A 71,163-nucleotide genomic window follows, 5' to 3' on the forward strand; every position below is an offset into this window, starting at 1 on the left:
TGGCCTCTTAAATCCCAAAAAGTGGCATTAATGAGATCCTCAGAGAGGAGAACGTGCTATGAACAGAGTGTTTTTCCTTTTTTAATCAGTCAGGCTTGCAATTTAATCATAGAGGCCATGATAAAATACAACTTGGTGCAGGTTGAAATCTGACTCCATGAGGCGCATCAGTTCTTTGCATGTGTATTAAAAGTTGCAGTCACACTCTTTCTCTCTGTGTCTCTCTTCCCTGAGGCCCATGGGATCCTGAGCTCGTGGTGTCCTCTGCTTTAGGACAATAGGAGGAATGTCCAGTCCTTTCTGTGGCTCAAACAGAGCGTCAGGAGAGGAAGTGGCCTCAGCCCGTTCAGTCGATCCACAGCCTCGGGCCGCAGGGAGCTGCTTTCTCATCTAATCCCCCTCTCAGTCTCCTCTCTCTTCTTTTCTCAATCCCTCTTTCGATCGGTTCCCCTCTCTTTTCATTCTTTCAGCTCCAGCTCTCTGTTTAAGCTGTTTTCACGGCATGCTTGATACATTAGAGCACCAACTCACAGCCCCAGCTCCCTTTGTCCAGTAAATCAAAAAATTAAACAAAAGATAAAGCAAGAATTTATTTTGTAATATGAAATTACTACACATTATTATTTGTAATGCAGCTGTAATGCAAAAGCATTTTTGTCAACAGGATGAAAATATTATTACAATACATTTTAAGTACACCTTTGTACATTTTATTAGTATTTGTATTTTCGTTTAAATTGTATTACATTAATGTAATGTGCTTATAAATAAAAACAGCAGCAACACCTTGAAATTAATATACTAAAATGTTACCTTTCTTACACATGTAAAATGTTACGTATTATAATATAAATGTGCTTATAAATGCTAAAAACAACAAAAATGGACACATAATAACATTTTACTAAATTGCTATAAATTAGTACAAATAGTGAAATAGAAAAAATGAGTAAAACATCTAGTTTCTTAACAGTAATTTGGGAAGAAAAGAATAAAAACAACAAAATTATTATTATTATTAAGATTAATACAAATTCAGTTTAAATCTGTGTAATTATAGGCTCTACAACCAAGACTGCAATGAAACACTTTACTTTAACATGTAAATGTGAAGTAAATATCATTTCTTTTTCATTCCAGTAATGAGAATTCAGGACGGAAATGTGTGTAACTATTGGCAGGCTTTGAGAGATTTATCTTAAGCGAATAGCAGGTTTACTTGTTTAAATGCACTGATGGCAAAAAAAAAAAAAAAACCTCCAAAGCTCTGAAATCGGAGGAAACCGTCTCACTCATCAGTGGAAGGATTAGATGTGCATCACCGACTGCAAACAAGCCAGAGAAATACTTCACGTTTGTGTTTTTCAGGGCTGTGTGTTGTTTTAATTTAGTCTTGTGTGTGTGTGTGTGTGTGTGTGTGTGAAGGGGAACAGGGGGTTTGATATGTTCCTTCCTCTTTGCCTAAATGAGCCGTTCAGTGGCCGAAAAAAATCAGTTTACAGTGAAATACCCATTATAACTTGTCAAAAAACATTGAGATTCACATGAGCAAATGTTTCCAACCAATGGAAAGTCACTTAGAGCCGTTTATCGTCATTTGCTGTGACAGATGTTTGGAACGTCTTAGATTCCAAACTACAGCGACTACAAAGAGTGGTTAGACACATAAGATACACTTAAATATATACGCTACTGTTCAAAAGTTTGGGGTAAATTGATCAAAAGTGTCAGTAAAGACATTTTATAATGTTTTCAGATAGATGTTTTTCAAACATCAAATCAGCATTTTAGATTTCTGAAGGATCATGTGACACTGAAGACTGGAGTAATGATGCTTTACATCACAGGAATTAATTACATTTTAAAATATATTCAAATAGAAAATTGTTTTGTTTCGTAATCGTTTTTTGATCAGATAAATGAAGCCTCACTGGGGACTTATTTTAAACTTTCTGACCCCCAGCTTACAAAATACTACAGCTTCTGTACATTCTGTCCATACTGTGAATGAATTGTGTAATGTACAAAGCATACCTGTGTATGTGTGTGTGTGTGTGTGTGTGTGTGTGTGTGTCTTTGGATTCAACGTCAGAAATTTTCCTCATGCATTTGCTAAAAGGGCTTGCAGAATGAACAGTCAACACTGCACAGACCAAACTACTCTGTAGGCCTAGCAAGGTGTATATTAGTGTGCCTGTCTTTCTCTGCACACTGTGAAAGGACATCTCAGTTTGGCCAGACGTACCTGTGTATTTTCCATGCACACTGTGAAATGAGGCCAGAGTTTGCACTGACTGATTTCTGTGCACACAAGATGCTTCAGACAGGAATGCTTTCCTAATAATTACTTGTAAAGACCCTTCACTCAAAAAATTAATTAAAAATAAACTTTGAAGTAAAAAGACTGTAATAGTTCTTGTAAAACATCCTTCAATAAACTATTTCATATACAACTTTGACAAATCACTTTTTGCAGTGCATGTCTTGTCTAACATTAGAAATAATTATATTGTTTATCTGCATTTTAACTAGAACACATTGCGTCATAACCATCTGAAAGCCCTTCATTTTGGTCTTATGAGATGTTGTACAGTGATATCACAACCGAGAGAGATGATTGTTTGGGTGAATGGTTTCGTTTGGTTTCCTCTCTTGGGTTTGTGGTCGTAATTATTCGCCTCAGTTCTCCGTGTGGGATTTTCATTCAGTTGCCGTTTCCAGATTCAAATCCACACTCATATACACTCTTAAAAACAAAGGCTGATTTACTGGCATCTATACAGTGAAGGAACTTTAACATCCACGGAACCTTTCCATTCTTAAATTTGCAAAGAGCAGAAGAACCATTTTTGGTTCCTCAAAGAATCTATCAGGCAACAGATCGCTATCATTTTGTTTACTTAAATGGGGAGTCATCTAATTTATCATCAGTAAAATATGGAGTGCCACAAGGATCCGTCCTAGGTCCCCTTCTGTTTTCAATATACATGTTGCCCCTTGGTAATATTATTAGAAAATACGGAATTAGCTTCCACTGTAATGCTGATGATACTCAGCTATATATCTCAACGAGACCAGATGAAACTTTATTATCTAAGCTAACAGAGTGTGTTAAAAATTTAAAAGATTGGATGACAAATAATTAAATTCGGATTAGACAGAGATATTAATTATTGGACCAAACAACACTACACAGAATCTTGTAGATTATAATTTGCAACCAGACGGATGTACTGTTACTTCCTCTACAGTCAAAAATCTGGGTGTTATATTAGACAGCAACTTGTCTTTTGAAAATCATTTAATTATTAATTATTAATAATATTAATAATGTTCATCGTCTGGTTGACTATTTCTTGTATTAATTTTTTTTAAAATCCTGTCATACGTACACAAACTGACAGTCGCCACTTATAAGCTACTACTAAATATTGTAGAAACATAATTTTCTGTAAAGTTGCTTTGTAACGATTTGTATTGTAAAAAGCGCTAAATAAACTTGAATTGAATTGAAATGAATTGAACAGTTCTTAAAAGAACCATTTTTAATTATAATGTTGACAACATTTTAATGATCTGAAGAAACCTACAAAGAAATGTTTGTGGAATGGAAGGATTCAATGGATGTTCTTCATGGAACCATCAATGACAATAAAGAACCTTTACCAATGGAGCTACAATCAACTTAGGCTTACTATGCTTTTGGGAAACGCAGCACTGATCCCAGAAGATCTAAGGACTGATCGCTGAAAGGTTCTTTGAGGAACCAAAAATGGTTCTTCTATACACTCTTAAAAATAAAGGTTCCATAAGGGATTTTCTTAACAATGTCACCTTTCAGTGAACAGTTCTTAAAGTATATATATTTTTTTCTTCGTGTGAAGAACCTTTTAAAAAAGCAGGAACATTTTTACACTATAAACAACCTTTTGAGCAATTAAAAGACTTAATGGATTTTAAAGGTTCTTAGTGTAAACATACATTACAATAAAGAATCTTTACATTTAAGAGTGTACATTCATAGAAAATTAAAACGTTTAAAAAAGAAAAGAAAAAAAAACAGTTTACAATTCATATAAACGTAAAACTGTTCATAAAAAGTTCTCATTCGTTCACTTATAAGGTTCCTTTTTCACTTAGGGTGCGCCTTTAAATGGTAGCAAGGCCACTTATTTGATTTTGGACAGAGCTCATGTTCTTTCTCGCTCTTATAACCATCAACAGTTCATCTGTGTGTTGTAATTTTTTCAAGAAAAGTGTTCCTGGGTTTGAGCTCTGTGACATTTCAGATGATGATGTCATTGCTCCATGGCTCCGGTTACCATCCCAGGGTGAGAGTGAACGCGGCTGCCATGGAGATCAAGTCGTCGTGACTCATGAACAAGCGGTTTCCTCTCGCACTGTGAGGCGCGCAAACCCTCGTAAACACAGTTGTATTCGATTAACAAGGGTTGCATTGCTTTTTTGATCCGTCGGCCTCAATGTCGCTCTGCTTTTCCGCTCTCTTCTCTCGTTTTTGCTTTTCTCTCAGGCGTGCATAAACACAAAACACGATTGCGAGCGCATAAAACAAGATGAAAACCCCAGGCCGTGACAGCTCTGACCACATAAGACTTGTTTGATACGTGTAACATAACAAGCTGTTATCATGTGGTCAGACATTCCTAAACGCTTGTGTTTATGTGTGTGTGTGTGTGTGTGAAGGAGGAAGAATTTTGTTTTCAAGGGAAAATGACTTGAAATGAGTCTTTCTGGACTCTTTCTTATTCTCTCTCTGTGTGTAAGATGGCTTTCATTTGTAATTAGCATTATTATATTATATGGTGATGCGACTGCAGATCTGATTACACCACACAGACACACATGAGCAAGAGAAAGACTAATTCTGTCACTATGTTCATACCTCATGTCGCTCCAAATCTGTGTAGCTTTCTGTCGTCTTTGAAAAAACAGGAGAAATGAACCAATCTTACATCAGCCATTTTGGGCAATCATCAAAAACTCCCTCTGATCCTTCACTGAAACTGAAATAGCATTTTAGTGAGAGGAAATTACACAAAATGGAGATGACAATTCACAATTATTTTTATTGAGTAACGTGTAACAAAAAGATGAAGCCAAAATCTCCTAGAGTGTCCTGAAACTCCACCCAATCAAAACGGTCTGGCTCATCCACTCTGTGATTGGTGTGTATGAATGTGTCGGTCCAAGCGAATGTGTGTGTGTGTGTGTATGTGTGTTTGTGTGTGTAATAACAGTAAGGTCTGTGATCTATGCCCTGCGTCCCTGCTGAGAGCCAAACTGAACTGGGATGTGGCAGCTGGCCAATACACACACACACACACACACACACACACACACACACACACACACACACACACACACACAGGGTCAGAAAGAGTGTGATTGTTTTTATAGTGAACAATCATTCACCTGCAATAAAGCTAATCAATGAATGTAAATAGATGCAGTTAATTAATTCAGTAACTATGATTCAGTAACACATTACAAGCATTTATTAGAAATATCTTGTTCTCCTAAAGCACCAGAAACCCATTTGTAATTCAAAGTGAAAAATATGTGCAATTTTGGATATAACATTGATATGAACACAGATGAATATTTTTTGCAGTTCCTGGTACGTAATGGTATTAAATGACCTTTTTATTATTATTATTATTTTTCAAATGTATTGCTCATTTTCTCATTGAATTATGCAGTCTTAGAGTGTATTGCGGATACAAATTTGGTTGTTTTCTTATTTCATTAAAGAATTCTGCATTCTCTGAAGAAAATAGGCAATGACTGATATGAGTTTGCTAGCATATTCTGAGTGGTTTTTAGATTGAAGAGTGGTCAAATTCTGAGGATTCTCACAGTCATCATTGTGGCATATTTGTGATGTGTCTGATGACATGAAAGTAAAGCTGAGAGAAACAAAGGCAGAGAGAGTTTCCAGAGACCTGTTTGTTTGCCGTTCCAGAGACCTGCACATAAAAGTGACCACAACAAATGAGCATGTGTGTGGGCTGTTTGTTTCAGCATAATTACAATGTCTTCAGTGTCACATGATCCTTCTATATATATATATATATATATATATATATATATATATATATATATATATATATATATATATATATATATATATATATATATATATATATATATATATATATATATATATATATATATATATATATAGGAAATACTAGAAGGACACTGCATAACTTTGACCTTTGACCTTTCTCTGTGGCTAGAGGAGGATTGCAGGGTCAGTATCCTGTAGTGAGGCTCCATGCTCTGCTCAGTGTGTGTATGTCTGTGAGAGTAAACACCAAAACCAACAGTTATACTCCCAAATTAACAAATGTGTTACAATAATGTTAATATCCCCACAGTGTATAGGCCCAATACATACGTGTTAATCCTAACAAAGTCAGCATCATGAATCATGAATCACTTTTCTTGGTCAACTGGACGTACAGTATGCTGTTGCACCAGATGTGCGTGCAATTCATGGGAGTCACACAGTTTGAATTCAATTTTGTGTACTGTATGTGCATTTGTGATTTGCATCATACACTATTTCCTTCAACAAAAATTCAAGAATTACATAATTTATCAATAAGAGTGATCTAATTTAGCATCTAAGAAGAATACAATGTTTTGACATTTTTAATATTATAACCATCAGTGGATGTTTCAGTAAAATAAAACTTTTCAAATTTCTTCCCTTAAGGACATTTCTGACCTCAGGTAATGTGATTTTTTAAGTGTGTAATTGCTGCAGCACTAAAACAGCCCCTAACAGAACTAAAATAAATAAATAAATACTTCGAAGACCCCTTTCACCATTGGTTGAATAAACAGGTAGTCCCACCCTAAACGCACGCCATTGGTTAAGCTTGTTGTGACTGACACAGTCCGGCTACTTATACAAAAACTTGTAATTATTTTGGTGCCCCTAGGCCTAGAGGCTCAGGAATGACACTTCACATAACACTATTCACAAATAAATGAACTTTTCACACAGATGTCACCAAGCAAAACTTTTGAATATTCGTGGGAAATTGCATGGCTTGAATGATTCAGCTGGATGCGTTTCAATGAGATTATCGAATAAAAACACAATGTTCTTTTGAGAAATATGCTGTAAAATCCAGTATAGGTCAAGTGTGTGTGTGTAATCAAATACAGCTTTCTATTTTCTCATGCAAACTTAATTATGGGACTATTTACAGAATTTACAGATAAAAACAAACACACAACCTATTAACAAAGTGGTGGATACAAACAAAAGATTTCTGCCCCATAAATACACGTTTGTCACAGCTGTTGGCTCTCCTTATTCTATCATATGGCAACCACTAGTCCATCCACATAGATAGATAGATAGATAGATAGATAGATAGATAGATAGATAGATAGATAGATAGATAGATAGATAGATAGATAGATAGATAGATAGATTGATTGATTGATAGATTGATTGATTGATAGATAGATAGATAGATAGATAGATAGATAGATAGATAGATAGATAGATAGATAGATAGATAGATAGATAGATTGATTGATTGATTGATAGATTGATTGATTGATCGAAAGATAGAAAGCATTGGATCATATGGTTGAAACGAAAGATAGTATAGTTGTCAAAATCATAGTAATGGTAGGAGAAGCCATGTGCCAGTTTGATGGGTCCCAGTGATGTAGTGTATATGAAGAAGAGGAGGGGTCCAACAACATATCCCTGAGGAACTCCAGTGACCAGTTGATGTTCTTTGGATACCTCCGCTACCCAGGCCACCCTGAAAGTTATGAACAAATGTTCTACCAGTAACATTAATAAAATGTTCAAAGTTGTTTGGTCTTAAGTTCTTAAAAAAAAATGCTATTTATAACTTTTTTTTTAAAATGATTGTCTAACATTTAAAAAATAAAAGTTTACTTCGTACTGTTGAGAGAACATTTAGAAAATGGATAGTTCCTGTCCTTCATTATGATTCAGAGAACATTCAAAAGTAACATTCTCACATTTTTTTGCAAGCGCTAAACATTCCCTTAATGTTTTCTCTAACATTTGCATCAGGAAAAAAAAAAACCTTTGAGAATATATTTTTGTTAGCTTGGTAGAGATTATTTGCAAACGCTCTTAAAAATAAAGGTTCTTTATTGGCATCAGTCATTCCACAAAGAACCTTTACCATCCTTTGAACCTTTTCAGTATACACAAAAGCTTCTTTAGCAGAAAAAGGTCCTTTAGATTATTAAAATGTTCTTCACACTAAGAATTTTTTTTATTTTAAGAACTGTTCCCTGAAAGGCATCACTGTGAAAACCCTCTGATAGCCCCTTTGTTTTTAAGAGTGTACGTTAAATTTTTATTTAAACATATTATATGCATTTGTGTCATTTTGTACTTGGTTGATGATATTCCTCTATTCCTCTGGATGAGATATGCCGTCTCTATCTCCTGTCCAGATGTGCTTGTTGAACCTGCTGCAGCGCTGACTCTGTTTTCTGAGTGTGAAATGTTTTCCTTACACATCAGGGATGGAGGATTTCAGCTCTCATGTGCAGTCTCTTCCCCACCATCACACAATATAGACCACTTTAACACAAAATGGTTTTCATAATAAGCTTATGACTTGCTGTACTGCTTATTAGTAGATTTGAAGCAAAACATGTTCAAAATCAAATAAGGTCCAGCTCACAAACCAGAGATCAAATTACATGTCTAACAGAACAAATGCACACATGCAATAACATTTTCTGATTCTATTGAGCATTCTCTTACTGATGTTATGTCACTATCCTGTGTTGTGGCGAGTGAATCACAGCGTTCCCGTTCTTTTATTTGCTCATTACTGTGTAATCAGGAAAAGCTGGTGGATGCGTCCCGCCGAGCGCAGCTGCACGGCCCGCGGTGCGAGGTCTCGGCTCGAGCTGGTCCCGTGTCCCACTTCACTGGGAACGGATGGGAGTTTTACAGCAAAACATCTTGAAACAAAGCGTGGCCTTCGCCGCATGATGTCTTTTTACCAGGTCACAGATTCAGCAAAGTCTCGTGGGAACAACACCTGTTGTGAAACAGACAGCAAACTCATGGCCAAGAGAGATGGCTGTTGTTATCCGCCAAATGAACACGATTCAGATGAAAGAACTAAAATGTTTCATCATTTTCGGTCTTTTGAACTTCAATATGTAACTCAATATTTATGAATTTAGGAATTAGATGAGATTTAACTCTAAATATTTTATTGACCAGTACAAGACAACATTTCGTTAATGAAAAAGTCATGTATCTCTGTCAGAGGTCATATTGCAGTCAGAGTAATTACTGTCAGTCACATAAACTATGTATTACAGATTAAGGGGAGTTTAGGACACATTCTCAGCACAGTTAGTAGAATATAATCACACACACCCTTGAGATCCCACACATACTCTTCCACTGATTGAGCTGTGATAACAATTTAAAAATTGTCCATTGTGAGGAAAAATGGGTCATGATTCATAAACACCCTATAAAATGTCCTAATCTGACATATATTTGTCAGTCAAACAAGATATTCAATGAGAAAATGTAGGGTGGGACTTGTTTCATTGGGAATGTTTGAAAGGTAGGCGGCACATTCCAGAAGTCTGAGGGTGAATAAAGGTCGAAAAATAATGACTTTGTGAAATTGGCCAAAAAGGATGATTGTTTTAGATGAGGATGAATCACACACTGTATAATAAGAGCATGTATGTGAACTTTGACCCGTGTCCTCATATCTTTTATTACATGTCATACTACTTCAGTCTTTCTGTGTTGTTGTTAAAGTCTTAGGTATCTGTGGAAATGCACAGCATTACATTTCTAAGCCTTGTTTGTGTTGTTTCTTTTGTTCTTGAGAATCTTATCTTATATCTGCTTATCTGTTATAAAGGTATGTGTGAGAATATATTTCCTGAAACACAAACTCATCACTTCTGCTCTCAGCTACACAGCGCAGCTATAAATAGAAAACTGTAGAAGCTGCAACACTTTTTCATTAAAGACAATGACAGCATCTGGCCAAGCTCACAGAGATCTAAAATGTGTTCGTCATATGGTCCAGTTAAAAGTATTTACAGTGTCTGGCTTGTGTTGAGCTATTTCATCTCCAGAAAACAAAGAAGGAATTGCAATTATCTGCGTTTCCCCTTCAAGCAAACTCAAAGCTTTCCTCAGCACGCACTCAAACATTAAACATCGCCAATCATTTTTCTTCGGCCCAGGATTAGGAGGACTGGTTTAAAATAATAATAAATAAATAAATAAAACATCAAGGAAATAAAAGAAAACAAAAATAATAAATGTCAGATTTCATAATTCAGTGAAAGTAATTTACCAATTAAAATATACATTTTTATATAAATGTTTTCTTGTCCCAAATTCTGATAGCTTGTTGACATTAATAATAAATTAAATTAAATTAAATTAAAGTGTATTTACTTTAGCAATTAATTTATTTTATAAATACAAATATATTAGAATATTATGTATAAATATGTTTTTGTCCCATTTATTATGAGATAATTTCAGAAATTTAATTCAATTTTAAAATACCAATACCAAATAATGTGTGTGTGTGTGTGTGTGTGTGTGTGTGTGTGTGTATACATACATATATTTATATATATATACACGTGCACACACACACACATACATTGATATTTATATATGTATTATTATTATTACTGGAAATGATTTTTGCAGTGCACAGTCACTGGGTGTCTGTTTGAAATCTGAAGCACGATTGAGCCATTGGAGATCTAATATGTAACAATAGTTGCTCATTAACTGTTTGTTTTTTTCTTACTGACATGTTTCGCAATGTCGCTCCTGCAGGGAAATGACACGCAGGTCAGAGCAAGAAAGTAGAGGAGAGGCTGTGGGAACTTCAGCTCGTACACTAACACACACGCACACTAACACAAAGCACCACATTACTGTAAAACATCCCAGATATCAATCCAAAAACAAAGTCAAAGGTAAACAAATGAATAAACAAACATGCAAACAGACAAAAAACGCCAACTGATAAAGTTTTTCTCATGAGGGTGAGGCAGCCCTTGCCTGGGTCATGCATGAATTAATAAGGCGTGAAGATACAGGAAAGTAAAACCGAATGCCTAGTGTAGCATAAGGAGAAAGCGTCAGATTCTGGCTTCTTGACAGCGTATCGCTGCCTGTGGCTACAGGCGTACTGGGATGCCAATATCACATTTGATGAAGCGTGGTTGAGCTGCTATGATGTCACTGTGTTTATGAGTTCTGAGGAATTGGGAGAGTCTGAGAATCCTTGATAAAATGCTTGATAGACACCTGGATTTAGCCGAAGAGTTTTGTCAACACTGCCGTATCACACCTCAGTTGTTTCTTGAGCACAAAGGGATATGGAAGATGAGAGGGAAAGAGATTTCAATTTGTCAATAAACAGCATTCACAATTTTGCTTCCATAATGCATTGTATTTTAAAGTAAAATATGTGAGAGAAAAGGGCTTTTTTTTTTTTTTAAAAATCCCTAGATCCTTCATCCATTTTATTTAACCTGACAAAATATAGAATAAATAAAAAATAAAATAAAATACAAAAACACTTGGTGGTAAAGTGTTAAAGGACTAGAAAAATAAAATAAAATATATATATTTTTTTATATTTAAATAAATAATTTATATATTTAAAAATTAGAAAAACATGCATGGAAGAATTGTGCATAATAACAACAGTAATTAGAGTCAAATGTAAAAAATATGTATGTATATATTAATTCCGGTAATTCCGGTTTGGGGAAATCTACAGAACAGCGATACTAGGTTAAAAAGATCAGAACTGATTAGTTGTGAATTTCTGTTCAAATGTTTATTTTTTTAAAAGAAATCAATACTTTTAATTAGCAAGGATGCATTGACTTGAACTTACGGGACATAAACATATTTATAATAAGATTTCTAATAAATGTTGTTCTTTTAACTTCCCATCAATCAAAGAATATTGGGGAGGAGGAGGGGGGTAGGGGTCCAAGGTTTTCACAAAAATATTAAGCTGCCCAACTGTTTTCAACATTGATAATAATAAGAAATGTTTCTTGAGCATTAAATCAGTATATCAGAATGATTTCTGGAGGATCATGTGGCGCTGAAGACTGGAGGAATGATGCTGAAAATACAGCTTTACATCATATGGATTTTTTTTATTTAAATATATTCGAATAGAAAATATTGATTTTAAATAAAAAAAAAATCATACTGTTTTTTCCTGTATTTTCCATCACTTGGTTCGAGAGATGTCATTCATAATTTTCAAACAGTGTATATTTGTTCATGAGATGAGTCTCTTTTCTTACACATGTGGATGAATCATACCTGATCTCTTCCTTGTCAATGTAATGCACTTCATTCTCAAGCAGAGGCTGAGAGGGCGTGTCCTAAATGCAGGGTGGGCGGAGCCGTTCCGGCCTGTGCCATAATCTATTCATGACCACTCTTTAAGGAGACTGGGACCCAGCTGCTCTAATTTAAAAATAAAGACCCCCACCTTTATCAACCCTTCCTTCCTCCATCTCTATTTCACAGGAGACCCCTTTCTTCTCCATCCCCCTCATTCCTGTCATGTTCTTTTCATTTGGGACTCCTCGAACACAGACTTGGAGATGATTAACCATTTCACGCTTAGCTTTGAAAAGAGCAGTTTGTCGTTCCAAGAAAGAGCCGTCTCTGACCAGCTGCCGTTACAGGCATGAAGAGACTGAGGCTGTTTCTTCGCCCAAAACAATGGAGAACTAGCAGGGGTCCTGTGTTGTGATATTCAGGGTTCTTGCTTATGAATAATATATGCATATTAACAGGACTTGTAACAATGATAACCTGCGTCGAAACATGTAGCAAATGAACCTTATTAGAATGCAATCAGGTTGAGTAGTGAAAATGCAATAAGGCAGAGACAGCAGGAAAAAAGGTCAGAGAGCGATGGCTAATGCGATTCCACTGACATTCTTTGTCATGCTCACGCTCAGATAATGTCTGTGCAGGCTCATGGGAAAAAACTGACAGATATTGTGTGTGTGCTGTCTGAGATGTACAAACCTGGACAGGATAGGCATCACTTAATTTTATATGAATGACATTATAAGTGGAGGAAGCACAATCAATACAATAGATTGTCTTATACTGTGACTTAGTGCTGATTGAGACAATGAAACATTAAAACCGTATTCTTAAAAACTGTTACATTGCAATTACAAATTAAATGGACTAAGGTTCAGTCGTGTCAATATATTTGAATTATTTTGTTATAAATGTATTTATATATGGTTGTTTCGTACAAACAAACACACACACACACACAAACACACACAAATATAGATATACAATATCACATTTTATTTTAATTTAATTTGATATATATATATATATATTAATTCTGACATCCTTTATTATTTTATTTAACATTTACCTGGTATTATTATATATGTATTATTATAGTCTTGCACATATAAAATTAGTAATTTTACATATCAGTTATTATTTATTACTTTAATTATTATTTATAGATACAATTTTTTATAATTAAATCCTTTATTATTTATTTAATATTTAACTGATTTTTATTATTTATTTATGACAATACTGTAGTCTTGTACATATGAATGTATTTATTTAACATTAAATGATTAGTTACTATTTCATTTAATTTTAATTTATCTTATTTTGTATTTCATTTCATTTTAGAACTGAATAATGATACCTTTTTTAATTTAATATTTAACTGATTTTATTATATATTTATTATTATATGGTAGCCTTGTACATAAACACATTGTTATATAATTATTAATTTTTATTTTATTTTCATTTTTGTTTTATTTTAAAACTGAATCCCAGTACTCTTTCTTATTTAATTTTTAATTTATATATATATATATATATATATATATATATATATATATATATATATATATATATATATATATATATATATACATAGTACAGTACAATTAAAAATGTACAATACATTTTAAATTTATAATTTCATTTTTAGTATTTCTAAATGTATTCCATGTCATTGTATTTTATAACTGAAATCTGACACCCTTTAATATTTATCTTATATTTACATGATTAAAAAAAAGTCAGATGATCAAATAATTTGGGAACAAAAAAGAATTGCTTTGGAAAACAAGGTGGATGTCATTTGCATGCATAGCCCCGCCCATTCATGAATATGTAATCCTCGCGAGTGTGGGCCCCGCCCCTCCCCGTGAACGCGGTGTATAGATGGAGCGCTCTCCTGGCCGCACTCGCAGCTTTTCCTCTCCAGTCCGTGGGCATTGTTTGTAAAGACAGGAGGACAATACAAGAATAGAGGGCGGATAATAGAAGCTCAAAAGGGGCATCAGGGATCTGTCCTCTATTGGACCGGAGTGCATGAGGCACTATATGAGAGCCGTGTTTCGGCTGAAGTTTAGTTTCACAGGCAGCGAGCAGACAGACAGAGGAGGCATGACTCTGAGACGGAGTCCAAGTTTTGCGGTGCTGTGCGTTCATGTGCTTTTGCGGTGTCTGTGGATGAGGGTACGTGCGGTTTGGCTTTCACAACTGTTTATACGACGCAATGTGAACATGCATTTGTGGATCATCGGATGACACTAATTACTGAGTCGATCTCAGTCGATTCATTTGGATTTTGAGACTTTCTTTCTGCAGTTTTCAAAATTTTTATAGGCCTTATGCATTTTCTCGGGTTTTTTCCCCGAATATTCGTCATCCCTTATCCATCAAATTGCTTGCTACGGATACGCAAACGCAAAAAAATAGAATTGTGTGCAATGACATTTTTTCACTGAAATAGAACTGAAAAGTAATTTGAGTTAAAGGGCTTTTAAATAGTTTTCTTTTTAGATGTTTTGATTCTTAATGCACCCAATTTAGGACAACAGAACATTTTTGCGCACGTTTTTGGCGCATACATTCAAATGGATGGACATATATGACCAAGATAGATGTCCCATGTGCCAAATACTGTCCTCTTGATTTTGCATGTTGTTTTGTTGCAGGTATGTGAGGCATCGGGCCACTTTGAGATGCAGGTTTTGTCCATGCAGAACTTAAACGGGGAGCTGCAGAGCGGCGCGTGCTGTGACGGCGCGCGCGTCGCGGCGGACGGCTCGTGTTCGGCGGATGAGTGCGATACGTTTTTCCGCGTCTGCTTGAAGGAGTATCAGTCGCGGGTGTCTTCGGGAGGCCCGTGCAGCTACGGAAGCGGATCTACTCCCGTTATCGGTGGGAATACTTTTTCTGTCAAGCCCCTCGACGGCGCGAGCGACAAATCCAGGATCGTGTTGCCCTTCAGCTTCGCCTGGCCGGTGAGTTGAGAAGACGGTTCTGGTAGAAAAGCCGCTGGGAAATCGTAATCTGATTAAACATGTCTGGGATCACGGGAGAACGGGGCAAGTTGTCACAATCTTTACCACATATTTCCCACGCTGGGTTTATTTGTGAAACTCAGTTTGTGTGTAGACTATTTGTTCAGAAGAGCCATTGTTATTGGCCAAAAAATGTGACCCAGAGCCACAAAACTAGTCATTAGGATACATTTTTTAAAATTGAGATTTATAAAGTGTATAAATAAGCTTTCCATTGATGTATGGGTTGTTAGTTTGGCTGAGACACAACTATTTGAAAATCTGAGGGTGTAAAAAAAAAAAAAAAAAAATCAAAATACTGAGAAAGTCGCCTTTAAAGTTATCCAAATCAAGTTCTTAGCAATGCATATTACTAATCAAAAATTAAGTTATGATATATTTATGGTAGGCAATTTACAAAAGATCTTCATGGAACAACATCTTTACCTAATATGCTAATGATTTTTGGCATAACAGACAAATCAATAATTTTGTCCCATGCAGTGTATTGTTGGGTATTGCTACAATTATGACCGTGCTACCTATGACTGGTTTTGTGCTCCAGGGTCACAAATGTACATTTTTTTGACAACAGCATACCCCAATATCTAATGTGAATGTGTGAAATCTTGCCCCCGTGTCACCTACAACCAGCGTCTCATTCTGTTTGTAAAAACACTCTCCACATTTCTCAGGATTTTGATTTCCAGTTGTTGTTCGTGAATGCCGGTGTAATGCTACCAACACTGTATTTGTAATACTGTAAGGGTAGGTTTAGGGTTTAAGTGTACACATTAATAAAGCCTCACACCACATTAATATCAGGCTGGAAGCTAAATCTGCCAGGTAGCATTTTTCGCTGTCGAATTATGCTACCAACTGTTTTATAGGGAGGTAGCAAAATCTGACAGGGTGGCACAAATCAACAGAGCGGTTCTGTCCCGTTTATGGCATTCCTGTATGACGACACTCAGGTTGGAAAGGGGTTGGGTTTACCCCACCCCAGTGGGCCAGTATATTCTCAAAACAGCAGGACAATGTGCTGTAAAACACCTGAGTTTATCTCCAGCATCTACTGATGGACATTCAGAGGCTGTTTTACACACAATGGCCACAGGAAACTGCTTTAAGATATCCAGTCAGACCCCCATTGATCATTTAAAGGGGGTTATCTCTCTATCTCTAATTCTCTAATGAAACCTATAGTGAGATGCCTACCTAAGCAGCATTTTTGGGCATCATAGGTGCCCCGCTAGTTGAAAACGTGTGTATGATGCTGGAAAACGAATGCTGTCTTGGTTGGTCCACTAGGTTTTGAGACGCATCTAATAATGTAACCTTCAAACTAAACATGCATTCAAATGTGAGGGTTTTATATGACCAGTGCTCTTATAAAATATTATGACAAGGTAACGCTGTATGCCAAAATAGAAAATGACAAAACAATAGCAAATAATAAATCAACACATATTCTATAATACATTCGCTTAAAATTCACAAAAGAATTCATATAACATAGTTATTTTTGGTTATTACATGGTTGTTACACACGGTTATATGTTGATACTTTCAAAATAGCCAAAGACTGGACAATTATTAATCCAAGATGTTTTGTTATGAATATATTTTGCTTGTGATAGACCAACATATAGTTCGTTTTTTGGCCATTTTAAGTTTATTGACATTTGCTGATTATTACCAGGTACGGTTGATTGACAGAAGTGTTAGTCCCACTTTAGTTAGTTCCCAAAATTGTCAATGAATAATATATAATTTTTGGGTGTATATGAGTAAAGATTGTGCAAAATGAGTGTTAATTTTGCAATCACTTTTAATATATTTTGACCGGTGACCACCACCTTGACTAAACAGTGTGATAGTCCTATAGTGGTCAACCATTAGAAATCTCTTATCAGTCAGCCACAACTTTTTTTTTTTACATCGCCCAAGCCAGATCTGATTGTGGCATCTATTTTTCTCCATTCTGAATCTGAATGGTGCAATTGATTTTGCTGAAGCCTGTTTACTTTCACAACTCGTAAGGCCGAGCCGTCAGTACGAGGTCAAAGCAAGTCAGTCTGATAGTCCAATTAGGGCTGGTTACCCTGACAGCCGCGCTCAAACATCTCACCCCCTGCCCACGTCGACCACAGTGGACTGGACCTGCCTCACAGCCGCTCTGAATGGAGATTAATTAGACATTGTCATCTTGCATGCTTTCTTTTCCGTCACAAGTCTACCTAGCAATCGAACTGCACACAGCCTGCGCCGCTGGATTGTGGGACGGCGGTTTAACAAAGCGGGTTTACAAAGAAACACAGGGGGTCTTTGCATGAGTGTGTGTGTGTGTGTGTGTGTGTGTTCTGATCTATCTGTTGTTCGTTTTCGCATCATCAGCAGTGGTCAGATGAAAATGCAGGGTGTGTGTTTGGATGTTTCTGACGGAGTCTTGGTAACCAGTGTCCTGCTGGTAGTGAACTTGGATGAGAAGAAGACTAGAAGATTGATTGTACTGTAGATATTTCTTGCATCACTCTTAAAAAATCTTTGACGGTTCTATGAGTTCATCTAAAACTTCTTGTTAAGAACCTATTTTGCTCAACCTGTCCTCCAACCAATATTCTCGTATAGGTCGTTTGTCCAAATCCCTGAAATACGACCCATCAGAGCGTATCCTACAATTGCGCCGCTATCGGCAAAAGGTCGTTTTCATATTAATGTTTTGTACTCTTTTATTTGCGTTTGGTGTAGCTCAGTTGGTAGATTATTGCGTTATACCTTGATATGTAATCATGCTATCATGGGTTCAATCCCAGGGAACGGATGTGCATGAAAATGTATATTCTCAATAAATCATAATTTAGCATGATTTCTGTGAGGGTTAGGTTTAGGGGTGGGGTTAGGTGTGGTCATTCGAACGAATAAGCCACCTACAGTAGTAAAATATGTAGGAAAATCTGTGAGATCGGTGTAAGAAGCCAACGCATTTCATTTAAATAAACGTGCGTTTTGATTGGTAATGACGTTATACGTCATTTCATGATGACAGACGCAATGCGATACTCTCATTATTTTTGCGCCCGCTAGAGGGCGCTTAACCTTAAAACGTAAATATAGGTCGTAATAAGGTGCTTGCACAAACGACCTACAGTTTATGGTCATTTTTTGTTGGAGGACAGGCTCATTTTACTATATAGGGTTGTTAAGCTGCTTTTTTGGAGATGTTTTGTTACATTTATTAGGTTCTCAGATCCATGTATTGGTTAAATGGTTCTCTCAATCATAATAACATCCTTTTCATTTATGTGAAATTAAAAATGGCAACCGCTCTAAACTCTTAAAAATAAAGGTTCTGCACTGGCATCGATTGTTCATCTATTTGAAATAAATGCCATTTCAGAGCAAATACATTGAGATATAAACATTGAATATGGTCAAACAAACATCTTCGGTTCTGTCTGAGAGTTTCTTCATGTCTTTCTCACACTGTCTCTAGTTCAGATCACTGAGGTGTCACTTGAGGATGAGTCTTGTAAACCTACTGAGTCTTTCTTGTGTGTGAGTTTGAACTCATACTGCCCTCGCTCATCTGACTTCACCTTCATTTGTGTGTTTGTGGATGGATGGATTAAAGCTCATAAAGGCCTGTAGATCCCTCAGACTGCAGAGCATTACTGGTGTGTGTGAGGTCATCTCAGAGAGCCCTGACGGACTAAATATTTCTGCTGTCTGTTCTCAGAATCAGCTCGTATTTCTGACAATATTTCTCAAGCTGTTTCTGTCAGTTTCACATTTTTCTCATCTAACATCTCGCAGAGAGTTTTTCTCACACATTCTTTCACTCTCTTGTCTGTCCTGTTACTTATCAGTGAATAGTGAAAAGTAGTTCAGTGATGTCTCCTGATAAAGCACAGAGCGATCAATCATTCATTACAGCGCTGAATTAATGTTCCGCGAAACATTCTGGAATGTTTGGTTCTAAACACCTAACCTAAAATATGAAAGTTCTGCTTTAATTCACTGAATGTTCTATAAATCCAAGGATCCTGAAAAAACGCATCCATGTTTTCAAAAACAGTATTAGAAATCACAACTGTTTTCAAGATTGATATTCATCAGAAATGTTTCTTGAGCAGCAGATCAGCATGATTTCGGAAGGATCACGTGACACTGAAAGACTGCTGAAAATTCATAATCGCTATCACAGACATTGCACACAGTTTAAAATATGTCAGAATACTGTCATTTCACATTTGAATCTTGAATTTAAATAAATCTCATTGTCTAGCATTGATAGAATGTCTAGAATAGACTTTGATAGAATGCACATTTTTAACCACTTAGCTCTAAAATGAGTAAAAAGCCTTTTGGTGTAAAATTATATGATGAGCGCATTACTTACTGGTTTATCAGTTTTTTTAACCCCAGACTTACACCTTGAAGTCTTTCTCTTAATTTGGACTAAATCCCACCCATTTTTGACAACTGAGATAACTTAGATCAGCAGAATCTGAAACACGAATGTTCAAAGAAGACACAAAAACTCAATTTCTCAATTTCACCCGACCCTGGGCCGATGGGGCGAGTAACATTTCTGTCAACTGACCCAAAGCTCTTTCACCACTGGGTCATTGTGATTGAACATAAAATGAACAGAATCCAGTTTAAAGCGATTCTTTGAGGTTGTGTGTAATGGTGATGTAATGTCTTATTTCTTTCTTTCAGAGGTCATACACGTTGATTGTGGAGGCCTTGGACTTCAATAATGACTCAAGCACTGGCAGTGAGTATCTCACACACACACACGCGCACACACACATAATTCTGTATCTTTAAAAAGAGTATACAATCAGAAAGTGACAATGAGAGAGAGCGTGCTTGAAGGCAGCATGCAGCATGTGTGTATTTCTGTGAATTTCTGTGCGTGTGTGTTGTGGATGGCTGGCATACACTTCCTGTTACCAAACCGCTGCCTGCACCTGCTTGCATTCATCAGTCTTTTAAACACATTGTTGTAAGTGTGAGAGAATCTAACACACATGCAGCAGGGAGTAAGTCAGAAATGTGGGTCATTGCTTGCAATAGTTTGTGTAGAATCAAAGATGTATTGTGCGTATAATCTTTTTTATTATTATTTATCTCATTCAGATCTAAATAAGTGTGTGCCAAATCTGAACAGAAGTGCAAATATTGACTTATACGTAACACAGACATGTCAAGGAGCTTACAAGTTATAGCAGTAACATGTCAAGTATTTTTTATAAAATGTATTATACATACAAACAATAAGAAATCAATATTATATATATATATATTTGGTAACACTTTAGTATAGGGTCCAATTCACACTAATAACTAGTTGCTTATTAGCATGTCTATTATTAACATATTGGCTGTTCATTAGTGCTTATAAAGAACATATAATGCATGACATTCATAATCCTACCCAATACCCTAAACTTAACAACTACCTTATAAACTATTAATAAGCAGCAAATAAGGAGTTAATCAAAAGTCATAGTTAATGGTTAGTTAATAGTGAGAATTGGACCCTAAAATAAAGTGTAGTGTTTTTTTATTATGTTTATTTTTCTTCTATTTCATACATTGCAGTATATTTGTGTATGTATGCTAGCAGAAATGCACTATGCTCTTGCACTATGGTGTGATGTTTGGAGCGTCATGCAGGTGAACAGCGAGGAGATCTCAGCTTCGGCAGCCGGGCACCGATGTCTGTCCTCCTGTATTTCTGAAAGACAGGTTTAGGTCCTAAACCACGAGCCACACACACTCCACACACTCCTCTAACATTTTACAGCCCTTCGGCCAAATACCTCACCGCTGTGCTGGATTCTGGCCTGCCCTGAAAAAATGACTACGGTATTCCTCTGCCCGGTTGTAAACAAAGTTTAAGATATTAAGCAGAAGTCTGAGCTACTCTATTTCATACCTCAAAAGGTGATTTATACTATCAAGCGCTGAAAAGATTTATATCTATTTGTCTATGATATGGCTTCGGAAGACTGGAAATACAGGGTAAAAATCATAAAAGGGAACATTTGTGATACTTTAAGGGTTTTCTTTGTCTATTTTGGTGGTGTAAATAGTATTTTAACAGAGGCCTAATTAAACCACAGCTGCCTGCTAATGTGTCTGTTTCTCTCTTTCTCTCACTCCTGTAGGTGTTAATGGTCAAGTCATAGAGAAAGCGGTCCAGTCGGGCATGATCAACCCAAACCGTCAGTGGCAGGTCTTGAAACACAACGGCCCCGTGGCTCACTTCCAGTACCAGATTCGGGTGACCTGCGACGAGCACTACTTCGGCTTCGGCTGCAATAAGTTCTGTCGGCCCAGAGATGACTTCTTCGGCCACTATACCTGCGATCACAATGGCAACAAGACCTGCTTGGAGGGTTGGGCTGGCCCAGAATGCAACACTGGTAAGGGGTGGCACCTTTGTCAGATTTACAGTACTGTTGTGCATTAATTTATGCATTTCATGCTAGAGGCAAAATACTTCACATTTCATATTTGAGGTCTGTATCCGTTGGGAATATTATGTGTGCACACTACCATCTCAAAGTTTGAGGTTGGTAAGATTTTTTCAATGTTTTTAAAAAGGTCTCTTCTGCTCACCAAAGCTGCATTTTTTTAAAATAAAAAATACAGTAAAGGCAGTAATATTGTGAAATATTATTACAGTTTTAAATAATTGATTTCTATTTGAATACATTGTAAACTGTAATTTATTCCTGTGATGCAAAGCTGAATTTCCAGCATCATTCCTCCAGTCTTCAGTGTCACATGATCCTTCAGAAATCACTCGAATATGACGATTTACTGCTCAATAAACATTTTTAACAGCACTGGGAACATTTGTGCTGCTTAATATTTTTTTTGGAGACTGTAATGCGTTTTTTTAAACATTATTCGATGAATAGCTTATCAAAGATTAAAAAATGATTGTTCAAAACAACCGCATTTATTTGGAAAAAGAAATCTTTTGTAACTTTATTAATATATTTATGGTAACTTTTGATAAATTGAATGCATTGCTGAATGAATAAATGCATTAAAAAAAATGACCTCAAACTTTTGAACAGTGGTGCATATGTGTTTCTAATATATAAAATGCCCAAACCTGAAATACTAATGGAGATTAATTACAATTTAAAATTGTTTTCTGTTTTTATAATATGTTTTAAATAATTGTATAAACGTTTAAATGGGCTACAAATTGTCCTTTAAAACAAATAAAAAAAAAAACAATGAAAAAATCACTGAGATTTGTTGTTCAGAAAGTGTGGGAATGGGATTTGGGCTTGGACAGACTGGACTCATACTGGCTCTGAATCACTGACCTCACAGGGATGTTGTTATTTGAGATTGTCACTATCACAACAAAGCTTTGGCTCACACGCACACACAGCATCCCGTCTGCCAGCTATAGTGTGTGTGTGTGTGTGTTTAATACAGTGTGGGTTTGCGACAGTATTAGGGTGGATTGTATCTCTGTAATAGTGTTTATTCCCTCATTCACTCCCGCATGAAGAAACACGAGTGGAGGGGAGGAGAAATGAGCTCATGTTGGCAGATGATGTTGCGAGCGGCTGGAATGGCGTGATGAGAGAGAACTGCTGAGATCACACAGATGGAGCTGATAGCAGTAACCTCTTCCTCTCTTGTTTTCTTAGCCATCTGTAAGCAGGGCTGCAGCACTGAACATGGCTCCTGTAAAGTGCCTGGAGACTGCAGGTAACACACAGCATTTATTAAGACGCATAATGGATTTAATGATTCTTTTCCAATATCAAGTGAGCTGAGTTGTGTCTAAATAGGCAGTGCCCTTCTAAAGTAGCATGCTAACTAAAAAGTCCACAGCCTCATAAGTAAACTCAAATGAAACACAATTTTCTGCACTGGCCTACTATTAAGTGACTCATTTTAAACACTGTGATGGCAACATATATAATCTCACAACTAGGGCTGCAAAAATAGATTTTTTATAATAGAAATTGCAATGGTGGTTTAAAATGTGATTTTTTTTTCTTTAAATAACTTTTTTAAAAAGAGTTTTTTTTTGTGCATTTTTTGTAGGGCTGGACAATTTGATACAAATGTTTGTATATATATTAAAAGTTTAATAAATAATAATTACAAATATAAATACATTATTTTGATTATTGTTGCTGTTAAAAATCGTATACAAAATAAGGCATACTTTAATTGTAAAAAATAATTTCTCCCTGCAAAATAAAGATAAAATAAAATACATTTAAATATTTTTTTAAATAAAATGTATTAATATTAAATATAATTATAGGTAAAAATTTATAGCCTGAATGCACTGTAAGTAGCTTTGGATAAAAGCGTCTGCTAAATGCGTAAATGCAATTTAATTTAATGCATTCATTTAAAAAATTTAATTTAATTTAATTTAATTTTAATAATAATTAAATTTTACAGTACAACTGTAAAATTACTTAAAAATTATTTAAAAATACTATTTTTTATGTTTTAATTTTGCATGCTCTGACATTTGATGTTCTGCCCTTCACAGGTGTCTGTACGGCTGGCAGGGCGAGTACTGTGACCAGTGTATCCCTCATCCCGGCTGTGTGCACGGCACGTGCGTCGAACCCTGGCAGTGCCTGTGTGATACCAACTGGGGAGGGCAGCTCTGTGACAAAGGTATTTCTATTCTATTCTATTCTATTGTATTCTATTCTATTCTATTCTATTCTATTCTATTCTATTCTATTCTATTCTTCAGTCTGGGACATGTGTTGAATTGTTTTGTATGGTGTAGACTTGAACACCTGTGGCACGCGGCAGCCCTGTCTGAATGGCGGCACCTGCAGTAACACAGGACCTGACAAATACCACTGCGCCTGTCCTGATGGCTACTCGGGACAGAACTGTGAGAGAGGTGGGTCACACACAAACACACACACCTCACACACACACACACACACACACACACACACACACAAGGCTGATGTCCCCCCCAAAAAAATGAGGACATTTTGTTATGGGCTGGGGTTTGGGAGTGAGTTCAGTTTGAGTATTATGAATCACAAAAACCTTTTTATTTATTACACTACATTTTGGGATTGGTAAGAAGTCTCTTTTGCTCACCAATGATGCATTTATTTGATCAAAAATACAGTAAAAATAGTAATAGTGTGTAATATTACTGCTAATTTAAATAACAGTTTATTTCAGGATTCCTTTGACGAATAGTTGTTCAAAAGAACAGCATTTATTGAAATGAAACCTTTATTTAACATTACAAATGTCTTTAGCGTCACTCTTGATTTAATTAATGCACCCCTGCTGAATGAGATTGTGTTTGATGGGAGGAATATTCCACATTCATGGAAGTCCTGGAGAAAAACCATCATGGATAAAACCTCGAATTTGATCTGAATTTTCCAAAGAAGAAAAACAGTCGGATAGATGTTTTCTTGAGTGCACAGCTTGTATGTTTTTGATCCGAATCTCTCACGTTACTTATCAGCGAGTCATCAAATTAGGCCATGGATCGTGTTGCAGCTCATCTGGCCAGAAACTCAGTTTTATTTACGGGCTAGTGCCAAATTTTATTCACATTTGGCACTTGGTAAAGGGTTAATTTTGGATCCTTAATGTCCATATTTCTCTTTTTCTCGATTTATTGTGGATTCTGTCATCTGTCTCTCTTTGGACAGGAGATTTGTATGCACACTGAGTTAGAAAAGAGCAGAGATACACACGCAAACATACACTTACTAATCAAGCAGTTCGTATCCTGGCCAAGCCGAAGAATGCAGTGTGCATTCATTTGATTTGGGCAGAATAATGCATCACATCGTGTCACATAGAGTATGTGTGCTGGAAAAACAGATCTTGGTTTGGCACGGCGTGGCTTCTGTCAAACACACTTCACCAGGCCGTCCTGGATGCAATAATAGAGATATTTTCTTGTTCTGCTGTTTTCGTTTTGTTCTGGTTTGCTCCGATTTTTGTTTATCCTTTTTCACGTCATGTTTTATTGGAAATACAAGCTCATGGCCTCTTGCTACACTCGTCTGTTTTTGTTGGTGGTCTCTGTGCGGTGTGAGAAAGGCCAAAGGGGCTTTCCCGTCCACTGACTGATCTGATGAAGAGCGATCGAGCGAAGAGAGGGAGTGACTGGGAGATTGAAAGGGGAAAACCAAGACGTGACCCTGCCTGACTGTCTGTGAACTCAAGACAATGTGATTTCACTGATCCTTCTCTCTCTCAGTTGAACGTTCAGCTGACCCTTTGCTAAACTCTGCGACCGCTGCTTGCTCTGACAAGAACGTCTCATGATCTCTGAATTGGGGAAAAGCACTGTTTTTAGTAAAGCTTTACAGAAACAGAGGACTTCTATATATTTGCATTATAATATTGTAAAAATGTTTATTTCCACAGCACTGTTAAATAAGTAAAAAAAAAGTCATAATGTAATTGGGTCATTTATTTTAGTTATTTTATATAGTTTTATTTTTTTTGCTATTATTTATTTACTATAAGAGTATTTATCAATATTTTTTAAAGTTTAAATTTTTTTAATTTTAGTAAAAGTATCAGTATTTTTATATTTTATATAATTATATTTTTTCTTTTACATTTTTTTATGAATTTATTTTTATTTTTATTTCAGTTTTATTTTAGGTAATTCTAGTACTAATAAGCTTAACTTAACCTCATCAGTTACTTTCCAAGGCAAAACTTTTTAATATTTCTTTGTAAAGTTTTCATATTTTATTTTATTTTATTAAAATTTTTATACATTGTTTTTTTGCAATTAAAAAAACCCATTTTCCTTAACAATAACAACACTACCTGGCATGACTTGGCTACTAACCAACCAACTGGTTAAATAAATGGACATACATTTTTGATTTGAGTTTTAAATAATATTACGTGAGTAGAAAGAGCCATAAGATGACAGGCAGAGACACACAGTGCTGCTCAATAGAAAGGCAGTTTGTCATTGCTTGGCAAATGTGTGGTCCATGTGTTTTATTTTGGGGTAAAATGCTGTTCTGTCTCAGTTTTGCTTTGATTGTGTGTGTCACACATTATAACCTCTCTCTCCGCAGCGGAGAACGCCTGTCTGTCTGAGCCGTGTCTGAACGGAGGCAGTTGTGTAGAGTCCAGTCAGGGCTTTGAGTGTCAGTGTGCGCCGGGCTGGACCGGACCGTCCTGCAACATCAGTAAGCCGTCTCTGCTCAGATTAGCCTTCAACTTTACATGCAGAGAACTGAGCCAGATATAGAAACCAGAATCAGACTCGGAGTTGGGCTCTTTTGAACCAAGCAACTGCAAGCCATCACATTAAAATCATAAAAAAAACATTTCCTAAATATTATTATCATTTGAAAGAACTGTTTTCTTCTTGAATTCATTCCTGTGATGTAAAGCCGAATTTTCCTTCAGAAGTCATTCTAACATAAATAACTGAAACAGATTTCAGAAGTCTGTTAAACGATGACGTCTCCTCCTCTTCCTCAGATGAAGACGACTGCAGTCCGAACCCGTGCAATCACAGCGGCGCGTGTGTGGACCTGGTGGACGGTTTTAAATGCATCTGCCCCGTGCAGTGGACTGGAAAGACCTGTCTCATTGGTGTGTGTGTGTGTGTGTGTGTGTGTGTGTCTTTCTTTGAGTCAGGGTGTGTTTGTACAAAAATCCAATTTACCGTGGTAACCGAATCAGCCTTGGAAGAATTTAAGAAGCAGACCACCATGAGACCCCCGCTGTTGATTCATACGAGAGTGCATTTACAGTCCATTAACACACACACGCACAGATTCCTCAGGCTGCGTGCGTATCAGTCTGATTGTAATTTATACTGCGCTCGTGCTGATTTCTTTTGTCATCTTTGGCTCAGATGCTAATGAGTGCGAGGAAAGCCCGTGCGTCAATGCCCACTCCTGCCGGAATCTGATTGGCGGATACTTTTGCGAGTGCCTCCCTGGTTGGATGGGCCAGAACTGCGACATCAGTAAGTATTTCACGGTTTCAAATGAATGCAGTCAGAGCTCTAAAAGAAGTTCAGATGTTCCATAAAATAAAAAATAAGTTTAAAATATATATATTTATTCCTAAAGATCCCAGCATGACATTTAAGCAAAGCCCTATCAGTTGTAGTATAGATATGAATGATGCCTAAAATCATGCAGGTCATTAAAAAAGAGACTTTTTTTAATGACCAGACATACATTTGTTGTCTGATTGATAATTAAATGGTCAAAACAACTGAGTGACCTGAGTGATATTTAGATTCCAGAACATCAGGGATTTGGCAAATGCATTTCCACTTGTAAGTTTATTCAATATTTAGATTAATTTTATTAGCTTTCAGCTGCTAAAAGCATCTAGTATTCTCAGCCATCCCTGTTTCACACGTTCCACCTGGTTTAAACTCAAGATTTTCTCCAGACAATGACTCTGTCTGGGCCTGATATAGAGTCTGATCTTGCTTTCTTGGCGTGATTTCTGAAATGTGAACTGATATTTTGATGGGTTCCCCCCCGCAGATGTCAACGACTGCCACGGACAGTGTCTTAACGGAGGACTGTGTAAGGTAAGGCCTCGAATGTTTTCCAGCGCTTTTAGCAGATGTTTCTATCACCTCAATCCATTCCTGTTTAAAAATAGCAGAAGCTGAGTCATGTTTTGGAGAGTGAACTTAAAGACAGAGTGAGTTTGTGAAACGATCGGATTACCATAAACCTTCTTGTCTCCTCTCCATTGTTTTTTCTGTCTGTATATTCACTCACTGTATCCAGGCCGAGTGCTGTACAGCTGGAGTGCATTAGGACTTTGTCTGAGCCAGTTAGCTCTCAAAACACAGCGAGAAAAGACCTAATCAGGCCTGACAGTCCTGTGTTTGATTTGATCAAATGAAACATGTTGTAATGGACTTTGGATTATTAGTCCCTTATAGAAAGTAAAATATCTTTACTAGGGGTGAGCGATATTATCTTGTGATATTATTTATGTCATTTGTCAGTGGGCCAAGAAAATAAAATCCAAGATGCGTTCTATGAAAGTATGTTGTATCTTACATTGTTCTGCTCCTCAAGTGAATTAATCTTGTATATGGGATGTTTTTTAGGCATTTTTGCTTTAAAACAAGACTTTAATTTAATAATTATTAATATAAAGGACTTATAGTTGTTAAATTATATTAAGAATGATTATTAATACAGTTAATTTTTGTACACTATTAGCACAGAAAAGTAAAAAATAAAAAATAAATAAATTGTTGTTAATTAATATACTGTATAAAAATTAAGAATTCAGAATAATCTATAAATTATTAAATAATATTAATAATAATTATTGCCAAATCATATTATCAATAACAATTATAATAGTAATTGTTGTCAATATTATAATGAATGTTTACAGTAATTATTATATAGCATTTTCCTCAATTTGAAAAAATAACATAATAACAATAATTTTATTTTACAATATAATTATAATTATTTTGTAAGGATTATTGTCAGTTTTATTGTTAACGATTGTTAATATTATTAATATTAATACTTTTATAATATTATTAATATTAATACACTGTATAGCAAGGATGGATTGTTATTATTTATGTTAATAACAATTATAATAATTATTATTACCAGAATTAAGCAATTATGCTATATATAAATACTACTACTACTACTAATTATAAATATAAATGACTTATATTTGTTGAATTATATAAATAATGATTATTAATACAGTTAATAATTTTACTGTATAGCACAGAAAAGTTAATAATATAAATTGTTGTTGATGTTATTAATATATTGTATAGAAAGTAAGAATGCAGAAAAGTCGATAAATTATTAAATATTATTATTAATAATTATTGCCAAATCATATTATTAATAACAATTATAATAGTTATTGTTATTAATATTATAATGAATGTTTACAGTAATTATAAATAATTTTCCTCCATTTAAAAAAATAATAACAATAATTTTATTTTACAATATTTTATTATAATTATTTTGTATGGATTATATAACGATTGTTAATATTATTAATACTAATACTTTTTTAATAATGATTATTACCAGAATTAAGAAATTATGCTATGTACAAATACTACCACTACTAATTATTATCCTTAAATAAAGTTTTCAATAATTATTATGTATCATCTTCATCAATATGAAAACAACAGTGTTGTTGTTATTATTATTTAATGCTTATTTTGACATTTTTACCATTCCTAATGTCTTTCTCTCTCTCTCTGTGTGTGTGTGTCAGGATCTTGTGAATGGATATCGATGTGTGTGCGCAGCAGGCTTTGCAGGGGAACACTGTGAGCGAGACGTGGACGAGTGCGCTAGTCGACCCTGTCTGAACGGAGGACGCTGTCAGGACGCACTCAACGGCTTCCAGTGTCTGTGTCCACCCGGTTTCTCAGGGTCCACGTGTCAGGTGAGCTCCAAAACCTCTTCTGGTCATGAATGATGTGTTGTACACGTGTCTAAATAAAGCTGGTGAGCAGGTATTAAAGTGTGTGTTCTGTGTGATTTTGTCTTCAGCTGGACACAGACTTCTGTGAGAGCGGCCCGTGTCAGAACGGAGCGCAGTGTTTTAGCCTGGCCTCAGATTACTACTGTAAGTGTCCCGAAGATTACGAAGGCAAAAACTGCTCCCAACTTAAAGACCACTGCCTCATCACACCATGCCAAGGTGGGTTACCTCCAAAATCCAGTCGTATATATCAATATATGGCTTATAACATAACAGAGTTGCAAATATATATTGATTAGGTTAAAAATAACCAAAGAAAAATACAGCTAACTAACACAATAAGAACATGATAACATAATAAATAACATGATTTTTAAAGGAAAAAAAAACAGAGCTATCTATTTTTGCAGATAAACTCTTCATATGTATATTAATGCTGTCAAACGATTAATTGCATCCAAAATAAAAGTTTTTGTTTACATAATATATGTGTGTGTATTGTGTATATTTATTATGCATAAATACACACACACATACAGCATATATTTTCAAAATATTTACATGTATATAATTATATTCCTATAATTTATATCATATATATATATATATTTAATATATAAATGTAACACATTTTTCTTAAATTTATGCATGCATGTGTTTGTATTTATTTATACATAATAAATATACACAGTGCACAGACACACATATTATATGTAAACAAAAACTTTTATTTTGGATGCGATTAATCATTTGACAGCACTAATATATATATATATATATATATATATATATATATATATATATATATATATATATAATGCATTTATTTATTATTATTTTTTAATGAATAATATTGAAAATTATTTAATTTAATTTATTTATTTCACTTTATAGATAATAAATGTTATTTTTACTTCTTTGTTACTTCTTTTACTTCTTAATTTCACAAACCTGAGCTAGTTGGTTTACGCTCAATGAAAGACATCCGTGTTAGCTCTGGTGTCCTGAAGTCTCCAGCTTCATCGAGTGCTAATCAGCTAGCGAGCCTCGTGTGCCGGTGGTAAGATTATCTGCTTGGGCACATTCTGAGGTTTTAATGGACACTGGAAATAGAAGTCCAGTCTTTTTTTAGTCAGCGTAGCCGTAAGACTATCCTCATCTCAAGGCCTCGGCGCGTTTGATGCCGTGCCATTGTTTACACCGTAGTGTTAGCGATTGCTAACTCTAGTCTGTTGGTTTCCTGTGCTGGAGCACCATGGTAACAGCTAGGATATCGTTACACAACGCGTATGCTAACTCAAAGTGAGCTTAGCGAAAGGGGAAAACCCACCGCTAGTCAGACTACATGACGGCTTGGCTAATTCTTAGCATGCCGCTGTCTGCTTTCATCATAGCTGTCAGTGACATTTTTGGAGGGTGATGAAAATGTTAAAATGTTATATTATATTAAGTCACGTTAAATCTTAATATTTAAGATTTTTTAAATCTTAAATATTGCACAAATGTCTTTAAAAGTTATTGTTCAGAAGACTGTTTGCTTTTCAAATACGTTTATTTCTTTTAAAGGATAGTTCGATTTTTTTTTTTGATCTAAAGTAAGACTACATGAAAATAGTATATACTCATATTTATTTACTAATAATATTTTAAAAATACAAATTAAAACATTTTATTATTAATGATTATTAATAAATAATAATAGTAATTATTTTACTGTATAGAAGAAATAACAATAATAATAATTACTTTTTTTTGCACTTATAATTATTTCCTGGAAAAATCTAATTTAAGAAAATAATAAAATACTTTAATTATTACTTGAATAAATCACTTAGTAAAACATGTTATTGTCATTATTAGTAATTTTGACAATAAGCATATTTAATAATCTTAATCAGTATAAAATAGTAGTAATAACAATAATGAATAATAATATATTATAATATAGCATATATTATTATTAATATCACTACTAATACTATTTTTATAATTAAATATGTTTTATTAATAATAGTAATATAATTATTATTTATTATTAATACTTATTTAGAAATAATTATTTTTTACTGATTAAGATTATAATAAATACAATTATCATCAACATTAATACTATAATATAATAATAATAATAACAACAACAACAATAATGATTATTATTAGTAGTAGTAGTAGTATTATAGAATCAATAGTATTAATGTTGACAAAATTATATTTATTATAATCTGATATAATAATAATAATTACTACTACTACTACTACTTCTAATATATTCATAAATAATAAAGTGTATTATTGCTATTATATTTACTTTTATTTAATAATGATTAAGATTATAAAAAATAAGGTTATTGTCAAGATCAATACTATTAATTCTATAATAATAATAATAATTATTGTTATTATTATTATTAGGAATGCTGTGGAGAGAAATCTAGCTTCTTGGTGTTCTCCAGCTGGTCTGAATGCGTGCGGTTGGTGGACTTGATTCTGTCCTGTTCTAGATGAAGGCTCTTGATGCTCATGTTTTCCCGCAGTGATTGACAGCTGCACGGTTGCGGTGGCGTCTAACAGCACTCCGGGCGGCATGCGGCTCATCTCCTCTAACGTCTGTGGTCCTCACGGCCGCTGTCGAAGTCACGCCGGAGGACACTTCAGCTGCGAGTGTCAGGAGGGATTCGACGGCACCTACTGCCATGAGAGTAAGCCCGAGTCCTTTCCCACTGTCCTTTGCTGTGGTTAGTTTCAACACCTCGCAGACTTTTCAGCAGCGCATCTCACTCTTTACTCTCAGACATCAACGACTGTGAAAGTAGTCCCTGCCGTAACGGCGGTACATGCATCGATAACATCAACGCGTACCAGTGTATCTGTGCTGATGGCTGGGAGGGACACAACTGTGAGAGCAGTGAGTATCATTTCTACGCAGTTAAAAACACCTCTAATCATATTGATCGCTAAAATAAGGTGCATTTCCAAAACAGACATTGACGACTGCAGCATGAACCCCTGTCGGGATCGAGGAGTGTGCCGTGATCTGGTCAATGACTTTTACTGCGAGTGTGAAAACGGCTGGAAGGGAAAGACCTGTCACTCACGTAAGCCCCGCCTCCTCATTTGCATACCAGTGATGAGAAGTATTACTATATATTTTAAGGTGATAAATATTATAAAAGTGGCTTAATTTGTGTCAGTTAATCATCATGGCACTTCCACATCCTGGCATGAATTATATGATGATTTGCAAAATTTTTGCTTTTCAAATGAATTTATCTTGTTTTAACGATGCTTATATGTTTTTGCTTTAAATAAGACTAAATAACAAAATACTAGTCATTATAAAATTGTTTATAATGATTTTTAATTAATAAAGTTAACAATATTGATAATTATTATACTGTTTAGCAAGAAATAAATAATTATTAACTATAATAATATTAATTGTTAATAATAATGATGAATTATTATTAATAATTATTAAGTAAAATTATATTATTAATAGAATAATAATAATTATTATTATTATTATCATTGTTGTTATTATTTAACTGTTGCTGTTATTTAACTGTTAAGAAAGTCTAAAGTAAAAAATATTTATTATTAATATTATTATTATTATTATTATTGTTATTTAATGAACAAAATTATAATTAAAAAATGTAAAAATTCAACAATCAGCCAATATTGTCAAACAAAGTGTTTAATTTAAAAACAAAATACAGCAAAAATCTTGCATGTTTTTTTACACAAATAAGAATATTGTAATTTAATAAAACCTTAAATATATATATATATATATATATTCAATATAATAAAATGTATTTTTACCAACCTATTTTATTGTATGAAATATCATGTAAAAACATTTTTGAGTGATGATTCAGAGTTTTGAATCAGTTCATTTAAACAGACAGTTTGAACTGATTCATGGAAACGAATCTAACTTTCTGACTAGTTTAATTCTTGCCAGCTGAGGTTTAATTTAAACGCTATTATCCTGCAAGTCACAAGACAATGAAAGGGTGGCAGAATTAGCCTAATAAATCATTCAAGCATGCACTAAATGATTTGAAAGTAGTCCATGAGCCTGACAGCTGATTTCTTCTCATTTATAGGCGAGAGCCAATGTGACGAGGCCACGTGTAACAACGGGGGCACGTGCTCTGACGAAGGAGACTCATTTAAGTGCATGTGTGCTCCTGGATGGGGAGGAGCTACCTGTAACATCGGTGAGCCGCTAACAACCCGGCTGAACATTTAGGTCAACTGTGCTCTGAACCATTTTCTAAAGCTTTTCCCCTTCACTCCACAGCAAAGAACAGCAGCTGCCTGCCGAACCCCTGCGAGAACGGAGCCACGTGTGTGGTGACAGGTGACGGCTTCACCTGCGTCTGCAAAGAAGGCTGGGAGGGGCTCACCTGCAGCCAGAGTACGGCAAAACTTCCTGTTCCACTTCCTTACTACTTCCTGTCTTGACTCCTGTCTACCTCCTGTTTCTCACCTACTGCTGCTTAAGGTTCTCTTCCCAACTATCTACTCATCGGATAGCTCCTTACAGCTTCTGCGCAACTAGCATCATCTTTATAGATGCGTCTGGATAGGCAAATGTATTTTAACACACATTTTAACAAATGACACACGTCACGTTCACCTTCAGTTGCAGCACGCCAGGTTTTTCTAAATGACGACAATAGTACAGAGTCTGATGAGTAGTTTCAGCTGAAATATTGTTAGCATACGCAACGTTGATGGATAATCGTTGAGGTGGGACTGTGATCTGCCGTTTATAACTATGGTGAAAGCGACTGATCTACTGGTCGACTATAATGTGAATTAAACTGATTTCACTCCAACGTGACAATAATCTTCAGATGAATGTTTCTGTTTTGGAATAACATTTAATGTTTCATTTACAGATTCCAATGATTGCAACCCACAACCATGGTAAGTTTCATTTTAAATCAATCCATTTTGTTTCTTTCAAATTTAATAATATATTTTATATATTTCTGCTAAATGCACACATTTTATATATGTATATATTTTGATATATTAATATAAATTTTATTAATTTTTTTTAATTGAATTTAATAAATTTTAAAGCATGATTAAAATAACTTTTTCACTTATAAAACTATTTAATAATATAACAATGAATACAAGCAGCAATATTTACCTACATATATTTAAACCATTTTAATGTATGAAATACAGTGCAATTTAATCAGTAAATAGTTTGCATAAAACTATAATAAGCTTAATTTAAATTCAGTAAATTATGTTGATGCCTTCAAGTCACATTTAGGAAATACGCACTCATAAACAACACCATAAAATAAAAAAAGTATATATTTAAGTCCTGATCTAAACAGATTTAATGAAAGAAGCACGGTGGAAAATAACTGGTTTTAATAATTATTTTTTACATTTTTAATATAATTTTTTTTTTTTTTTTTTTTTTTTATTAGTGTTCTCTGTGGGTGCACAAGAATTAAAAAAAGTATAAATAAACAAATAATAAATAATAATAAACTAATATTTTCTTGCATTACCACTAAAAAGCTTTCTGTGTTTGTAAACAAGTGGAAGAGACAGGGAGACATTTGAAATAAATTAATTTAGTGTATTTTAGGACATAACTTGAATAGAAATTTCCCAGGTGGACTTGAAGGCAGCATGTGTCCTGGTGACCTCTGACCCCGTATCTCATCATTTGTGTCATGTGTGTGCAGCTACAACAGTGGGACGTGTGTGGACGGTGATAACTGGTACCGCTGTGAGTGTGCCAGTGGATTCGCAGGGCCGGACTGTCGCATCAGTGAGTGATTAATGACTCGTGAGCTCGTGTTGACTCATCAGATGGTGATGTTACAGTGGTATTAAACATGCGTGTCTCACCCCACAGACATCAATGAGTGCCAGTCGTCTCCCTGTGCGTTCGGCTCCACGTGTGTCGATGAAATTAACGGCTACCGCTGCCTGTGCCCCCCCGGCAGAACCGGGCCCAGGTGTCAGGAAGGTACATGCTCCAATCATACATTCATTAGGGGAACTTTTCTGTCCCCTAAAGATTCATTTAGATGGGTTTTACTTTTCTAGATTTAAAGAATATATTATAATAGCTTTTAAACTTTACTTTCTATTCTATTTATTCAAGCTGGTATAATATATATTGTGTTAATATTATTGTGTAATTTTTCTTTTTAAAATCAAGATCAAACTAAGTTTTTTTTTTTTTGCTCACTGTAGATTTAAAGGATATATTGTAGTAGCTTTTAAACTTTAGATTTTATCTGTTGTGTTAATATTGTGATTTATTTTTTATTTAATTTTTTATTTAAATGATGATATGTTATTATAGTATGTTTTAAACTTAAAATTTTATCTATTGTGTTAATATTATAGTTTATTTTATTATTTGCAAAAAAAATCTAGATTTAAACAATATATTGTAGTAGCTTTTAAACTTTTAAAGCTTTTTTTGTTAATATTATGGTGTCATTTATTCAGTTTTTTTTTCTAGATTTAAAGGATATGTTATAGTAGTTTTTATACTTTTGATTGTATCTATTTTGTTAATATTTCGGTGCATTTGATTATAAAAAATTATTTTATAATTTTTATTTTTACTGTGACTTGTGCTAATATTATTATGTTTTTTTTTTATCACAAGCTCAGAGTTGGTTTGGTTTAATTGATTATATTTTTTTCTAATTATAAAATGTACAAAAAATACATTTATTAATTTAAATTCAGAAGAAATCTAATTCTTTTGTTTTTTTTTCTTAATTAACAGTTACCATGCACTAGCTAACTTATTATAATGAGCAAGATCAATCCTTTTTTTTTTCTTTGCAAATACATCACAAACTGTGAATAATGGGACAAGCAATAAATGAAGTTTCAGTCAAGCATCGGTTTAATTTTTCAAGATCTCAATAGTCAAAAGTGGAGTATATAAAGTGTAAATGTAGCATGATTTTTAAATGCCATGTTTTTTCTCTCAGTCACCGGACGTCCATGTGTGGTCGAAGGTCGGATTGCTGTCGATGGATCAAAGTGGGCTGAAGACTGTAACACCTGTTTCTGTCACAGGGGGATTGTCAGCTGTACAAAGGTATGTCGGCGTGGACCTGTGTGTTTTAGCTGTTGTTAATCATGGACAACAGTTCATTATCGTTTCTGAATTGGCTTCCTTCCTCTCTTCCACAGCTGTGGTGTGGCCCTAAACCTTGCTCGGGACGAGGCGACTGTCCTCTGGGTCAGCTGTGTGTGCCGGTGCGAGACGAGCAGTGTTTCGTGAAGCCCTGCTCCTCACAGGGCGAGTGCTGGTCTGCTCACCGGCCGGCCGTGAGGGCCCACTGTCACCCCGAGAGCGACTGCGCCAACATCACCTTCACCTTCAACAAGGACACCATGCCACAGGTGAGGCCGCTGGGACTCATTAAAAGTGTGCTGCTAGGGGGATCAGGCTGCATGTATTGGATTAATGCACATATATTGAAATGTTTTGTGACGTGTACTGGTTTGGGCTCTCAGGGAGTGACGGTGGAGCAGGTGTGTCGTGAGCTCAGGCATCTGTATGGGGCTAAAAACCTTTCAGCTGAGTTTTCCATCTCTATGAGCTGTGAGCTCTCGTCTGCCGCCAGTAATGAGATCCATGTGGCCATCGTAAGTCACATTCATGCAGTTTTTCAATGGCTAGAAATATCACTAGAATAATATCTTTGTAATAATGAAGAATGACTGGAAAAGTAATTTTTATAGTTTCTATCGTCTAATGGGTGTATGAATAATCTATTTATATTATTGTTGTTTATTATATGATACTTTTTTATTTATATTATGTATTTTATATATACTTTATTATAATATCTATCATTTGAACCAATCATTTAATTCTGCTTTAATTCAATAATAATTTACAAGCTTCTGTCGTAAATTTTATATATATAAATTAGTGCTTTCCCACCCAAAATAAAATGCGTGTACTTTGTATATTTATTATGTTTGCATAAATATACACACATACAGTATATATTTAGAAAATATGTACATGTATTTGCATGTATATATTTATATTCATATAATTTATATTTAAATATATTTATTGTATAAACAAAACATTTTATGAAATGTATACATGCATTTATATGTACATAATAAATATTTCATATATTATGTAAACAAAAACTTTTATATTGGATGCGGTTAATCGTTTGAAAGCACTAATTTAAATATTTTGTTAATTTTTATTTTATTATCGTAATTTGTATTATTTTCATTTTAACACTATGTATTTAATTCTGCTGTAATTTAATAATAACCTATACGCTTCAGCTTTCAAAAAAAAAAAAAAAAATGAAGTTGATGCATTTTAAAGGAAATATTTTGCATGTTTTTATTATATTATTTTATTTTATATTAGGTTGAGGTATTATATTTGTTATTATTTTAACACCCCATGCATTTAGTTCTGCTTTAATATAAAGACACAAACTATTTAAGTCAGGATTATTTTTTGAAGGAAATATTGTGATTTGTAGCATGTGACTGAGGATGGCATTCACGGCCGGGTTCCTGTGAAAGACATCACGGACAGCATCATTGATCTGGTGAGCAAACACAGCGCGAACAGCTCCATCATCGGCTCCATCGCTGAGGTCCGTGTTCAGCGCAGACAAACGCACAACCCCAACGGTGAGACACCACAGGAAGATCCTAACATTAAACCCCCATACGTACAAATGATGGATGCTCTAACTGGAAAATAATCACCATTTTATGCAAATTCAGAGCAAATACATAAATATTTTGATTAATCGCATCCAAAATAAAGGTTTTTGTTTACATAATGTATGTATGTGTACTGTGTATATTTATTTTTTCTATATAAAGACACACACATAAAGCCTATATTTTTTTATATTTGCATGTATATATTTATATTCATATAAACTATATCATATATAAATATATTTAATATATATATATATATGTTAAATTTTTCTGAAATATATACATGCATGTGTTTGTATTTATATATAAACATAATAAATATACACAGTACACATACATATATTATGCAAACAAAAACTTTTATTTTGGATGCAATTAATCGTGATTATGTAATCGTTTGACAGAACTAACTGAGATATATACTATCAATGAAAAGTTTGGGGTTAGTGAGTTTCTTTTATTTAAAAAAATAATAATAATACAGCAAGGATGCATTAAATTGTTCACATTTTTTTTATATTAATCTTGAAGAATCTTGAAAAATTTCCTGTTTTCAATATTGATAATAATAAGACATTTTTAGTATATTAGACTGATTTCTGAAGGATCATGTGACACTGAAGACTGGAGTAATGTTGCTGAAAATACAGCTTTGCATCACAGAAAAAAAATTAATTTTAAAATAAATTAAAATAGAAAATGGTTAATTTAAATTTTTCAAAATATTAAAAATGTTACTGTTTTTACTGAATTTTTGGTCAAATACTTGTAGCTTTGGTGGGCATAAGAGACTTTTCCCAACCCCAAATCTTCATATATAAATAGTTTTTTTTTTTTTTTGCATTTAATTTTAGCTATTCAGCTACAACACAAGACTACTCAGTTGTATTAACACATCAAATATAATAAAATGAAAAATGCACAATGAAGGGATGTAATATTTTGCCAGCTTGTTTTTATTCATGGGTTCTCTCGTTCAGTAGATTACTTGGTGCCGCTGCTGGTGTCTATTGTGACGGCGATCTGGGTTTTGGCGCTGGCATCGGTGTTCCTGTGGTGCGTGCGGCATCGACGCAAACAAAGCTCCAGCCCCACCGCCATCAACCCCTCCGCCCCCTACTCCACGGGAAGCATAGAGGACAACACGGTGAACAACGCCCGCGAGCAGCTCAACCAGATCAAGAACCACATCGAGAAGAACGCGTCCAACGGCAGCCTGCCGGGAAAAGAGCTGCACTGCGACGACAAGAACAGCGTCAACGCCAAAATCAGGACGCATCTCTCCGAATCCACCAGACTGGTGCAGGACGACTCCAGCAAGCCTCTGCAGAAGGTGCGCTTTCCAGGTCAGCCGGCCTACATGCTGGTGGACAGGGACGACAGGCTGAGCTCCAATGGCACGGATGTCAAAAATCCTCACTGGACTAATAAACGAGACAACAGAGACCTGGAGTCACAGCACAGAGCTCCGGATGCACAGCCAAGAGATCTGGATGCACAACACAGCGCGCACAAAAAGGAGTATATTGTATAGCGGCCGATGCTTGGGGTGGTAACAATCATTGCTACGCGATGTCACAAAAGGTCAAGCGAATGAAGACATCTTTTGAAATCAGAGCGCTGACTGTCGGGTGTCAGGACAAGGCCGGACAGTGTTTGTTCAGACGTTGGGGTCGGACCAAGGGTTGGTCTGTTTTATGGCATCTGGAGGACCTGAAGACGTTACCCTGTGCTGAACTTCTATCCTAAATCAGAATGTACAGTAGTCTGCTCATTGTGTGAATCTCACCAAAACATGTCCAGGTCAAATTTCACCCTGAATTCATAGACATTGTTGACATCTGAATGACAATTACAGGCATAGTTCGCCCAAAAAATGAAATTTCCGTCATCATTTCGAGTTGTTCCAAAACCTGTATGAGTTCCATTCTTGGGTAGAACACGAAATACAATAATTTGAAGAATGTTGGTAACCAAATAGTTGACGGTAGCCATCGACTTCCATAGTATGGAAAAAAATAATATGGAAGTCAATGGGTGCCGTCAACTGTTTAGTTACACACAGTCTACAAAAGATCTCATCTTGTGTTCATGAGAAGAAAGAAACTCATACAGGTCCTGCACTTAAGACTGAGACAGTTTTTTTTTTTTGGCGAACTGTCCCTTTAAGCACCTTTTCCATCCAAAAGTGAAGTACTGCATTTATATCCAGTACAAATAGCGTAATACTAAGATTTCTCATGCAAATCAGGATACTATATAAATAAAATTGCTTGAATGATGCTTTCTTCTTCTTTTTTTTTGTATTGCATAAAACTTTTATAGTGCTAAACAAAGGTTGTAAAAAAATATATATATATTTTGGGATGAAATTAGACATGGAAATGAGTTCTTGAGAGTTTTGTGAGTTTCATCCGATTGTTGAACTGAACTGCATGTGCAGATTGTGTTCAGTGTTCATAATGTAGAAATCAATGCACCAGAAATAGCTTGTGAATCGATAATGACTGGTGTATCTTGTGCTCGAAGATTGTATTTAACTCCCATTTATTGGGTTCTTGACTGGATTTTATTTTCCCTCTCTTTCTAGCAGTTCATTTTTATTTATTCTGCCTTTTTTCGTTTTTTACATGTGTACAGGCAGACAGGTCATGCTTAGATTTGCTATCTATATGAAGAAGTGCACTGTCAGATTTGATGTTGTTGTTGTTGTATAGATGACATTGTACATATTTTCTAATTAATCATTGTGTATATTTGATTTATTAACTTAACAATCAACAGCCTATCGTTTGTTTTTATTTATATACATTCTTTAGGTTTGAGAATGTGACCGCTCGTGTCCAACCTTTGTATCTTTGGATGGAAAATATTGTCTCTTATTTCTGAAATGCCAAAAGAATAGTTTATTTTTTTTGAAGAATAGGGTGTTTGTTTGTTTGTGTCTAAATCCAGAATGCAATGTGCAATGTCTGTTTCAGAAAACATGTGCATGACTTGTGTTTGTAATGTCCTGAGACGAAGATGGCTTTCCGTCTAGTTTTATACACACTTTGTCTGTTCAGATACACTTTTATAGAATGTTACTTTAAAACCATTCCTGAATATGTTTAGCTTATGTTCTTCTCATAGCTGTGTTAAATGAATTTGGCAGCCCAGGATATCAAACAACGCTTGTCTAGAGTTTTCTGGTCAACCGCAGTATTCAAATGTACTTTAACCAAAAAGGGAACAAGCAGTGTTAGAAGTGCAATGTTTATACAGTAATATGAAATATGAAGAAAACAGAACTGAATGTGATACACAAGACAATAATGTAATCAAAATCACTTTAGTAGGCCACTTTTATTAATTGTACAATAGAGTCGGACTGCTGGGCTTTTTTTTAGTTCAGTCCCACTTAATTCGTTGAATTGTTGTGTTTTGTTTTTCTTCTTGTGTTTATGAGATCCTTCTATGAAAAAGCAGAACCGTAAAAAAACTGATCATCCTGGGGTTTGTCGTACATTTTAATTAAATTTCATTCTGTTGTTTACATTAGGATTCCTTAAATCAAATAAAATTTTATGAATGTTTTGAATTTATTATTAATTGATTTCTTTTTGGAAACCGTTCAAGGAAGTTTGGGTTTTTGTATCCATAAAACATTTATCAAATAATATATCTATAATGTGAGGCAAACTCTGTGGTGTGAATACTAGTCATAAGCTGTCCATTATTCCATGACAGAGTCATAAAAATGTATTGTGTAAAATATTTCTTTGGATAAATATTAATCTTGAATAGGGTGAAACTTGCTTATACAAGTAAGCCAAAGAGAAGTATGATTTGTGAGTGAGTAATATTTTGAGTCACTTCAATGATTAATTTGGGTTCACAAATTATATTCAATGACTCATTAATATGAATTAGAATGATAAAAAAAAAAAAAAAAAATCCTTATCCAGTAATCATAAGCTACTTATGAAACAATCATGCAAATTCATTGGTCAAAAAGTGCGGGAACTGTTCTTTGCAAATTCAAATGCTGATATATGGAATTTAAAGAATAAGTGTATCAATGTAACTCATGTAGCAAATAGCGTAAGTGTAAATATTTCCTTATTTATGCACCGTAATGTAACCCTGGGTCTGATGTCTGACATGATGGACACAGCCATAACTGATCCCAACAGGGTCCACATTGTGTGAGTGTAGACGCTCAGCTGAGTGCAGCGGGGCGGACGACCATGTGAGAGAGGTTATGAAAGCCCCTCACGCTGTCTCTCCCTGCTGTCGTGGGAAAGCCGAAGATGCACACCAAAATAGACGGCATGAGACGTGCTTGCCTCGCGTGTTTGCAAAGGCATCGCACAAAGAACGTCTTCTTCTAGATATCTACCTCCAATCAGCTTTTCTTTGAAACCAAGCAGTGACCCCTTCTCAACAGGACTGATTCACTAAAGCATTTAACATGCAAAACTGGAGTTAAAATGACCGAAATGCTCTAATAATTAATCATACCACTGAATTGACACATATAGAGAGTATTTGGAGACAGTGTCAGTTCTAGACCACAGTAACTGCGGGGGAGGGGTGCACTTGTGATTTTAGGGGTCATACTTTAACATTTATCTTAACCAGTGTTTGGGAGTAACTTGTTACATGTAACAGCATTACATTATTAAATTACAAAATAAATGTAACTGTAATCAATTACAGCTACAGAGAAGAAAAAAGTTTTATTCATTTACAGTTATAGGGTTACAAAATACATCTGATTGACATTTCTTGTAATAATATTTGCTACTTCTTGTTGATTTTAAATCTGTATTCACGGAGCCCCGCACATGGCATGCAGGAAAACAATGGTAGGCTAAATTGTGTGCACGATTTACTATTTCGTTCCCTCGATTTATAAATTGTGCACACAATTAACTCATTTGTTTCAGCACACGATTTAGCAAATCGAGGGAACAAAACAGTAATCGTGTGCATGTTTTAGCACATTGAGGGAACGAATTAGTAAATCGTGCCCAGGATTTTTTCTTTTTTTTCGTGCATGTCATGTGCAGGGCTCCATAGTATTTAACCTCAGAATGATCTAAAAATATTGAGGAGCTCAAGGCTGATTTTGTGGTAGCTGTGCATAAAAATGAAATTATAATAATTTTAATTCAAGTGAAGAAGGATTTTGAAAGCCTGACAGTAATCAGTGTCGAGTCCCACTGTAAGGTTAACCTTTAAATGTTTGACAATTGAAAACTGTCAGTTTGAAATGTAGAACTTTCTGGTTGTCTAACATCAGTGGAACATGTGACTTCATACATCCACTGGAAATCAAACGGACGCCAGTTGCTAAAACACTTTTTATGTAACAATGGCTTCTGAAGTTAGTTCTGAGAAAAGCTCTAGCAGCACAGATAATGCTTGGTTTGACATTTTGAATGCGATGACATTCATTCATGTTTAAAAGTGGCATAAGCGTCCAAATGCTTTTTGGGCCCAGTGTCTCATTTTACATTTTAATGGATGTACAGCAAGCAGAACAAATGCTTTCTGTGAAAGTCCCATAGTTGCCCAGATATAGACAAATCCATAAACACATTGGACTGTTACTTTAACTGACCCCTTGTCTCCTGTTTGCAGCAAATGCTGACATCAGTACAGCAACTATGACCATTTCGCTGACTTCTAAGCCCAAGAAATGGGTTAGGCTGAAGGAAAGTCTGAAACTTGACTTGGCCACTCTCTGCAACACTAATGGCTCCATCACGTTAACAAATTTGTCACGGTTGCTGAACTCAATGTTCGCTTCAGAACAACACAGCGACGCGTTTAACTGCCAGCGCTGAGGTGATGTAACATGAGCTTCCTAAAGGAGTTTTTATAGTCATTTGTTCTCTGGAAGCATATTAGAAACCGATTTGTGTGTGTTTGCACTGTAAGGAGAGTGATCCCAGAGCAGAAGATTGGAAAATACAAAGCATTTCATGCAAAGAGACGCTTGCACTCAAATTTAGCCACAAAAACATTAGCTCTGGCTCAAAACCCAGAGCTAATGCTATTTAAAGATAGCATAGACACATTCCCAAAACAAAAACTGTTTTAAATAGTTGAAATCAAAATAATGCCTCAGTTTGGCTAAACTGTAAGGCTTTCATTGATAATGCAATCACATAATGCATTGCGCTTGGGTCAGTGGAAACATCATTAGATATGGAGGAAGCGGGAGAAATGTTGATTAAAAATCAAGGTCATACATAATGTATCAATAAAAATAGACCATATTTTTATCTATTTTGGTGGCTCTGTTTGCTTAGCACCATGCTAACGACAAACTCAACTGTGAGTCAGACTATGTAAATGGTTCTACTTGTTTGAGTTGTTGCCAAGTGTTTCAAAATCGTCACTTTTGAAGATTCATGTCTGTTAGGACGCTGCCTCATCAGGTAGCAAGCAGACAACAAGGAAGTACACTAGGTTTTAGAACAGAACCATTGTAAAATTAGCATACATGTCAGATCTTAAAAAGCCATGTGCACTCACACATCGTCCTAAACACAGACTAACAAATGGCTCTCACAGACACACCAACTCAGTAGACGACACACACACAAACTCACAAACCCTGAGGAAACAGTGGCCCATTCCTGCAGAAAGACTTTCCCAGGGCAGCCACACCCGGAGCAGACGCATTTTAGAGACAATAATTAGTTCCGTACCATGACTCAGCCTTCAACTGTGTGTGTGAGACAGCGAAACAGAGACGCAAGAGTGTGTGGGAACTCAGAAATGGTGATGCCAGTTTTCCTTTAGACTGAAGAATGTGCAAAATAAAATGAGGGAGGGAAAAAAACAGGGAAATAATAGCAGAAAGAGCAGCTGCCTTCCCATTTAGGCTTTAGGCAGCAATTCATACTGCAGTTGCATTGACAGATAGATTATTGACAGACTAATAAATACTGATTGTGATTTACATATACATTAAGTTGTTTTACGGGCTATTAACACAGTGCAACATATAATCACAACTAGCTATATTTTCTTTCATAATTCATGTTCCTGGTCTGTGCATGTGATCTACTTTAACATATATAAAAATCAACTGATAATTGAATACATTTATACTAAAAATGACTTGACTTGTCATCAATCCTTTTTACAGCATATGCTGATTAGGGATTTTTTGACGCTGGGATGCTGGTTCATGCTGGTCCTTTGTTGGTTCATGCTGGTCATGTGCTGGCAAAGGACCAGCATAAACCAGCATAGGACCAGCATAAACCACCAAATGACCAGCATAAACCAGCATAGGACCAGCATAAACCACCAAATGACCAGCATAAACCAGCATAGGACCAGCATAAACCACCAAATGACCAGCATAAACCAGCATAGGACCAGCATAAACCACCAAATGACCAGCATAAACCAGCATAGGACCAGCATAAACCACCAAATGACCAGCATAAACCATTATAGGACCAGCATAATCCACCAAAGGACCAGCATAAACCAGCAAAGGACCAGCATAAACCAGCATAGGACCAGCATAAACTACCAAATGACCAGCATAAACCATTATAGGACCAGCATAAACCACCAAAGGACCATCATAATCCACCAAAGGTCCATCATAAACCATTATAGGACCAGCATAATCCACCAAAGGACCAGCATAAACCAGCAAAGGACCAGCATAAACAAGCAAAGGACCAGCATAAACCACTTAAGGACCAGCATAAACCAGCAAAGGACCAGCATAAACCAGCAAATGACCAGCATAAACCATTATAGGACCAGCATAATCCACCTAAGGACCAGCATAAACCATTATAGGAGAAGCATAATCCACCAAAGGACCAGCATAAACCAGCAAAGGACCAGCATAAACCAGCATAGGACCAGCATAAACCACCAAATGACCAGCATAAACCATTATAGGACCTGCATAAACCATCATAGGACCATCATAATCCACCAAAGGACCATCATAAACCATTATAGGACCAGCATAATCCACCAAAGGACCAGCATAAACCAGCAAAGGACCAGCATAAACAAGCAAAGGACCAGCATAAACCAGCAAAGGACCAGCATAAACCAGCAAAGGACCGGCATAAACCAGCATAGGACCAGCATAAACCAGCATAGGACCAGCATAAACCACCAAATGACCAGCATAAACCATTACAGGACCAGCATAATCCACCAAAGGACCAGCATAAACCAGCAAAGGACCAGCATAAACCAGCAAAGGACCGGCATAAACCAGCATAGGACCAGCATAAACCAGCATAGGACCAGCATAAACCACCAAATGACCAGCATAAACCATTACAGGACCAGCATAATCCACCAAAGGACCAGCATAAACCAGCAAAGGACCAGCATAAACAAGCAAAGGACCAGCATAAACAAGCAAAGGACCAGCATAAAACAGCATAGGACCAGCATAAACCACCAAATGACCAGCATAAACCATTATAGGACCAGCATAATCCACCAAAGGACCAGCATAAACCAGCAAAGGACCATCATAAACCAGCATAGGACAAGCATAAACCACCAAAGGACCAGCATAAACCAGAATCCCAACGTCAAAACATTCCTAACCAGCATATGCAGTTTTTTTCAGCAGGGAAGAAACATAAAAAGCACATGCTTTCGTGCTAATAACATATTATGTCAGTGAAAACATCCATTCATTATGGTGGAAGACATAAATAAAGTTAATTTTACACTTCAAGTATCAATAAAAGACCCATGTGTTTCTTCGTTGTTTGCATAGCAACATAAACCTAAACACATATGCTAATAGCATATGCATAAATGGTAAAAAAAAAAAAAAAAAGTCATAAAATTGCACAAACTTCCATGCACAGATCATGCAGCACAAACCCAGTGATACACTCCTTCTTCCTCTTTAGTTCCTTCAGTCACTCTGAAACATGAGAGTGTTTAAGAGAGCTCATAAAAACAACAGAGAGAGGGAATATGGCCTTTATCTTGAACATTTCTGTGCCATGCTTTTTAATTCTCTTTTATCTGAGCTAAAAACAAAAGCTGGATCTTTGGTTTTAAGAAGTGTGTGATGAAACAGACGGTCGATGGAAGACGCTCTAGATTTTAAGGCTTTACTGTTAGTGATTAGCTTATCTGGAGAGGCGTAACTGCTGTGTCATTTGTCAGAGTGATAACAGTCTGATTGGTTTCTCTGATGTAGATATTTCCCACGGTGTCATATCCTTGACATAGAGTACATGGTGCTACTTAAATACTTCACATGGGACTTATTAGAGAAGAGGTTACAGTATGAGTTCTGTTTAGTTTAATCTAATGTCTAATTCAGTCAGTGCATGCCGCATGGATATCACAGCAAAAGAAAACCACAGATTACTTCACAAGCCAGAGACTTCTTTATAGGAGCATTTATTTATGTTTCTCCCTGTTGCATAAACGAATGGCCTAATCGAGGCATGTCTAGGGTCTTCTCAGTAGCTTTCCATTACCCTTCAAATTGCACAAACTGAAATTGCAAACTAAAAAACACGTACATTTCTCTAAAAGTTTTTATGTTCACACGAGGTGTTTTTTCAGGCAATGGTAGTCAATGCTTGTGTTTATACCAGCCACGCCATGGCACATTACCTGGACAGTTGTTAGGTTGTTACCACAATTGCTGCATCTGAAAACTCAAAAATGTTGCCTTTGGAGGATGCATTCCAAGGTAGGAAGGCAACAAGGCACGTCCGAATTCAATGTCAGCTTCAGTTCCAGCCTCCAGAGACGCATTTATCTGTCCAATTTTTGAAAGCAGCATATGCATCCTTTGTTTCCTTTGATATCCCACAATCCTGAGCATTCAATTCTGTGACAGTTAAGCCAAAAAATTAAGATGACATCTGAAAGTTGCAGTCATTGCCCGATACAGCAGCGAGGCAGCAAGTCAACTGCCTAAGTTTTCGGATGCAGCCAATGGTTTCAACCCAAAGTTGTGAATTTAACCTATGCGCAAAATATATGAATATTGGATAAATTGAAAATTGGAAAAATTGAGTCAAAGATAACAAAATATATTTAACAAGCACTAAATATTATTAAGAAAGGTATGGGAAGCTGCTGGATACAACAATTAATACATTTAATATGTATGATACTGTTTTCTACAATATATATATATAATTGCTGTTAATAGTGTTCATCGTCTGGTTGACTATGTCTTGTATTAATTTTTCTGAAAATTCCCGTCATATGCACATAAACTGGTAGTCACCACTTATAAACTACTTCTAAATATTGTAGAAACTTAATTTTCTGTGAAGTTGCTTTGCGTTGATATGTATCGTAAAAAGCACTGTACAAATATACTAGAATTGATTTTAATATTTTAGATGGAGAATATAGTGCTGAGAGTCCGGCTCACTCTGTGGACTGAAAGCACCACTGAGCTGTTTGTGTGTATTTGATCTCACCCTACGGTGCAAACTGTTGATAAACCACATGCTATTGCAGTGAATGTGGAATGTGGGTCACGCACAAGAGAAAGCAACACTCTGACCTGTTCAGTCCCTCTGAAGATCAAAAACAAAGTGGCCAAAAGTCAAGAGTCACAGATGTACAGCCAAGCAAACGCACACTGCATCAAGGTTTTCACACTCATACAGATCTCCACACCTGTGATCATTTCTGTGGTATTCATAATGAAGAACAGTTTTCGTCCAAGTTTCTTATTTTAATGCAAATCCAAAAATGAGGTGATGATAAGTCACGTTTTAGTCAAGCAGTGGTGTTCACTTCCTAGAACAGCGGAGAGTCGTGTTTGACTGACTGCGATTCATTTGTTCCCGCCAAACGATTACTACCTGTGACGACATCATCAGAGCATCCTCTCTTACATCACGTACCAGAAGCTCCTGGAAAAAAAGGTGTGTCCATCAAACACACACACTGTTATCGTGATTCAGATGAGTCTGCAGTTAGGCTACACTAGGCTGTTGCTGTAGTGTTCTAGTGAGTAACATAACATTTTTGTTTGTTTAGCAAAACAGAAGTATTTTCACTATTTTTAGTACCTGTGTGTGTGTGTGTGTGTGTGTGTGTGTGTGATGGTGGGGGGTTTCCTTGTTTGCTTGCAGGTAAATTAAAATTAGGCACATTACCCTTTTAAAATTTTCTGCAAAAGAACAGAGAGGGGAAAAGTGGAAAAGAGTGGGAGAGAAGGAAGAAAGGTTTCTCACTAATGGATGTAAGTCATTGCTGTCATCAGGGAAATTGCCCCACAGTCTATTCAAGTAATGATGGAGAAGCTGCAGTACCAGGTGTTACACTCGAACACACCCTGCCAACACACAAACACACTCTTCATTTCTTCATGGGGATATATAACCAGAGGCTTCTGTCTTTCAAAAGTGGTAGTCAAAATGATAACATTGCAACATCACTGACTAACCAGCACTCAAACACACACATGCATTTGCACACACAAGAGTGGACTCTGAATATAGTCATGTGACATGTTGTGATGATGGGATCTTGTGTGGTGGAATAAAATCTGGCAACCAAAAATGGCTCACTTGGAAACAAAGGGACTTTTTGAGTAACACATAAATCTTCCAACAATAGTTTGCTTTTTTTATGTGCCATATCATTTCATGGTACTGCAAAAAAACAAACAGAACAAAAATATCCCTGAAGTCCAGGTTTTTATATTAAATTTTTGTATTTTATTGTATTTTATTGTATTTTATTGTGTTGTATTGTATTTTATTTTATTTTATTTTATTTTATTATACCGGCATCTAACCCATTTATTATAATTTTTTTTTTTATCATTAACACTATTTTTGTCACTTCTTTTTATATGGAGGCCCATTTCCACCACATTAGAACATGCTTTGGCATAACCTAATTAGTCAATATTGTATCATAATTACAACTAAGTCAAAATGATGACTATGAGTTTTAATAATTAAAATTAAATCATAATATTTATTATAATATAAAATTATTATGTATCATAATATGTCATAATTTTTACTTTTTATCTCATTATTATTAGTTAGTTAGTTACTATAATTATACTATCTTATAATTATTACTCATTATTTAAAATGTTTAGGTCATAATTATTATTGGCCAAAGTATGATTATTATTATTATTTTTCCTTATTTGGCAGAAATGGGTTTCCAAAGCTGTTTGTATTAATGCTTTGGCAGTACTTCATGTATTGAAGTATTTTGAAATTGAAGAATTGATCTGGTTGTCAGTAGCAGGTGTAAACAGGACATCTGTGTCTGCACATGCCCCGAGAGAACCGCTGCTGATTGGTGGATTAGAATGGGATGGGGGGGGGGTAGTTTAGGTGTGTCATTGTAACAAACTAGTTTCCCACACTGACTACACGTGTATGTGTGTGTGTGATAGGTGACTGACATATAGCCCTGAGCTAGCCAGTATATAGCCAGTTTCAATTGTTACTCCCCTCTGTCATTCCTTCGAAAGCTTCCCTTTCTCTTTCTCTGTCTCCTCATGGCATGGTAAGACTGGAAACTGTTTGAAGAGAGATGGAAATGCAATAAAGCACCCCGCTAACTTTTGGGAAATAAACAATCTCCTTAATACCAGGAATGACTTTGACACATGTTTTCTGAGAAGTGACTTTGTAGTGATCTGTTACGACTGTGAATCTGACACATGAATGCAGGCTAAAAACAAAAAAACCGAGACAGACACTCCCTCTCATTTATCTTTATTTAACATCTTATAGTAATCTTGGGTATAGTTGTCATCTTAACACACACACACACTGTGGGGGAACCTGGCACACTCTCGGTGGGATTACTTGTGGAGTAACAGTGTGTGTGAGGACAAATTCTCATGGGAACTGCAGAGACGCTGGCCTGTTTTAACAAATACAGTGTGTTTACCACACAGGCTAATTAGAGAGGAGGCCTGGTGTCGAAATGAGTGGGAATGCTGTATTGTGAAGGATATTTCAGTCCCACTTCATACAGAGAACACAGAAGATTGCATTCATGGAAACGTTCAACCAGAAATGAAAATTTGGCCATTATTTTCTCTCACTCGTCTTGTTTTTTTCTTCTTCTATGAAAACAAGTAACACTTTTTAAGGATCTTCACACAGTATCAAAGAATGATTTCAAAGAGTTTTATTCTAAGAAACAAGAACTAACGTTTTCTAAATGTTCCGGAAACCAAGTTGTTAGTTGTGCATCAATCTATCAGGGAACATTGTCAGAACTATGGCAAACACTCTGATGAGGTTCTCTCCAATGTTCTTCCAGTAACATTGATAGAATATTCATTCAAAGTCATTCATAATGTTCTTGAAACATTAGCACACAAACTGGCTTAAATGTCAGAGCATTCATGGAATTATTTTTCCCCCTGCAATTTCTTAGTTATAAATGTGTCAGGACAGTTTCTGAATGTTATTACCTGATTCAGAATGTTCATAGAACATACAGAAGTAACATTTGAATAATATTTGGAATGTGATCAAATAGAATGTTCCAAGAAAAAAACGTTTTAAAAACATGAAAAAACTGCAACAGAACATTTTCATTTCTTAATGGAAATTTTAGCCCAATGTTATTAGAACCTTTTTGCAAGCTGTTGCTCCTCCACTAGAAGTTGCAGTCAATTGAGTTTTCCAGGAATTCCTACAGTCATGCCATGGGATCGGAACTGTGTGGAATGATCTCGCCTTTAATGTTGGAGTATCAAATCCTTCAAAAGCTCCACACGTTGTCATTAGTGTCTTTAAACAGATAAAACCCAGATGCTGCACATTCCAGGCATTATAAAAGATAGTCACAGACTATAATACAAACGGCACAGTAAAACTGAATGTTTATCTTCTTCCATGTCAGGCAGACTGTCGTTACATTTTATAGATGTTTTTGGAACATTATGCAAGCAAGAAAAATGCAGTAACACCTTGTTACACAAGAATGAGACACGGACAGAGTTCTTCTTCTTATAAACGGTCAGCCATCTGTGTTCTCGGCTAGCTTTGTATCAAATCAGTGCTTTTGACTTCGACTAAAAGCTAATTCTTAGTTCATCCAACAACCTGAGACACATTATGTATAATTTTGCATAATGTATAATGCGTTATATGCTGTAAGCAGTATATCCATCCAAACCCCCTGCTCTCTGTCCATACCTTGGCCACACATTGCTCATTATTTTTAAAGGGCATGCACTCTCAAATGTGATGCCTGGTGAATCAAACTTTAACATGAGTAAATAGCTCTCTCTGCTGGTGCTACATAGGTGTGACCATTTTCACTTAAATTTAAATCCGCCTATTTGATTAATTTTCTGTTTGGAAAATATGAATGTGTATTAATTTGTTTAACTTGTTCGCGCCTATTCGAATAATAAACAGGTATTATCACCCAAAATGTATTATCCAGTCAGCATGAATGTAAAAACAATAGCCTTAATCATATACTATAAATAATTAAGACAGCATTTACATTTGTAAAAAACAGGCCTACTCTTACCATATTAATAATAGTGGCCTTTAAAAAAAATGTATTGTACCACAGAGATTTCATTTGTCAGGCCGCCTATTTACGTCTAAACCTGTCAAAATGGTAAACAACATATTACTGGTTCTGAAGTGTATGAAAATATGAAATAACATGTAGAGAGTAGAGAGACATGTAGAGAGACCGGGGCAAGTTGTCACTCTCCAGTAAAGGGCACGGGTGAAAATAATAAACTTAAAGTGCTCTTTTGTTCGTGCACTAATTTTGTACTTAATATTATAAAAATGGTTCTTTAGTACTTTTTAAGATAAACTTAAGATCATCAAAGTGAATTAAATCATTAACTGAATTAAATTGCACTTTTATAATAGCCTCTTAATTTTAAACTTATTAATATTAAATCTTGATATTTAAAAAAAAAAGTTTCCATTTGCAGTACACTTGAACCATCTTTTATACAGTGACTAAAACTGTTTTTGTTTTTTTTTATACAAAGAGAGTATATTGCAAAAACATATTCATGGTGTCCCAAAATAGCAGTTGAGTACACTTAGATGATCTTAAGTTTATTTTAAGAAGTACTAAATAATTATTTTTAGTATATCAAGTACAAAATTAGTGTATAATATAAAAGTGTGTAATAGAGCACTTTAAATGTATAATTAAAGTGACAACTGCTAAGAACCGTCTCTTTCCCTTGTTCCACAGGACTCATGTTTGTCATCTCATTTCTGCGGACATGAGTAGGCTCGGGAGCTTTTGGTTCACTGAGGTTGGTATTCGGTCAGATCCAGTCCACTGCTGAAGAACTCCATCTCCAGCTCCTCTGCCTCCTCTGCCCAAGAAGAGAGTGTTATTTTTATGATGGCAATTCTCTATTTCGACAGGGGGAAAAATGCCACGACTTGTCCAAGTTTGAGTTTATTATTTTTGTTTAAAGTTTTAGTAAATTAGTTGTTTTATTTTTATTCATGTGTATAATGTCTTAGAAATTCTATTATATTGACATTGATCATATATTGATATTCTATTCACCTTTATTTCAGATTTTGTTTTCTTAGTACATTAAGCTAAATGAAAAAGAAAAAATGCATTTGGAACTAGCCATTTTTATTTCACTGAGCATTTATTAGACAAGAATGTGGTTAATCTATAATAACCCTGTATCCAAAGCACTTCAAAATAAAACTTTAAATGGACTTCAGAACTGAACAGTGACCATTAGAGCCCTTCATTTCAGCCTGGATAGACTTCTTTACACCGATACAGGCCGGGCTTTGGGCCAGTTTAACTTTATAGTATAGCTTGGGCCTGTTTTTAGGCTTCTCCTTATTTTGATATTTGAGACATTCATCAGTTATGGGGATGAAAAAGATTTTCAGCGCTGGTGGAAACAGCACGAGACCATGTGTTTAGTTTAGTAAAGAGATATTTGAATGATTTATTAATAAACCAGGCATGTGATAAGTGCCCCGGCATCATCCAAAAACTTAGGCAGGTGACTTAGATCTCACATCAAGCAAATACCTTTCAGGTAGCGTTTTTGCACGAAGGCACCTCATGAAACAAATTTTGGACAGGCTTCTGAGAAAGAGTAATGGTTTAATGATCTACAGCTAAATATAAAGAGCTTTTTTGATATATGATATGGATATGGAAAACATTGATAAAAAAAACTTACATTTACACACAAACTGACCACCAGCTGCAACTTTCAGATGCCATCTTAATTTTTTGTCTTAACCGTCACAGAATTTAATGCACAGGATTGTGGGATATCAAAGGCAAAATCAAATCATCCAGATGAAGGCATCTCAGGAGACAGGAACTGAAGCTAACACTGAATTTGGACGTGCCTTGTTGCCTTCCTACCTTGAAATGCATCCTCCAAAGGCGGCATATTTCAATTTTCGGATGCAGCTTGTGGCACGAGATCTGGTGTTTCTTGCCAGATACAACTGGTCTCCCGAGAATGTGGTGATATCCTCGCAAATAAATCTGCAGTTTACATGTTGTTTATTGCTGTATATACTTCATTAAAATATAAATGTAATTTCATAAAGCAGTGTTTTTTTAGTTAGTTTTGCAAAAATGAGGTTTTAACAATCTTGAGTAGCCATCTCCTCATTGGACGCAACTTTAGAAAGAAATGCACCTTTAAGGATTACTTAATGAAAAAAATAGTTTTTGTTTTCAATTAGAATTATTTTGTTTTAAAGTAGTTATTCAGAGTTTTCTATAGATATATTTCTCATTTATGTGAGGCAAGTATTCGCTGAGTTTTGGTTCATCTTTGTGTAGCGCTCCTGTTCAAGACCAAGATGGTAGAAAGCGTGCCCTGTTTGTTTCTTTATTTTACAAAAGCACATTGTTATGTTGATATTGTGAGTGCACACAAATAAAAGAGACCCTTTAGGGTTCTGAATGTATTACTCTTACCTTTATGAGCAAAAATGACAGTGTATTTTAAATTGTTTACACTGCTTGTGGGTTTGAGTCTTGGGCCGGCAATACCATGACTTAGGTGCCCTTGAGCAAGGTTATAAAATAACCCCAAACTGCTCCCCGGACGCTGCCCACTGCTCCGGGTGTGTTTTCACGGTGTGTGTGTGTGCACTTTTGATGGGTTAAATGCAGAGCATGAATTCTGAGTATGAATGTCACGTCACTTTCATCTTTCTTTTTTTACAAGGAATGCAAGTGATCGCACTGGTGCCTCCATGTCCTGCAAAACGCACTTTAGCTTCCGCTATCCACACAAACGATTATGCGCCTAATAGTGCACATTTATCTAGGTTAAATATATAAACTAACATTTTGATATGCTTGAACTGTTTTATATCTATAGATTTTAATTTAGGCAAGTTGTGATGATTTAAAAAAAAAGGCTAAATTGATCAAACATAGGCTTTGATCAGCTCATTGTCTGCCGCTGGCCGCTTGGTCGTTACTTTACAAACAAAAACATACATTTAAGAAACAAAAAATAGACATAAAATAAATTAACTTCATAAAAAAACTAAAACATTAACGAAAAAATAGACACTTTACCATTTCATAACAAACTGAAATATTTTAATAGCTGAAACGGTAGTATAACACATAGGATAAACACGTCCTAGTTTGTACAGATGTTCAACTCATGAGTCTTCTTTAGCATGTTTGGTTTAGGGATGTATTTAGTTCAGCTTATCTAGTCTGTGAAATGTTTCCTTGTCTGGGATGTGGATGTGAGCAGAACTTGTAGTAACTAAATCATAACTTGAGCTTTCTTTCTTAATTAACGCAGTGTTTAATCTTGTTTCTGTGGCTGGAGAGGTTGTGTTTTTCCAAAAGTCAGACTTTATTACAGCAGGAAAGGGATTACAGCCTTTCTTGATTTGGGGTAATCTTTAAATCTCTCCAAGTAATACCTGTGAAGAAAACAAGGTAATTACTTCCAAGTTTGCATGAGATAAAAACATACACCCTTTATTATAATCCATAAGGTAACTGTGTGCCTACTGTGTAACTAATAAGAAAAAAAATTGATAAAACAATAAAAAAAAAAAAAAGCTATTTCATTTCAGGTACTTGTCAAGACAACATTTCTTATTTTTATGTAGTTTAACTTGTGGTGTAAAATAACTAATAAATAAAAATTAATAAGAGTATATAAGCATAAGAAAAACGAATATAAGTGACAAAGCGTGCAAAATGTGAAGTTTAACAGAAATTAAAGTAAAATCAGAACATAAAAATACAATAGTGCTATATTTGAATTAGACTGCTAAAATAAAACGGTTCTAGGCAGGTTTTAAAAGCTCATGCTTTTATCAGTATTTTCTGGTTTTAAGTCAATTCTGCTTATAATTAGACAATGTAATCTAAAGCAGTTATCTTTAGAAGGCAGTATTTTGGAACAGCCTTCATATCTGAGTGTGCTGATGTAAGGCACCTCAGTAGATTTGGGAGAAAAGTCCAGTTGGTTCAGCACCTGTGATGGTGGTAGGCTCGAGGCCCAATGGAGCAGATAGTGAATAGAGCAAAGGAGAAAGCAGGAAAGGACCAGCTGGCCACAGCGTATCCACACCATTCAACAATCTCCCCAAAGAAGTTAGCACCAGACACCAGCTCAAACATTCCTCCTAAAGAGAACACAATCTGAATATTGAATGCAGAACTCAATTCAGGAATAAATCAATACTTTTAACAATATGCCATATTTATATAATAAGTCAGCTTCAAAATCCTCTTGGACAGGCTAAAAGTCACGGCTCATTTAATCCTTTCTATTCACAAATCTTTGTCTCAGTTCATGAACAACACACCACAGTTCATTGAATTTTTTGGTTTTTTTTTTTTTTGAGACCCATAATGATTTTCTTTTATTAATTAAAAAGGTGTTTTTAAAATTATTATGTTTATAATTTTTAATTTAATATCATATTAATTAAATCTATAAATTAGTATATGTTATTAGTAATTTTTTTATTCATTACATATAATAATTCTAACTTAAATTCCAAATGTAGAATTAAAATGTATTATAATACATATGTAGTCATAATTCTAACATTCTAACTTTAAAAAGTGTTCTAATTAACTTCTTATTTTTCTAGTGTAATTATTCCTAAATCCATTTGAATAATGTGTATATATATTAAATAAAAAATTTTTTTATATTAATTTACACTAACTACATTTATATTTGTAAAATTAACATTTATTAAAATCTAATAACTATGTGGTCAAGTAATTATTAACTTTTCCCCCCCACATAATTTTCCTTTTTTTACATAACACTGACCTCTAGGGATTTTATAGCTGACCTCTCCTGGTTTCCTCAGGTTTCGTAAAATATAGTCGCTGTGGATGTTGATGGCCATGCCAGTGAAAAACATCAACAAACCTGGAAGGGACATTCATTTCAGCTGAGTGTTTTTACAGCAGCATTCACTGACTCCATTCAAATGAATCATGTAGTTGATCAAAAGCATCTGAGGCTGTATCAGCAGCTTGTACAGTACCAGTGATGAGACGTGTGTCTCTGTGCCATTCGCTGTGGTACTGAGAGCAGTGGAGCATGTAGTGACCCTGCAGAAATCCGTTCACAGAGCAGAAGCTCACTGCGCTCACCACAATGTACAGAGGAGACGGCCTGCCTTTAGTCTGTGGGGAGTACACAAAAGTCCTGCAGGAGACACAGAGGCATTTGTAAAAATCATTTTAAAGGTGAAAATGCTATGCTAAAAAGGAGAATTGGTCGATGGCATTGTTTCCTTAAAACTGTGCACTTCATAATGCCATGATTTTACAGAAAATTAGTGTTAAGTTGAAAGTTTTTGCAGGTGAAAAAGAACAAGTCATCTTATAATTTACAATCTTATGATTTACATGAAAAACAAATCTCTGTGTGATAGCTTTTTTTCCCTCTTATTTTCTGTAATGAATGTTTACTGCATTGTTTAAGTGTCGTGTGTATTAGTAACACAGTGTGTAGTCTTTTGTCTGTTATAAATGTGGAAATGAGAGCACATGGTGATCCGTGTACATTATTATTATCATTTTTTATAAAGAACAGTAAGGGCAGTTTACTCAAAGAAGGCTGCTTGTTTCCTTGAGTTGTATCAGATATGTTTTCTGCTTTGTAATATGCTCTTTGTTTAATGCGTTTTTTTTTCTCAGCTTAGCTTGTCTCCTTCGCCTTTTACTGTGTAACTGCATGGAAGAGAGAACAATTAGGTCAATTCATGTTTTCGCTTTTCATTACCACTGTTTTTGGTGCTTGTCATTGTATGTTAAAGGCAAGCCTAAAAGACTATAGTACTTCAGTAGGTCGGTGTATTATCATTATAGCAATTATTGAAATATAAACTTTTGTTTGTTATTAGTTTACGGTACATTTAAGCTCAATCTGAAAAACTTCAAACGTTGTGGTAAAGACCTGGCAACCACAGTTGCAGTTTTCTCAGTTGCACCGTTGCAGTTTTGTTCGTGGCAGGATGTTTATTTCAAGGAAAAGTGTTAGCTGCTTTTTCAGTCAACAAATCGCTGTATTCTTTCTTACGCTACATCACCACAGACTTACACAGGTGCATCTCAATAAATTAGAATGTGGTGGAAAAGTTCATTTATTTCAGTAATTCAACTCAAATTATGAAACTAGAGTAGAATTACTGAAATAAATGAACTTTTCCATGACATTCTAATTTACTGAGATGCACCTGTACAGGATATGTGTGCAGTAAATGTCATGTTTTGATTAGAGACTTGATTTGATAAGCTTGCAGTAACATGGTGGTGGCATTTCCGAAAACAAGATTTTTCATCAGAAATGTGGCTAAAAATAGAACTGAAATCTAAGCAACCTGACAATTAAGCAGTCAAGGTTACATTCTGTACAGAGTCTGGCAAGTCAGTTCACTCTTCGGCCGTTATGGTAATGCCCAAGGCGGCTGTTTTATTATTGTTTTTATTTTTCATGTAGGCAATAAGCATGCAAGCACAGTCCTGTTTAATTGAATTGGGCAATATTGAATTATGTCTACAGTGACACATATATCAAAATAACAAATAAAATGATGCATTTTAAGAAAGAAGTTCGAGCCTTGACCAGGTTCCTCCTAGAAAAAAGCAATACACAAAAATAAACCTAAAAAAAAAATAGTGTTCTGTTCCGTACACACTTATTTATACGATTCACTCCATATTTAAATATGGTTGCCATTCCTGAAATGTACAGTGTACATGGCTGCATGTGAAGAAGCCTTTTGACTTAAGAAGCCTTTTGAAGCCTTTTGACTTAATATCTTCCCGGGTGTGGTTAAAAAAGATTTTTCTGTTTCTCCAAGTTTACACTTTTAGACTAAAACAAGATATTTCAAACATAGTCTATATATATATATATATAATATTTAGTTTTGCATATTGAATATGCATATTGAATATGAGATTGTCACCTATTATTAATTATCATTACATTATGCACCACTTACTTCCCTATTGCAAAACTCAAAACCACAAGAACAAAACAGTGTTTAGTGTGTTAATCTGATACAACACTCTAAAACATTTTTACAAAAGTTCCTTGCCAGTGTGCTTGAAATGCTAGTGTTTGGCATTAATGCATTAATTAAAGCACTGAAGTTACCTCTGAAAGTAGTGCAAGCAAAAGGTCCAGAGCAGTAAATGTCTTCCTATCCCCGGCAAACTTTCTGTCATCAAAAACAACAGCACAGGAACAAGGAATGATGGCAGTTCCTGAATGAACCATCCTGCCTTGGCTGGGACCATCATCCCGGGGGATTTTGTGTCCACATAACGTCCATACGGCATGTGCGTGGTAATTTGCCGCAAGAGGAAAAGCACTCCACCAACTACAAAAGTCAAACTACAATAGTGAACGGTGTTTTCCTGGCAAAGCATCTCTGCCTCTGTCTGTTTCTCAATGCACTGCAGTGTTCTCTTCTCACTGTGCTGCCCTCTATAGTGAAAAAGAAACCACCCTTGTGTAAAACCCTTGGGTTCCTCCCAGCAGTTTTTATTGGCTCTCAGTGTGCATGAATGATAAGGTCCATCCTAGGTGAGAGGATCCTAGGTGTCCCATCACAGCATTTACACATTGGGACCCTGTGATTTTTCCCTAAAATTCTCCTGAATCTTTCAAACAACTTCTGAAACTAAACAAAAAAATACTTTTCTGAAGATGTTGTTGCCATGAAGGGTGTTCTGGGTGTTTGCCAAGGTTTTCTAAATGGTTTAAAGATGACAAATTATGCAGACTTCCTTACTGAATTTAGTCCACATAAATTGTCAGGGTAAATGTCAGAATAGCGTTTATAAAATACCTCTCTCTCTCTCTCTTTCTCTCTCTTTTTTTCTTGCCAGAAGGCAATCAGACTCTAATGACCATTTAGAACAAACTGAAGATAAATAAATAATTTATTTGTTTATTTCTATAATTATAATTAAAATAAATGGATGATATACTACAATTACTAATTATTATTATAAACAATTATTTATAATAAACACTGGTAAATGTAAAATATAAAATGTATTGTAAGAGCATAAAATCTTAGAAACTGACTAAACAAGATATTTGAAGATATTGACTAAATCAAGATAAATCTACGAATGTGAAATATTTTCACAGCACCTGGTAGTTTGTGGATATTAAACCACGTAACCTACAACCTTGTTCTCATTGGTATTGAACTTATCATTCAGGGACTAACCTTAATTACTTGGGATAAATAATTGCGATAACAAATTTTGATAACACTAAAATAAATGATTCCTCACCCTGTTATCTCTCTCTTTCTGTCTCTCAGGGAGGAAGATAATAGTTGCATTTCATATGATTAATATAATAACAGAATGACAGGGTAAAAAGTAACCAGAAAAACAAATGCTCATAAAAATACACTGCTGGATAAAGAACCACAGAATTTTCTTTCTTAACCAATTAACTTTCTTTAAGTGCTTCACAAACAGATGTACAAATAAATAAAGATTATGTAATTTTTGTATATGTACCCAGATTTCTGCTGAAAATATCTAGATATGTCTTCCCATTAAAAAAAAAAAAGAAAAAAAAAAAAAAAAATTATAATAAATAAAAACCACAACAACATTATTAACAATAACAACAACATTATAACATATAACAAAATTAACAACAACAACATTTTAACAAACAAATACAACATTTTTTTATTTTTTTATTTCAGTAAGACACATTAAGCGTAAAATTGAGTTGAAAATCATAGCGGGCACTTTTTTTTTTCAAAGAATTTCTCCATACAAGGTACAATTGTTATTGATTAACACTAAGGACTTTACTTCTTTTAAGAATGCTTCACAGTTAGGTATGCAACTTTGCAAATGTTTGTTTATGAATTAAATATTTACCATGCAAAATGTAAAAGTTTACAACATATTTAAACATTTTGCTTGAACATATAACATTTTTTAAAGATAAAGTAAATGGTGATTTGTCGACGTGAAATGTGTTCGGGTGACGTCACGCGCTCGAGCGTCACGTTGCGATCAGCTGATCGTCATCATCACTTCCTCGTTGCAGTTCGCGATGTTTTGACGGAGTCCTGCTGCTGGATCGTCATTCATGTAAACACGGTCACATCTGAAGGTATTTATCTTAGTCTTATCATCTGTAAACGTTACTTTAGATATTTTCCAGACACATAGCAGATACTGGACAGTCATGGATCATGATAAATGTTTTGATCTGGGTTTTGTGGAACATTATTGAAATATGACAGTATTATGAGTAAGAGCAGGGGTGTATTACACTCATTATAATTGCATGAAAACTTTCCTATTTGTCCCAGAGATGATTATTATTTTATAAAGATAATTTTTTGTGTGTGTTTTAATCTAATCCACTTTGAGAGGAACCGTGGTACTATTATTATACAATGTCAGATAGTAATATCTCATATTAAAATGTGAAATGGAAGTGTATATGGAAATGTAACCGACACAGATGGAGGCTATGAATTTATTTTCTTCTGACTGTATATATACTATATTTATGTATTATAAAAAAAGTGCATGCATCACAAAAAAACGATAATCGTTCAGTGCCCATCAAAAAAAAAAAAAAAAAAAAATTCCCTTAGTCCTTAAAGTTTCAGCTTCCATTAATTGATTTAGGCAGATACAGATAATAATAAAAGTGCTATGACTGGCATATACAGAAATTGTCAGTAATATATATCATGCATTGTGAAAGGAAAACTTTCCCCCATTTTATCTATTTTAGATGACTTTTTTATGCTTTTATTGTCCTTTTTAAATAGTTTCCAGTTTTTTCTCACAAGTTTAATGTATTTTTTTTTTTACTTTTTAAAATGTTTTTAGTAATCACATTCAATAATAAAATTGTTCTTATCACGTTGCTGTGTAATTGATCAGCATTTATATATACATACATATATATATGAAAATAATTTGTATATTTCTTAATATTTATGTATTTCCTGTAATACCATAATTTTTGTAAAATGCAGTGAAAATGAAGGCTTTTTTACACTTACTAAACACAATCATATTTATGGATAAATATAACCATGCATAATAATTGACAGCAGTATTTACTTGCATATGTTCTTATTACACCATTTTAAAGAATATAAAATGTTGCACATTGACATCCATGATCAGTCTGGAGTGGTGATGCAAATGAATTATTGAGCCAACTCTTAATTTGACTATGTAATCTACTATATGGTTTTCCATCATGCTTTTTGCTAAAGGCTGCATTTATATTTATATATTGCAGCTCTGGGCATTTGGCTTCTGTCACCTTCTCTTCATGAATACCTCGGACAGTGAAGAGGACTCTTACAACGAGAGGTCCGCTCTGGTCCAGTGTGAAAGCCCAACCATCCCCTCGTACAACCAAGATCATGATGTGTCTCTGCCGCAGCAAACAGACACCAAACGGGTAAGTGGACATCATTTCTGCTTCCTCTCTTTTGAAAGAACTAAGCTTGACGTGTGCTAGTATAGAGTTGTTACATTAGATCCGATCCATATCTGCATTTTTCTCATCCTCACCTGTGATTCCTGCAGCGGCGGCCGGTCAGCTCTGGTTTGGACGAGCCAGGGCCGGTGGAGCGAGAGCGAGCGTCCACTCCTGACGGAGAGGAAGAGGAGCTGACCCTCAAATATGGCGCTAAGCACGTCATCATGCTCTTCATCCCTGTCACGCTCTGCATGGTGGTGGTGGTGGCAACAATCAAGTCTGTCAGTTTCTACACGGAGAAGAGCTCACAGCGGCTGTACGGGCTTCGTTACCTCATTACAACTTTAAACATTAACATCAAAAGAATTGTTGTTGAGCACTAACTATATAAATATATATATATATATATATATATATATATATATATATATATATATATATATATATATATATATATATATATATATATATATACTACCGTTCAAAAGTTTCAGATCAGAACGATTTTTAATACTTTTTAAGAAAGGTATTTTTATTTATATAGTATATCTATCTCTTCTGCTAATCAAGGCTGCATTTATTTGATTAAAAATACAGGGAAAAAAATTATATTGTGAAATATTATAATGATGTAATAAAATAACATTTTACAATTTAATATACATTCAGAACTAATGTATTCCTGTGATCAAAGCTGTATTGTCAGCATCATTACTCCAGTTTTCAGTGTCACACGATCCTTCAGAAATCGTTCTCATATGCTGATTTATTATCAGTGCTGGAAACTGTTGTGCTGCTTAATATTTATTCGGACCCTGTGATACTTTTTTTCAGGATTCTTTGATGGATAAAAAGATAAAAAAAAAAAAAAAGAGCATTTATTTAGAATATAAATATTTTCTAACAATTTACACTACAGTTTACAATTTTGGGTCAGGAAACTTTTTTTTTTTTTTTTTTAGAGAAATTTAAACTTTTATTCAGCAAGGATGTGTTAAATTGATAAGAAGTGATAAATATTTATATTAGTAGAAAATATTTCTGCTGTTCATTTAAAATTTTTGTTCATCAAAGAATCATGAAAAAAGTATTGCATTTTCAAATAAAATATTTTTCATCAAATAAATGCAGCCTTGAGGAGCAGAAGAGACTTATTGATCTTATTGATTAATTATATATATGGATTATATATCTGTAATCAGTCTTTATAAAAAGTAAAAAATCAAAAAAGTCTTTAATTGTTCTGTTTTACTACACACTTGAAAAAAAAATTAATGTTATTTTTATTAAAAATTTTATTTTTTTAATATTACAATTTTTCACATTTTTTAAAAGTAAAACTTTTTTTTTCTTCATTTACCTTTTTGTTTTTTAATTTTATGTTTCAGTATTATAAAATGTGAAGAATTTGCTTTCCATAATACTGTTATCGTATTGCTATGCTATGTAGGATGTGTCACAAAAAGAAACAGCCAACAGATTTGAGGGGGAATGAATGATGACGGTGTTTTCTTATTTGAATCAATCCTTTACAAAGAAGCAGAAACGTATGGTTTGTGTGTGTTCTGCAGCATCTACACTCCGTTCGAAGAAGACCCGAACTCCGTCGGTCAGAGGCTCTTGAATTCTTTCCTCAACACCATCGTCATGATCAGTGTGATCGTCTTCATGACAATAATACTGGTGGTGCTTTATAAGTATCGCTGCTATAAAGTGAGATCCGCTTTATTACTACAACACAATAGAGTTCTGGGGTTTTGATTATAACACTATCACTAGACTGCTCGCGTCTTGTTGTAAAAATCCTTGCTGGTGTTTTTCTGTGTGCAGGTCATTCACGGCTGGCTGATTCTGTCTTCGTTGATGTTGCTCTTCTGGTTCAGCTTCATGTATCTGGGGTGAGATTCTGCAGAGCTTCGCTTTCTTGTGATCCTGCTACTGCATGTAACTGAATCTCGTACAGGAGGAGGACATGTCAGTGCTGGAGGATATAGCTGAAATCATGACAATTTCATGCTTTTTGCCTTTCGAGAAGACTGCATGATTGATTTCAATTGTTTCATTAGATTTAATCATCTATATTTCAAATTTAGTTCCTTATTTATAAGTAGCTCCTTACTTTGTCAAACCCTTTCCTTTGCAGTGAGGTGTTCAAGACGTATAATGTGGCTATGGACTACCCAACGTTAGTGATGATCATCTGGAATTTCGGCGTGGTGGGAATGATCTGCATTCACTGGAAAGGGCCTTTGCGGCTGCAGCAGGCGTACCTCATCGTCATCAGCGCCCTCATGGCCCTCATCTTCATCAAATACCTGCCCGAATGGTCAGCATGGGTCATACTGGGAGCCATCTCCATATATGGTATGGTGCCTGGAGATTGATTGACAGACCGCAAAGCCTTCTGCATTTGTGCCTCTGTATCACTTCCTATATGGTGACTCTCACTCACATTTAAAATAAGGATTGCTGTTTCTTTAAGGGGTTAATAATCAGGCCAAACATTTTATCTGTAGTCACCGTTGTCCCAAATTTCTATGACTTTCTTTCTTATGTGGAACATGAAATAATTCTGGGAAGAATGTTGCCAACGGTTTAAGTTCCCATTGAATTCCATTGTATTTTTTACAAGACATTTCTCAAAATATATGATTTTAATTTCTGCAGAAGAAAGAAACGCTTAAGGTTTTGCACTGTCATGAGTAAATTATGACAGGATTTAAATTTTTTATTGGACTATCCCTTTAATTTCTTTATAATGTTAAAAATTCAGTTCTTAAAGGTACAGAAACTGTTTATTTTTGTAGTGGCACAGAAATTTCAGAATCACTGAAAATGCTCTTATCTGTGGGATTAATGCACATGATTGTTTCACGGTTTGTGTGTTTGTTTTCCAGATCTGATAGCGGTGCTGTGTCCGAAAGGCCCGTTGAGGATGCTGGTAGAGACGGCGCAAGAAAGAAACGAGCCAATTTTCCCTGCGCTCATATATTCATGTAAGTCTTAAAAAATGCAGCCAAGAACATACAGCATGCGTACTCTCAACAGCTGGGATTGTTTAAAAATTACACTAGTTTGCATCACCACTTTTGTGATCGGCAAGTTTAACCACTTTAAGTTCAGTCGAGTTGGGTCATGTACTAATAAATGTTTCTTTTCCTCAGCTGCCATGGTTTGGATGGTTGGCATGGCTGATTCTAGTAATCCAGGTTCCGGTGAGTTCTTTACTATCATCTACAAGCACTTATAATTTAGTACTTTTTTCTCCCTTTGACAATGAAATGCACTGTGGAAAATGGAATCTAGTTCCCTGTAACATAGGTATTGGTGATTAAGCTGTTGTTGTCTTCTCAGCTGATGGAAGGCGGCGGAATGAGGGCGGAGCTCGAGCACAGGAAGAGGAGGAGTCAGAGGATGATGCGGCTCATGGAAGGAGACGGCGGTATTCAGCAGAAGAGGACCTTGAGGAAGACCGTAAGTGGTTCCTTTGACTATACAGTCTCAGTGTCATACAGATCATGTTCTCGCTTACTGTACTTCACTTATAAAGCATGTCATTTAAGGCTCACATGTAGTAAATATCCAGTCACAATGAGATGAACTAGTTCAAAATGCCTCAGGCAATCAAAGCAAACTTAACAAACAGGTTTGACTATTTTATTCTAGTGTCATATGCTGAAATGCCTGTTGGTTGACTTCTGTCTCACAGGAGGGGTGAAGCTGGGTCTTGGTGATTTCATCTTCTACAGTGTCCTGGTGGGAAAGGCGGCCGCCACCGGAGGAGACTGGAACACCACACTGGCCTGTTTCGTGGCCATTCTCATTGTGAGTGTCTCATTTAGCCTTTAAAGGGTCAGTTCACCCAAAAATGAAAATTAGCCAATAAATGACTTACCCTCAAGGCATCCTTGGTGTATATGACTTTCCTCTTTCAGACGAATCCAGACGGCGTTAAATTAAAAAGTGTCTTTGATCTTTCAAGCTGTTTAATGCCACAATGTGTTGCATGCATCAGTCCAAAAGAAGATAAATAAAAAGCACCCATCCATATAAACAAAAAAGTGTCTCACACAGCTCCGGGGGCTGAACAGAGTCCTCCTGTAGTGAATTGATTTTTTTTTTCATATTTATATTTCATTCAGTACTAAAGATATTGCTAATAATCTCATTTGAATTTTCCAAATGAGTGGATGATGCCTGGGGCAGGTTTTGGAGCAGAGCCAAAGAGTTAACTTTGTGTAATTTTAATACTGTGGTTGTTTTGCAGGGACTGTGTCTGACTCTCCTCCTGCTGGCTATTTTCAAGAAGGCTCTGCCGGCTCTTCCCATCTCCATCACCTTCGGCCTGGTCTTCTACTTCTCCACAGACAATCTGGTACGGCCCTTCATGGACAGCCTGGCAGCCCACCAATACTACATCTGACACAAAGCCACTGACACATAAAGGACTTCATCAGAATACAGGCGTTGCGTTTCAATGAGATTCAAACCTTTTTGTTTCTTACGAATCTGAGCAGGTTTCTGATACGATATGCTCTAGGCGAGTGAATGAAGGTGTAAAATGTATCAAAACAAGCAGTTCTGAGTTGTCATGCATCTTTACATTGGCATTTTGGTTTTTATTGAGAAGCTGCACATCGGCTCTTTAGAATATACAGTAGTTTTACTATTTGTTTTGTACTTACTGAGAAGGTCAATGACTTCGCAGTGTGACCTGCATCCCGACAAGTGACAGTGAAGAGTCTTTTTTCATAAATAATGACTTGTGAAGTGATGGAAAGACTGCTGCTAGTTTCAGTGGTGAGACAGACGCCTGTATATGTGAGTGCTGTAGGCTTGCCATTGGTTAATACACAAATCAAACAAATGCATACTTTCATTTTTAGAATCACATATATTCTGTTATATATAGGATGTGATCCTAATTCAACATATTTGTTGGACATACATAGGGCTGGGTGATATATTTAATACTCAGAATCATTTTGCTGGTGAAATCTGATTTTTATCGCATTCACAATGTTGCATTTTAGTTAGAACAACAAGCTAGAAACCAAAACTAAAATTAAACATGTTAACATTTTATAGATATCTAAAACTGTATAGTTCGAGAAGTTAGACTTTATTTACAAAGACATAAATGTTTTACACAACAGAAATAAAAATGGTAGGTTCTTTATAATTAGCCATTTTACCACGAATACAAAACCAGACCAAACTGCATAATGTTTTGATAAGTTTTAGTGAAACTACAAGTGCTATGACAAAAGAGTATGAAAGTGACATATTTTTGTTATTTTTTATTAAAAATATGTTAGTAACTTTACAATAATGTGTTAAATAGCAATAAGCTATAAATGTGTAGTATTTGTATTTTTTTTTGTAATCGTTAATTAATAAAAATACAATGTAAGTTCATGTCAACTCAGATCTATTAATTAATATGAGCAAAGGCAACTTTTGATTTTAATAATGTATTAGTAAATGTTTAAATTAAAAAATTTTCTTTTTTAGTTTATGTCAACTAATGCTAACAAATCATATTCTAAAGTGTCACCCAAATACATAAATACCAAGATATAAAAAGAATAATGTCAAATGGCTTTAAAATATCATTTTAAAAGTTATATTTAATATTTTCTAAGCTGTATCACCCAGCCCTAGTCCTGGAAAGACATAGAAAATTCATGGTCACTGATGTCATTTTTTTGTGTGTTTGAAGATTTATAAGTCTATGGTTTACATTTGATCTACAAACTCTTGCTGACACTGTCACAGGCATTGTCCAATTTTAAATAAGTACACTGGGAACGTATATCTAGGATTTCTTCTAGACCCGTATCAGGTATGCCAGCTCTTAGAAGTTGTTGGTGCCTTGCTTTGCTGTTTTTCTGTGCCATGGAAATTGCAACCGAGAACTAGTGCACTGGAGGTGCAACACATAACAGAAGCTGAATTATTTTACTCTAGTTTACAGCGTTTCAGGTCAATTACAATGCATTCATGTTGTTTTTCCACAGCATTACCAGTGTAACATCATAATTAATGTATAAAAAAAAAAGGCATTTATAATCTTAGTATGAATTTTCTCAACTAATTGAAAATGTGTTGGTCGTATATAGCGCAGAGAGTCATGCTCTCAGCTTTATAAATGTGTTCTTTTATATCAGCTGTTACCTGAATGGAAACAAACCATTGCTATCTCATGTTTTTTATATTGCTTTATAAATATAGAGACCTTTCATGGACACGGTGATTACGGCTGCTTGAGAAACAGATGTGCTTTGAGCAGTTTAGGAATATTTTGCATATGCTGAGTGCGTTAAAACTTTATACTTAAGAAAGAAATTATATTTACTACAGATGAAAATTTGAATTGTTTTGATATGTTCACAGTTAAAATTACTTGTTTTCTTCTCTTGATTTTGTTTGTTATTGTCGTGCACAATGTCTGGTGTTGTGTAATAATAAAATATCAAGCAAATAAATGGGATTAAGGATTGTTCCTGAGCTGGATTTTTGTACATGCCGAGCCAATTTAGTATTAATTACCAAATAAAGAAAATCCATACCAGTGAAACATATGGCTGCTTGAACATTTTATTAGAGCTTAAAAAACTACATTAATGTTGGCAAGCACACAGTTTGAAGAGTGACCATTACATTTAAATTCACACAAAAAAAAAAAAATCACAAAAGAAAATCTGTAACCCTAAGTCTTCCACCGCAGTCTTTAATTTCGTTCCTCAAACTGGGACTTGTTCTTCAGTAAGAATGCTGCTAAAAACTCTATTGGATTTGGAGGCCTGAAGGAAGATGGATAGTGGAATTAGATACATAAACTTAATTGATACAAAGAGGAAATTTCATTTTGATCACACTAAAGGAATTAATTAAAGGAAACACTTGAAAGAATATTTCACTCAAAAATGAAAATTTGCAAAAATGTATTCCCCGTCAGGGCATCTAAGATGTAGAAGAGTTTATCACAACAGATTTGGAGAAAGGTAGCATAACTTGCTCACCAAAGGATCCTCTGCAGTGAATGGGTGCCGTCAGAATGAGAGTCCAAACAGCTGATTAAAAACATCACAATAATCCACACCACTCCGTTTCATCAATTAACATCTTGTGAAATTAAAAGCTGCATGTTTTTTTAGAAACAAATATATCATTAAAATATTTTTAAGGTAAAATACGAGTCTCTATCCATTATATTTCTTTCTCCACTGAAAAAGTCATTGTATCTGAATGCTCAGATTAAGCACCTTTTATAAGTGAAAAGAGTCCAAATCTGCTTTAACAAATAAATTGGTGGATACTGATGTGAAATTAGAATAGGGGAGGGACTTTGTATTGGAGGAAGTGTCATTATGGGTTATGGAATTCTATTTTGGCGGCACCCATTCACTGCAGAGCATCCATTGGTGAACAAGTGATGTAATGCTGAATCTGTTCTGATGAAGAAACAAGCTCATCTACATCTTGAATGACCCGAG

At 35.2% G+C, this 71,163-nt stretch overlaps 4 protein-coding genes across 5 annotated transcripts in view; 2 read left to right on the forward strand and 2 right to left on the reverse strand.

Moving 5' to 3' along the window:
- The first annotated feature begins 14,294 nt into the window (after positions 1-14,294).
- On the forward strand, positions 14,295-42,269 carry jag1a (jagged canonical Notch ligand 1a). 2 transcript variants are annotated; one of them, XM_026203577.1, is made up of 26 exons: positions 14,295-14,608; positions 15,091-15,399; positions 20,164-20,221; positions 21,621-21,878; positions 23,133-23,193; positions 23,999-24,129; positions 24,248-24,367; positions 26,550-26,663; positions 26,962-27,075; positions 27,341-27,454; positions 27,990-28,036; positions 29,737-29,910; positions 30,018-30,168; positions 32,484-32,648; positions 32,741-32,854; positions 32,931-33,044; positions 34,062-34,175; positions 34,259-34,375; positions 34,863-34,890; positions 35,679-35,764; positions 35,852-35,965; positions 36,954-37,063; positions 37,159-37,371; positions 37,486-37,617; positions 38,493-38,646; positions 39,666-42,269. In XM_026203577.1, exons 1-26 carry the CDS (start codon positions 14,462-14,464, stop codon positions 40,217-40,219), a joined length of 3,813 nt encoding a protein of 1,270 aa, XP_026059362.1. In that variant the 5' UTR covers positions 14,295-14,461; the 3' UTR covers positions 40,220-42,269. The 2 variants fall into 2 exon arrangements, with proteins under 2 accessions (XP_026059362.1, XP_026059364.1); XM_026203579.1 differs by having other exon boundaries at positions 39,669-42,269.
- Positions 42,270-56,275: 14,006 nt separating this feature from the next.
- LOC113044741 (3-oxo-5-alpha-steroid 4-dehydrogenase 2-like) lies at positions 56,276-60,629 on the reverse strand. Its single transcript, XM_026204919.1, has 5 exons — positions 60,323-60,629; positions 58,200-58,363; positions 57,980-58,081; positions 57,167-57,317; positions 56,276-56,603 (listed from the first exon to the last, which is right to left on the reverse strand). The coding sequence occupies exons 1-5, from the start codon at positions 60,595-60,597 to the stop codon at positions 56,537-56,539; spliced, it is 759 nt and encodes a 252-aa protein (XP_026060704.1). The 5' UTR covers positions 60,598-60,629; the 3' UTR covers positions 56,276-56,536.
- A 1,604-nt stretch (positions 60,630-62,233) lies between these two features.
- Positions 62,234-70,161, forward strand: psen2 (presenilin 2). The gene is made up of 11 exons (XM_026203580.1): positions 62,234-62,323; positions 63,479-63,643; positions 63,772-63,980; positions 65,236-65,377; positions 65,495-65,562; positions 65,808-66,028; positions 66,562-66,660; positions 66,829-66,879; positions 67,019-67,138; positions 67,374-67,489; positions 67,932-70,161. The coding sequence occupies exons 2-11, from the start codon at positions 63,512-63,514 to the stop codon at positions 68,085-68,087; spliced, it is 1,314 nt and encodes a 437-aa protein (XP_026059365.1). The 5' UTR covers positions 62,234-62,323; positions 63,479-63,511; the 3' UTR covers positions 68,088-70,161.
- Positions 70,162-70,250: 89 nt separating this feature from the next.
- The window catches only part of LOC113044006 (protein dpy-30 homolog), a 1,924-nt gene continuing 1,011 nt past the window's right edge, over positions 70,251-71,163 (reverse strand). The window contains exon 5 of the mRNA XM_026203581.1: positions 70,251-70,470. Within this exon, the coding sequence (XP_026059366.1) occupies positions 70,398-70,470 (73 nt within the window). The 3' untranslated portion in view covers positions 70,251-70,397. The remainder of the gene's footprint in view (positions 70,471-71,163) is intronic.

Source organism: Carassius auratus, chromosome 26, assembly GCF_003368295.1.
Source record: "Carassius auratus strain Wakin chromosome 26, ASM336829v1, whole genome shotgun sequence".
In the NCBI taxonomy this organism is placed as follows: domain Eukaryota; kingdom Metazoa; phylum Chordata; class Actinopteri; order Cypriniformes; family Cyprinidae; genus Carassius; species Carassius auratus.

Excerpts from the sequence above, each read along its gene's own strand:
- jag1a (XM_026203577.1), top strand. The coding sequence starts at position 14,462 with ATGAGGCACTATATGAGAGCCGTGTTTCGGCTGAAGTTTAGTTTCACA. Across the intron at positions 32,855-32,930 it reads GGGACACAACTGTGAGAGCA|ACATTGACGACTGCAGCATG; the intron begins GTGAGTATCATT and ends TTTCCAAAACAG. Across the intron at positions 35,765-35,851 it reads AGGGCCGGACTGTCGCATCA|ACATCAATGAGTGCCAGTCG; the intron begins GTGAGTGATTAA and ends CTCACCCCACAG.
- LOC113044741 (XM_026204919.1), bottom strand. The coding sequence starts at position 60,597 with ATGCTTTGCCAGGAAAACACCGTTCACTATTGTAGTTTGACTTTTGTA. Across the intron at positions 58,364-60,322 it reads TGCTTGCACTACTTTCAGAG|GACTTTTGTGTACTCCCCAC; the intron begins GTAACTTCAGTG and ends TGTCTCCTGCAG. Across the intron at positions 56,604-57,166 it reads CGAGCCTACCACCATCACAG|GTATTACTTGGAGAGATTTA; the intron begins GTGCTGAACCAA and ends TTTTCTTCACAG.
- psen2 (XM_026203580.1), top strand. The coding sequence starts at position 63,512 with ATGAATACCTCGGACAGTGAAGAGGACTCTTACAACGAGAGGTCCGCT. Across the intron at positions 63,981-65,235 it reads GAGAAGAGCTCACAGCGGCT|CATCTACACTCCGTTCGAAG; the intron begins GTACGGGCTTCG and ends TGTGTTCTGCAG. Across the intron at positions 67,490-67,931 it reads GTTTCGTGGCCATTCTCATT|GGACTGTGTCTGACTCTCCT; the intron begins GTGAGTGTCTCA and ends GTTGTTTTGCAG.